Source organism: Salvia hispanica, chromosome 6, assembly GCF_029641045.1.
Source record: "Salvia hispanica isolate PSC_SH4W2 chromosome 6, Shi_PSC_v1, whole genome shotgun sequence".
In the NCBI taxonomy this organism is placed as follows: Eukaryota; Viridiplantae; Streptophyta; class Magnoliopsida; order Lamiales; family Lamiaceae; genus Salvia; species Salvia hispanica.
This window is the reverse complement of record NC_142697.1, coordinates 32,231,019-32,301,037: the sequence shown is the minus strand read 5'-3', so window position 1 is coordinate 32,301,037 and position 70,019 is coordinate 32,231,019. Positions and strand designations below refer to the sequence as shown.

Sequence of the window (70,019 nt, the reverse complement as noted above, 5' to 3'; positions counted from 1 at the left end):
TTATGCCACCCTTACCAAGTGAACTCGAGTTTTAAGCAGTTATAAGAGAATATAATAAACAAGTTTGACTTTTCAAACTTCCAACGCAAACCCTAGACTCGACTCGGTCATAGCATCTCATGCAATAAATGCATTCATAAATTAATTCACGTCTCCACGTCATCAAAATAAATTCTAGGGATCTAAAATTAGGGTTCGGGAAATCGAGATGTTACATTTTTGGTCGTCCTATAAAGATGAAATAATTTCTAAAATGGAACATTTTCATGTCCCTTTACTTTATTCTTTTCTTATTAATTAATAGATAATACTATATAAAATTTCGTATCAAAAAATAAATGTTTCATTTCTAATAGAACGAACGGAGAATATTTCTAAAAGAACGAACGGAGAATATTACGGCAAATTGAATAGTTATTTAGAGGGAAAGAACTACATTACGGCGTGTACAAATTTTATGAGATTGGAGAAAATTTCTAGTTAAAGAGAATAAGAGATTGCAGCCCATAGGACAATCGCGTGTGCCCCACTGGCAAGGGTGCGAGCCTAGTTATTGACCGAATTTTAATTTTATTAACATAATACAAATATTTTGAATTGAATTTTAAATTTATTATTACCTAGATACTTCAATAATCTTTTACTCAACGCATTTTTATCCATTTTTTTAAAAAAAATCATTTTTTTAATTGCCAATACCCTCTACTCTCACTTATAAATATCCTTACCCCAAGTTCACTGATCGTGAATGAGCATTCGGAGTTCTGCAATCATGGTTTTCCATGATCAAAGGTCTGAGGCGTTTATGTCACCAAGAAGTGCTTGCAGACATAATATAATTATTGAAGACGAAAGGACCAAACACCGTTAATTGGGTCGAGAAGGATATTGCCAGTTCGTTGATGCACTTTTTATTAGCACTAAATAAACCTGCAAGTATATAGAGTATATATAGTATAGCTAAAGGTTAGTACCGGATATCGAACACGGGAAAGACGAACACAAAGTGTCTATCTTCTACTAAGACACAAATACTATCTGGAAAAACAATTGGGTTTTAAAAACTTTTGAAAAACTAAAAACAATAAGAGCATAGATCAACTAAAAGCAGATAAATCAAGAGGAAGACAATAGAGATAAGGGAATCCCAGGGATGTGTGTTCACAGTTATGGTTATACAAAATTCCAACTACAATACCCTAGCACAGTTTATACTTTGAAAGGACGAGTCACCTAGCTTATGCTCATGCGATACAAATGTTGATTACAAAATTAGGGTTGTCAATCCTAACACGTAACTCCAAAAAGCTTCTAAGACCCTTGAAAAGTCCTCACTCTCAATTAACAGTGCCGTTTTAAGGGAAGCTAACTGTATTGTCTACTAAGTGAATCTAACTCACTAGAACTCTGTCACAGTTATGAAGCAAGTTATATCAAATCATACACGATTGTCTCACTCAATCATGCAACATCAAAACTACTTAGGGAAGAAACAAAGTAAAAACAAAATGGATATTAGATAGAAAAAGGAATTTGTATAACCAAAGTCGTTACTAACACATCCCTAGAATCCTATGAGTTTAGTTACACATAATTGAATAAGCTAAAAACATAGATTGAAGGGAAGACAATTTGAACATAAAACTAAAGCAAATAAAACCCGTGGGTTGAATTCTTGTCGTTCTTGATATTCTTGAAATCCTTCTCCAACTCCTTGCACTAATGAAGTACTCTAGGTCTTGATCTCTATGAAGTATTTTGCAAGTAGAAGTTCTCTCTTTTTGATGAAGCTTGAGGTCTTATTTATAGGGGAAAGCCATGCCTTGTTGTAGAAGAAAAAAAATCTCCAAGAAATGGTAAAACTGGGTGCAAATCTAGGGCTTCTCGGATTCTCCGCCTTTCTCCGGCGGGCCGCCGCACCTTGGCCGGCGGTCACCGTGTTGGAGTCCAGAGAGTCTGTTCCCTCGGCGGCGGACCGCCGCACATCTTCCGGCGGTCACCGGACGAGACTTCTCTTCCAAGCACATTTTTCCGAGGCGGACCGCTGCATTGATCTGCCCGCCGGGCGCCAGCGGTCGCCGCACACATCCGCGGCGGTCGCCGGTTGCCGTCTGACTCCAGATTCCGAAACTTGGCGTTTTGGCTCCCTTTTTTGGCTCAATTATGCACATTTCTCACAAAACACGTCAAAATACCAAAATAGACAAAATATGCAAATAATGGACGTGTAGAGTGACTTTGACATCAAAAACGGACCAAATAATGGCCTAAAAACAGTGCAAAATCCGAGCATATCAACTCCCCCAAACTTACATTTTTGTTTGTCCTCGAACAAAACAATAAAGACACAAGAATAGACGCACGGAATGCACAAGGACTAGATGTCATAATTGCTTCAAAAGATGGAAGAACAATTTAAACATGTATTAACGCAATCAAATCAAGCAAGGCTTACTAGTGCACTTTCATTACTAACTCGTGGAACACCTTGAATTCAAGCCCTCGCACGTGGCAAACTTCCAAAGATGGGAAGTGTTCTCTCACTCTCAAAGTGTATAAGGATAATGTGTACATAAGCACTCAAATCATACATCATGCAAAGTTTACCATAGGCTTGCTCAAAGTCTACTCCTTCCTCTACTAAATGTGATTAAGCTTCAAAAGTCCGAAAGGTCTTTATCTTTGGTTATAATGTAGGCTCTTTGGTAGGTGAGGAACATTTGGCTAAAAAGTGACTAAAAATAAAAATATCCCAAGTAGAGTAAAGATAACTCCACATTTCTAAACCCAAGGCACTTTTAACACTTTATTTATTTCTCCTTCAACTCACTTTCCAATCCTTTGATTTTCTTCTTCTTTTCACAACCTTTCACACTTTTCTTTTTCTTTTTTTTCTTTTTCTTTCTTACACATCCTTTGTTTTCTTTTCTAAGATCAAGCACATACTTGGAATTTTTCTCAACTTCACAACTTGTACTTTCTTTACATTAAGCACACTACTTTTATATTTCCCCCTTGTCTCTCCAATTCCTTTACAAAATAAGATAGTAATGACTAACTAACCCAAGGAATTGTCCCCATAATTTTGGCTTCCAAAGAAAAGGCTTAAAGGCTCAAACTTGGCTCCAAAGGAAAAATTTTGAAATTTTAAGAAGGTCAATATTTTGGACAAAAGTAGGCTAAGAAAAGATGGTCAATCATCCTCCTAAATCAACTTAAACACTATGTAAACTTAGGCAAGACTAGGAGCAAGTTCTAGAAACAAATACATGATTGCAGATAAATCACACAAGAATGAAATAATAGGCTCAAATCCTCATAAGGTATAAGCATGATTCAAGGCGAACAAGCAATTCACTAATTATGCACCTTTTCACCAAACCATCAAATCAAAACGTTAAGCCATACCTAAACATAGATGGAATGTAATATCATTGGCAACTCAATCTAAAGTGTGTCCCTAAGCATGCGTGTTTCTAAGTTCTTCATGTTAAGTTCACGACATGGATTCAAGAAAACATTTTTTTAGAACACAAAATTCACCTACGGGGTTATTGAAACAAAAACAAAAACTTTAAAACAAAAAAATCCTAAACTCACGGTCCACCACTTCATCCCCCCAAACTTATTTACAACAAATTGTAAAGTAAGTTTGCAGAGTCGGTAGGGACGTGAGTGAACTACTGAAAAAAATGTACCTTGAAAATTCTTGTGTCGAGGCTTGACCGGGCGAAAGTTGAGAAACTTTGGAAAAATCGCGCTGGAAAAATACGCCCAGGCGGCGGCCCGCCGCAACATATCCGGCGGTCGTCGCGCGACAACAGAATGTTCCAGCGAGCAGGTGGCGGACCGCCGCAGCACATGCGACGGTCACCGCGTAGAGGTCAGAGCCTGCGAAAAAAAATTCAAAGCACAAAATTAAACTAAAACCAAAAATACTTAACTTAAAGCAAAAATTTTCAAAAACAAGGTTGTGTTGCCTCCCAACAAGCGCTCTTTTATAGTCATTAGCTTGACGTTACCCCCTTCTTTACTCCTTGGGTGGTTCCTCTAGATCAACCTCCTCCTCCACTATCTTGTCCGAACTGTAATACTTTTTCACACGGTGGCCATTGGCTTGAAACAATTGTCCATCCGGAGCTAGCAATTCCACTGTTCCACTATCATATATCTTCTTGATCATGTATGGGCCGGTCCATTTAGACCTCAACTTTCCGGGGAATAGAGAAAGTCTCGAATTGTGCAACAGAACTACATCCCCCAGCATGAGCTCTCGCGGGCTGATCATACGGTCGTGGTAAGCCTTCATTCGCTCCTTATAAATTGATGAACTATCGTAAGCCTCCATCCTAAATTCGTCCATCTCATTTAGAAAAAAGACGTCTTTCTTCACCGGCTTTGCGAAAGTCATGGTTCAACTTTTTGATCGCCCAATATGACATGTATTCCATCTCAAGAGGCAAATGACAAGACTTACCAAACACAAGTTGATAAGGAGATATAACTATAGGGCCTTTGTAGGCGGTACGATATGCCCACAATGCGTCATCTAACCGGAGTGCCCAATCTTTACGATTCACACTCACCGTCTTTTGAAGGACTGACTTGATTTCCCTGTTTGCTAACTCAATTTGCCCATTTGCTTGAGGATGATAGGGCGAAGTTACTCTATGCTTGACTCCATATTTGTCCAACACACTGTCCAGCCATCTATTGTTGAAGTGAGATCCTCCATCACTAATAAGGGCGCGGGGCGTACCAAACCTGCAAAATACAATATGTTTTTTCTAACAAAAGCAATGACAACTTTAGAATCATTAGTTTTGGTTGGAATTGCTTCCACCCATCTAGAAACATATTCTACTGCAAGTAAGATATATTGGTACTCTCCTGATTTCGGGAACGGTCCCATAAAATCTATCCCCCATACATCAAACAATTCTACCTCAATGATGGTATTTATCGGCATCTCCTTCTTCTTAGAAATTCCACCCGTCCGTTGACATTCATTGCATTGGAGAATAAAACTAGCGGAGTCGCGAAAAATGGTAGGCCAATAGAATCCACTTTGCAAGACTTTTATCGCGGTTCTTTGCACACCAAAGTGGCCTCCAGTGGGGGACGAATGGCACCTTTCGACTATAGCCACCCAATCTTCTTGAGGGACACATCTCCTTCTTTTGAACAAGTAGGGCTCATCCCAAAAGTAAGATCGTACATCTCTATAAAATTTCTTTTTCTGATAAGGAGTAAGATCGGGAGGATGCACCTTTGCCGCCAAATAATTGACAATATCAGCGTACCAAGGAAAAGTGGCTTGAGTGAAAAACAGGTGCTCATCTGGGAAGTCCTCGTTGATTTCTTGAGACAAGTCTTCTCCCTCCACCGGGTGTTCCAACCTTGACAAGTGGTCTGTTACCACATTCTCGCACCATTTTTTGTCCTTGATTTCCACGTCAAACTCCTGGAGTAGCAAGATCCATCAGATAAGTCTTGGTTTTGCATCCTTCTTTGCAAACAAATGCCTAATAGCTACATGGTAAGTGTAAACAATAGTCTTAGTTCCAACATGATAGGCCCTAAATTTATCAAAGGAATAGACAATAGCAAGCATCTCCCTTTCAGTAGTCGTGTAATTAGCTTGGGCAGAATCTAAAGTTCTACTAGCGTAATATATGACTCTAAAAATCTTTCCCCTCTTCTGCCCTAAAGCTGAGCCGACTGCAATATCACTTGCATCGCACATGATCTCAAATGGTTGACTCCAATCTGGCGTGATGAGGATAGGAGCGCTGACTAGAGCTCTCTTCAAAGTCTCAAAAGCCTGCAAACAATCGGAAGTAAAATTAAATTTCACATCCTTCTCAAGCAATTTACAAAGAGGTTTAGAGATCTTAGAAAAATCCTTGATGAATCTTCGGTAGAAGCCTGCATGTCCTAGAAAACTTCTTACTCCCTTTCCATTGGATGGCGGTGGGAGTTTCTCGATGGCTGCAATCTTTGCCCTATCTACCTCTATCCCCGCAGAAGACACTTTATGCCCTAGAAATATACCTTCTTTCACCATAAAATGGCATTTCTCCCAATTAAGAACAAGGTTAGTTTCTACACATCTCTGCAAAACCTTAGCTAGATTGTCAAGACAATGATCATACGATTTACCGAACACGGAAAAATCATCCATAAAAACTTTCATCACCTTTTCAATCAAATCATGAAATATGGCCATCATACATCTCTGGAAAGTGGCAGGGGCATTACACAAACCAAAAGACATTTTTCTATAAGCATAAATACCATAAGGACATGTAAAAGCAGACTAATGTTGGTCTTCGGGGGCAATTGCAATTTTATTATACCCAGAATAGCCATCAAGAAAACAGTAATAATCGTATCCCCCTAGTCTATCAAGCATTTGATCAATAAAAGGTAGAGGGAAATGATCTTTCCTAGTGGCTGCATTTAACATACTATAATCAATGCATACTCTCCATCCTGTGGCTACCCTAGTGGCTATCATTTCTCCATCCTGGCCGGGTACTACTGTCATCCCCCCTTTTTTAGCTACGACTTGCGTAGGACTTACCCACTCACTATCAGATATTACATAAATAATTCCTGCGTCTAGTAACTTTATCACCTCTTTTCTTACTACATCTTGCATGATAGGGTTAAGTCTACGTTGGTTTTGCACACGAGGTTTATGCCCTTCCTCAAGTAAAATTCTATGCATGCATGTGGTAGGGCTAATTCCTTTTAGATCACTAATAGACCATCCTATGGCAGACCTATACTTGTTCAAAATGCATAAAAGCTTCTCACACTCTTGCTCACTTAATGCAGCGGATACAACAACAGGGTAAGTGTTTTTCGGCCCTAGGAAAGCGTATCAGAGATGGTCGGGAAGAGGTTTAAGCTCTACTTTGGGCGGTCCTGTGGCTTTCCCACTGTTCTTCTCATTTCTGCCTCTTCTTCGGGAGTGCGTAATGGCAAGAATGCATTCCCCATTTGGGGGATTCTTTCTGGTAGCACTTCCAATTCTGCAATGATGGCACATACGTTAGCATCACAAGAAGATAAATCAGTGTTAGGAGTAAAAGAATTTTTTAGACAAGTTTCAAGAGGGTCCTGGTTTTGGTGATAAGTGACTTCCACTTCTCCAACACAATCGGTGACGACTTGGATGACACTGCATTCTTGGTAGCCTTCTGCCCCTTCTTTTCCATGAAATTTCAGGGCGTCGTAGATGTTGAATGTAATGCTCTCATCATGTAGCTTTAATGTAAGCTCTCCCTTCTGTATATCTATCATGGCTCCCCCAGTAGCTAAAAACGGTCTTCCAAGTATCAAGGGAACCTTCTTGTCCTCCTGCATGTCAAGAACAACAAAATCAGCTGGAAAAATAAATTGTCCAACTCTTACCAAGACATCTTCTACTATCCCCATTGGTGATGTTGTGCTCCGATCTGCCATTTGCAGCGTGATTGAGGTGGGACGGATGCTGTCAACATCAAGTTTCCTGTAAAAAGACAAAGGCATCAAGTTAATGCTAGAGCCTAGATTACATAACGCCCTACCCTTTACATCATTCCCCAAAACACAAGATAAAGTAAAACTCCCTGGATCTTTGTGCTTAGTGGGTAATCCCTTTTGGATGATGGCACTGCAATTCTCTGTTAGGCCTACTGTCTCGTATTTCCCCCATTTCTTTTTTCTTGCCACCACATCTTTCAGAAATTTAGCGTAATTGGGCATTTATTGCAGGGCTTCTACTAGTGGAATGTTGATGTGGACTTTACTCATTGCTTCCAAGAATTTGGCAAACTGAGCATCAAGCTTCTTGCTCTGCAGCCGTTGAGGATACGGGACAGCGATACTGTTCTGTGCGGGGCTGTTTGGTTGCTGCTGTCCAGCCGGCGGGCCACCGCGATGAGGTGTGACGGTCGCCGGGCTTCCGCCAGTGGCCAAGCCTAAGTTCTCCTCGACCTGCTGAGGTATAGGCGGCGGACCGCCGCACCGCTTCGTCAGATGCATCCCCAGGCGGCTTCTCTGCCTCCCTTCTTCTCATTCCTAGATCTTCTGCCTCTGACGGTTGATATGTAGTTCCGCTGCGCAGTTGTACGGCGTGGCATCTTCCTCTCGGATTAACCTCTGGCAGGCTAGGAAAGGTACCTGGGGTGTGCCTGTTTCCTATGGTCGTGGCTATGATCCCAAGATTAATTTCCAGCATCTCAACTTGAGCGACTAGGGTTGCCAACCCTCTTTCCAAGGTGCTTGTGTTTCTTTCTAGATTTTCCAACCGCTGGTTCGTCACATTTCTATGTTCGAAAACTTCTGCGATGCAGATTTCCAGCTGATTCTCCCAAGTAGAGCGGGGTTGATCTTCCATACCTGCACATAATTCAAACGAGTTATCAGAGCAGTAATCTTGTGCATCATAGGAAAATTCAGAGCAGTTTGGGTCGTAGTATGATCCCCCATGGTCGGAGTTACAGTATTCATTGCTTAACCCCCACTGCTGTTCGTAGCCATATGAATCCTCCATCCCTACAGGAAAATCCATCGTAAAATAAAAATAAAAATAAAAGAAAATGAACTAAAACAAAAGCGATTAAAATACAAAGTAGCAAAATTATCCGTTTGAAGATATCACTCCAAAGTGTATTGTCTTCCCCGGCAACGGAGCCAAAAACTTGATGCACTTTTTATTAGCACTAAATAAACCTGCAAGTATACAGAGTATATATAGTATAGCTAAAGGTTAGTACCGGATATCGAACACGGGGAAGACGAATACAAAGTGTTTATCTTCTACTAAGACTCAAATACTATCTGGAAAAAACAATTGGGTTTTAAAAACTTTTGAAAAACTAAAAACAATAAGAGCATAGATCAACTAAAAGCAGATAAATCAAGAGGAAGACAATAGAGATAAGGGAATCCCAGGGATGTGTGTTCACAGTTATGGTTATACAAAATTCCAACTACAATACCCTAGCACAGTTTATACTTTGAAAGGACGAGTCACCTAGCTTATGCTCATGCGATACAAATGTTGATTACAAAATTAGGGTTGTCAATCCTAACACGTAACTCCAAAAAGCTTCTAAGACCCTTGAAAAGTCCTCACTCTCAATTAACAGTGCCGTTTTAAGGGAAGCTAACTGTATTGTCTACTAAGTGAATCTAACTCGCTAGAACTCTGTCACAGTTATGAAGCAAGTTATATCAAATCATACACGATTGTCTCACTCAATCATGCAACATCAAAACTACTTAAGGAAGAAACAAAGTAAAAACAAAACGGATATTAGATAGAAAAAGGAATTTGTATAACCAAAGTCGTTACTAACACATTCCTAGAATCCTATGAGTTTAGTTACACATAATTGAATAAGCTAAAAACATAGATTGAAGGGAAGACAATTTGAACATAAAACTAAAGCAAATAAAACCCGTGGGTTGAATCCTTGTCGTTCTTGATGTTCTTGAAATCCTTCTCCAACTCCTTGCACTAATGAAGTACTCTAGGTCTTGATCTCTATGAAGTATTTTGCAAGTAGAAGTTCTCTCTTTTTGATGAAGCTTGAGGTTTTATTTATAGGGGAAAGCCATGCCTTGTTGTAGAAGAAAAAAAATCTCCAAAATATGGTAAAACTGGGTGCAAATCTAGGGCTTCTCGGATTCTCCGCCTTTCTCCGGCGGGCCGTCGCACCTTGGCCGGCGGTCACCGCGTTGGAGTCCAGAGAGTCTGTTCCCTCGGCGGCGGACCGCCGCACATCTTCCGGTGGTCGCCGGACGAGACTTCTCTTCCAAGCACATTTTTCCGAGGCGGACCGCTGCATTGATCTGCCCGCCGGGCGCCAGCGGTCGCCGCACACATCCGCGGCGGTCGCCGGTCATCGGTCGCCGTCTGACTCCAGATTCCGAAACTTGGCGTTTTGGCTCCCTTTTTCGGCTCAATTATGCACATTTCTCACAAAACACGTCAAAATACCAAAATAGTCAAAATATGCAAATAATGAACGTGTAGAGTGGCTTTGACATCAAAAACGGACCAAATAATGACCTAAAAACAGTGCAAAATTCGAGCGTATCATTCGTCCACCTCCTCTAGACCAACCCCCAAACCAAGGTGTGTTGCAAACATATGGACAAGGGCAGAGGGAGGGTGGGGCCAAGGGGGCCCATGGTCCCCCACTAATTCTTAAAAAACTTAGGAGTATTTTAATAATTTCACAATAATTATAATTTGTATATTATATATAGTATTAGATATAGGTTTCAGAATCGTTCCTCTTAATTTATATATATAAATATTAGTGATAGGTTTACCATTCCTCTTAATTTATATATATAATATTAGTGATAAGTTTCAGCAAATTTATACGAATCGTTCCTCTTAATTTCTCCTTGAGCCGTTCCAATTCTGAAATTGGTTATCTAGAATTAGGTATATTTCAAAACTCAAATATAATTTAATTGATTTTTCTACATAGTTGTATTTTTGTTTGGTTGCAATAATAATTTAAAGAGGGAGAAAGAAGATAGGTATGTAATTCAATGGCTATGGTGGTTCTGTTGTTGGAATTTTTTAACCCCAATTCTTTATTTGACGTGTATGTGTTAATAGTTTTATACTATTTGATTTGTGAGTGAGAGTCCAAATGTTATTTCTGAATTATTGTTTGTAATGGCAACTTTTTAGATGTGAGCAGATAGTATATTTTGGTTACTCTTTATTCTTTTAGTTGTAAAATATAAGATGAACTTTATTATGTTTTGTGTAATGATTTATATTTTGTGTAAATGTTTATATTTTTGTGTAATGATTTATATTCTTTTACTAATTATTGTTGACTATTTTTTGTAGATATATAGATCGTTATTTCAAGAAACTTTCTTCCGTTGATTCTTCATCAGCTGAACCTTCACTTTTTTACCTTAAGAATCATCAAATGAAAATAAAAATAAGGTTGATTTAGAGAATCTCCCAAGTGATCCAGGAGAACGACCTGATATAATGAGTTATCCACCAAATTTAATAGAACAAGTTCGCAGAGCTTACTTACTTAAAGGTCCGTGTCAACCACGTAATCATGATTTTCGTCCTAGAGTAGATGGAAATCGAAAACGTAAATTTGTCTCACATTGGTTTGATGAATTTAAGGATTGGTTGGAATATAGTGTTACGAAGGAAGCAGCTTTTTGTTTATATTGCTATCTTTTTTCAAAACTCCACGGAAATGGACAGACGCTTTTGTATCAGGGGGATTTACGGTCTAGCGCAAGTGTCACGCCCGCATTTTCAAAGGATAGAAAACACGGTTGAATCGCGATTAGGGGAGGGTTAAAGAAGCGGGAAAGAAAGGGGAAAACAACAAAACTCGACCAAAGCTCAAAATAATAGAAATAGCTGGATTAGCTCGAATAAAATTAGAGTATCATCTCAACAATTGACATCTCAAAGGGATACAATATCTCATCAATAAATGAACTCAAAAGACACAACATTCAGCGGAAGCATTCGAGAGTAGAATAATGTCATGTATGAAGACACAACATATTCCAAACATTTGATAGACATCTTTTTCACTTTTATGCTCAACACTCACTGCGCTCGTCACCGCTCAACCTGCACATTTTTTAAAACAAATGCAGGGCTGAGTACTTGATGCACTCAGTGGACTCATGCCGAAAACATTTTTATAAAAATTGTTTATCATGCCATTAACGAGTGACCTTGGGGTTTTAACTTTGAAAGGGCCCGAGTCACTAAAACATTTCACCAACATCATCACCGCCATCAACCTCAACATCATCAACATTACCATACCATATCTGAACTACATGACAAAGAATGTGGCCACATTCCAAGTCACTAGACCGGCCAACTCAAAGAGATAGCGCACGATCTACTGGGTGTACACCAGCCTGAGTAGGGACTCACTCCCTAGTCAGACACGAATTCGATTAACCATACATGGCAAAAGCCACTTCAGATAGGTCCCACAACATCACAAAAAATATGGCATGACAAACATATCTCCCATCATTTCAAAAATAACATGCTTAGGATATAGTCCTTATTTAAAAAGAAAGCCCATCTCGTTCGCTTATCTCCTCAATTCAACATTTAGTTCCGCCCTCAAAAGACGTGCACAAAATTCACCCTTTTTCAAAAAAAGAAGACATTACTAAAATTAGACTTTGTAAAAATAAAGCTTATTTAAAACAATGCATGCATCCTATATGGTGTTCATTTTATCCTCATTCTTCCTTAGAATAATTTATGAAGTTCTAGTATCTTGACAAAAACGGGGATTTAAAGATTTATGTTAACCAGCCCAACGATCAACCAATCCGTCAAACTCACTTCATGAACTAAACTCGCTGATCGAAAAATTTACTAAGTCATCAGAATACATATTAAATCCTTAGCCCAACAAAAACTACACAAGCCCAACACTTTAATTAAAAATTAGGCCTAAAACTAATTCCCTTTTCTCATTTCAAATCCATACGGCTCGAACTATGAATGTGGTCCAACAAAAGATATTTTCATCAAATGAGCTCAAATTCTAGAAAGAGAACTCACCCACTCTATTTCCTCTAACTCAGAACAGCAACTTCTCACCTTTTACTTCTCACGCCATTCGCCTCACGCCTGTTCTGCATCACTGTCGTGAGGCGTGAGCGGTGGATCGCTCCATCATCGCCTCGTTGTGATTCTCTCTCTGTCTCCCGTTCGGTCAGCACCATTCAGAACCTCCATCCACACCTCGATTTGGTCTCACTCTTAATTTCTCAAAATCAACAAGGAAAACCCCCCAATATCCTCTGTTCTCTTCTCTTTTCTGTCACGGCACCTCCGTCTCTCCGTCGGAATGATCGCCGCCGCCATAGACTCAGTTGTCGCTGTTCACCGTTTGCCGTCAGGCAGCGCTTAGCGCCGCTGCTGTCACTGCCCTATCTTTCTCTCTTCTCTGTCAGAGCACTGCTGCTGCCTCGCCCTTTCTCCTCACCGTCTCCATCACAGCGCCGTCGCTGCTCGTCTTAGCTGCTGATCCAGAATGTCGCGTCTAGCCGTTTCCGTCCTCCCTCTCTCTCTCTTCCTTCCCCAAGAGAAAATTTCCAAATCAGCAAGCAATAATCTTCTTCTCTCCTTCTTTCATTTTGACTATTCCCAAAACAAATAGGAATCGAGCTTCCCAATTCTCCCAATTTCAGTGAGGTTCGAAATATTCAAGAGAACATCCAAATTGAAATCTCTAAACTCCTTCTTCTCTCAATTCAAATTCAGCACGACGCCTCTGCCTCTCCGTCGCTGCTCTATTGCCATCTTTTCTCCACAACGCCGCCACAGTTTCCGGCCTGCTGTCACTGCCGTTCAGCCGAGCAGCCGCTTCCTGTTCGTCATGAGAGGCCGTGCCTGCTGCTGCTGAGTTCAGCCCGGTGTTGTACGCCGCCGCCTCTGTCTGCTCGAGGTTACGCCACCACCGCTGCCTTACTCAGCTCGAAAATACAAAAATACGCTGCCGCAAGACTCCATCTCTGATCGGATCGTTGCCGCCCCGCTGCAGCCGCTGAGATCGCCGCTGTTGAACGGACGTTGCTGCTCCGCCAGGACAGCCTGCCACTGCGTCTCCGATTTCTCTCCTCTCCGTCTCCTATTTGATTCCATTTAAACGGCAGGATATGGATCCAATTTCAGCATTCTCTTATCTCTCTTTGCTTTCAGTTAATATGATCGCGAAAAAGATACAAGACTCCAAAGTGAACGTGGATAGTGGCATGTATAAACTGAACGTCAAGTTTTAGGTTGAGATTTAGCAGGGATTTGCTCTTAGCGTTAGCATCAATTGTGGTAACCGAAAAGGAAGTGGCGAAGAGCTCTAACTTCAAGAAATAAAAGCTGACTTAGTCTTCTCAAAAATTGGGCTTCGAAAAATTGGGCTTAGACAAATAAATAAATTGGGGTGGAAAAAAAATAATTGCTGTAGACCAAAAACGTAAAATTCTTCTCTCGATAAAATAAACAAAGGTGAACAAATTTTCAAATGCACATACAAAGTCTTTCGATGACAAATAAAAAGCCATAAAAGCATGCTATATCAACATAAACTTCTCACACTTAGACCGAGCATCGGGCTAAGTGGGAGAAGAAAGCTAACACATATATACATACTCAACAGGTGAACATAGATATTTAAGACACATATATACGAGCATGCTTTGTAAAAAAATAAAACATAAAAAGACATAAAAAAAACAGAAACTTAAAATTACTTGGTTTATGGGGGGGTTTAATTCTGGCTCTGGTCCCCGTCAGCGGCGCCATTTGAAGAGCTTAGAAATGTGCAGTGCAGTGTTTGGTAAATCACTCAATCTAACAAGTCCAGAGGAATCAACTAGTATTCAGAAAGGTTAGAAGATCATGAAACTGTCAGACAGGGGTTGTTGGATGCACTATATTTCTTCAAAACCTCAACCCACTACACTACAACTAGCACATGGAAGTAAAGGATCGATCCCACGAGGACGAAGGTGTTACGAAACTGCATTTGAGGATGTTTTGGGAAAGGGTGGTTGGCTGCTGCCACGCAATTTTTTGGTTGAGAACTTAAAACTGGGTCTGAGAGATTTAAACTAATTTACTCTACCTACTGGGTCTAAGAAATGAGAACGTACAGAACATGCATGACTTAGAGAAATAAAATATTTTAAAGTTATAAGACAACTGGAGTTAACTTAACTAGACGGACTTTCCTAATTTGGACAAACAGAGACAAAACAAACAGTGGGGACAAGTTTCCTTAAACTACCAGGGTTTGGAAAAGCATGCAGAAAAGTAAAAAGATATGCAGAAAGTACTGACAGGGTCTGGAGAACATGCAGAAAAGCAAGGTTCATGCAGAAAGTACTGACAAAAGGAGATCTGGTTCTAATTGACCAACAAACTGTTAGAGTTTGTATACTAGAAATCACGTTTCGAGTGATTGAATACTGTAAAACTCTTATTTTATTTTCCAATGAATAAAACAGATTATTTTTGTCATAATGTTGTTATGTTTTACATTTAATGGATGTTAATGCATGTTTAAATGTATAAGTTAACTTAACAAAGTCTAAGTCTTTGTTTTAGTAGACCGGTTGTGGGCGTCGTCCACTTTAAGGTAATACGGTCAGTTCTAAACAAAGAAAAATATGAATTTCACAACCTAGATGGAATTAGACTACCCATCGAGAAAGGTTGCAATGTCAGTCCGTATATTTCTAAGCCTTACTGAAATAAGATGACATTGGTGTGGTATAGCACTGAACGGATCTAACAGCAAGACTTGCCTTGGGCTATCTACTGAAAGGCGAGGTCTTGATAAATATTTATTTCTTAATCAATGTAGGTTAGCATTGAGCATACGGTATTGATTATGCATTGCTTTGACTTATCAAATGGTGCGGGTTTTTCGTAGCCCAATTATCCTGATATATTGGGCAGTGGTGATCGATATCTAGCGGTGCTAGGATTGCTATTATATTGAATCGTGCACGAGGTGAGTCTCGTTTGATAATGTCCTCAAGAGGAGCGCGAAACTAAGTTTTATTATTCGGAACCTAGCTAGTTGGAGTATGATTACTCTATGAATAATAAATGAGTGTTTCATGCTAAGTCCACTCTTGGAATTAATAAGAAGTTAATTAATTAAGTCAATAGCAGACATTAATTAATTAATGGACATATTAATCTTAAGCACGGGAAATGAAAGATAAACGGAAACCCGGATTACTTATAATTTCGGATTTGGATGGGGAGAGTTCAATATTACTTCTGTAGTGGCTGCTCGTAATATTCCAATTATAACTTATATTAAATTGTGGGTTCAATTTAATTAGTAAAAAGTAAATTGGATGAGCCCATATCCAAAGCCTTCCATAGATCCCTGTCTGGGCCCAAAAGGAACTTAATATAAATAGGAGAATAAAGGAGACAGAAAATACACAATATCTCATATTGCAATTTTCGAAAATTTCGATCTCTCCCAGCTGTAGGAGATTTCGAATTTGAGTCCTATTCCAAAAAGGATTTCTTCTGTCTTCTTTATTTAAGTCCTAGTATTCTAGTAAGATCAGCCCACACTGATATTAGAGTACAGTTCGGGAACCAGAGAGAAGATTTGTGGTCTAGTACTTAAAGCTACACGTGGAGAAGTCGCTAGCCATCTTCAATTCTTTGGAGAATTAATTAGGTATTATTCTACTCCGTAGAAAAGCATGTTTTAGGTTTTCAATATTCTTAAAGCATGATTAATTCAAGTTATGAGCATGATACATGTGATAATTACGCGAATAGATTTTGTCTAAATAATCTGCTAAATAGATCTGATTATTATGTGATTTATTTACATGCTCTTCCGCTGCGTGCACCAACAATTGGTATCAGAGCCAGTCTTTGGCTCTGATTATTTGGATTTAAATTTCGCGAAATTCATGTATGCATGTCTTGATTGATTACGAAGCATGTTCTTGTGTTTTTATTTTTTATGTTTATGCATGTTGAACTCAAGAACATTCGAATCATAGAACTTGAATTATTCGAACGAACTAGATGTGCGATTCGTCGGCGCTTGCGCCGGGACGAATTGCGCTATGATCGATCGAAGAGGGTTGCCAATCGAGTGGGAGCCGAGGGCGACGGGCATGGGGCGACGCGCCGGCGAGCAAGGGCTCGCGCGCGCCACCGGCCAAGCCCGCCAAACCCTAGCCGGCCCCGATCAAACGCGATGCAACGCGACAGGAGCCGAGGACGTGCGATCACGCGGCGACGCGCATGCGAGCAGGGGCTCGCGCGCGCCGCCGATCGAGACCGCGAGCCCAGGCGGCACCAGACGCGTCGGACGGAGGAAGCCTGGCACGGTGGCTCGTCCGAGAACCACCGAGGCGCCGGTCTTCTTCGCAAAACCCTAACCCTAACCCTAATACCGAAACCCTAGCCGACCCAGCCCTAGCGAGGCGCAACCGAGAGCAGCCGCCGGCTGCTGGTGCGCGCGAGCTCGTCGGGCAGTGGGAGATCGCCGGGAGGTCGTGGCTCTGGCTGCGCCTTCTGGCTCGACGACGACGGAGGGTGAAATCTCGGCGGTTGTCCGCCGGGAGGAAGAAGGGAGAAGGAAGAGCGCGCCGTAAGGCGCGGGTTTTCCGGCGGTCGTCGGGGGGCGAACACGCCGTCCCGGCGAGAATCTCCGGGGATATCTTCGTATCTTCGTTGTGTAGATTCGTGCCAACCTCGAATCTCTAGAAATTGACGAAAGATTATTTTAATGATTATTTAATTGTTTAATTAATAGATATCATTAAAAATAATATTATTTAATGAAATAAAACATTTTGGGAAGATTTCCCTAGATTTTAGGAATATTTGGATTATTTTCTATATCTATGAATATTTTATATCCTAGATGATATAGATAAGAATAATTTAATAGTTTCCTAATTATAATATATATCTAGAATCTATTATAAGATATGATATATATAAGAATACATTAAATAATATAATTGATATTCTTCCTAATCTTGAACTTGGAAATTATATGAATTTGATTTTTCATGTCTAATTAAGATTATAAATAATGTATTTTATTTTAGATATATCTTATAGTAAGACATGAATGAGAATTAAATTCTAGATTAATAGTTTCTATATTAAGATATTAAAGATTATAAAAGATTTAATTATCCAGTAAATTAAATACCAACAGAATTTAATTAGTCTTAATCTGCCTTAAGGCTAAAGGATAATTAATTAAAACCATAACCCAAATATCTAAGCGATAATTATGAACTAATGGTTTATATATGGTCTCCATCGGTTGGACTGCCAAATTTTGTGAAGCTGATTTTCTAATATTATCGCCACCTACAGAGTAGGGACAATAATCCTACGAAAACAGTAAGTTCATAAGGGCGGACTTCTCAAATAATGAATAGAGTGAACTAGAAAGTGATTCCTAATATTATCGCCACCTACAGAGTAGGGACAATAATCCTAAGGAATTGCGAGTTTCAGGGTTCAATCGGAATTTATGAGATAGCTTGATTTTGTTATCAACACATGAACATTGTTATGGGAGTGTGTTGTAGAAATAAAATACTGTAATGCTAAACCAGGTGGTCGTGCTTAGGAAGCATTTGACATGTCAACCTCCAGAGGAGGAAGCTATTGATATGTCGGTGTTGTGACCAGTAAATTGTCGAAATTTTAATGCGTATTAACCTCCTGAGGAGGATACAATTTATTAATTTTGCTGTTGTAAGATTTTGAAAAGTTTTATGGTTAATCTACTCAATTTCCTTACATAAGTTTATGACAAATAGTAAAATCTTCTGTTTGCAGTGCAATAAAATTCGTCAAGATGTCTTTTAATCCTCTTTCTGCCATTCTCAAAGAAAACAAACTCGAAGGCCAAAATTACATCGAATGGAAACAAAACTTGGATATCGTTCTCACAGCAGAAGAGTACAAGTTCGTACTCACTACTCCACGCCCAGCTGTCCCGGCTGCTAGTGCCAGCCAAGCATTGCGAGATGCGCATAGACGGTGGCATAAGGCGAATGAGATGGCTAAGTGCTACATGTTGGCTTCTATGTCATCAGTACTCAAGCATCAGCATTCTGCCATGGAAACTGCCGCCGAGATCATGACAAATCTCGCAAATCTTTTTGGTACTCAGAATCGAACGGCTAAGTCTCAAGCCTTTCGGAGTATCATGACGAAGTCTATGAAGGAAGGCTCGTCTGTGAGGCAACACGTCCTCGAGATGATGAGTCACCTCAACCAGATTGAGGTATTGGGAGGGACGATCGATCCCGAGTCCCAGGTTACTATAATCCTTCAGAGTCTTCCCCCTAGCTTCCAGCAGTTCAAGCTCAACTTTGAGATGAACAAACGGAATTATACTTTAGCAGAGTTGCTGACTGAACTTCAGTCGGCGGAGGACCTTATGGTTCAAGCTAAAGTAGCTATGATGAGTATCGCGCCTAATTCCTCTGGCTCTAAGGCTAGAAGAGGAAAGAAAAAGGCACCGAACCAAGTAGCAGTCAACAATGCTAAGGGAAAGAAGAAACAGCGGGGTGACAAGAAGCAAACTGGAAAATGCTTCAAGTGTGGAGAGAAAGGTCATTGGAAGCCAGATTGTCCTAAAAAGGGCAAGGCTACAGGTATGCACCATGCTCTAGTAGTCGAGTCATGTTTGGCTTTGACATCTACTCATACTTGGGTTATTGATACTGGAGCAACTGATCATATATGTTTTGATCCTGACTTGATGCAGGTGACAAGACGGCTACATGATCGTGAGATAGAGGTCCAGCTGGGCGACGCTACGAAAGTGGCGGCCGTTGCAGTGGGAGACGTTTATTTACGTTTTTCTAGTGATAGATTTTTGATTTTGAAGAATGTTTTGTTGATACCCTCTTTTAGAAGAAATTTAATTTCAGTTTCTAAATTGTCTTATGATGGATATTCGATTTCTTTTAATGACAATTGCGTTATTAAGAAAGATGGTTCTTATATCTGTCGCGGTATCATGGAAAACAATCTGTACACGATCACTTCTACACAATTTAATCAACGTAAATCAGAACTCAATGCTACATCGAAAATTTCTAAGAAAAGAAAAGAACCTTCAACTTCAATGAATGAAACGTACTTATGGCACCTTAGACTTGGTCATGCCAACGAAAGAAGGATTCATGCGATGGTTGATCAAGATCTTATTAAAGGTCTTGAGAAGGAACCGTTTTCGAAGTGTGAGTCCTGTCTCGAAGGCAAGATGACTAAGAGATCTTTTAGATCAAAGGGGAATAGGGCCAAAGAAGTACTTGAGCTCATTCATACTGATGTGTGTGGACCAATGTCAACCGAGGCAAGGGGCGGTTTTCGATATTTCGTCACCTTTACAGATGACTACTCGAAAATCGGATACATCTATTTGATGCGCTACAAGTCTGAAACTTTTGACAAGTTCAAGGAGTTTAAGGCTAAAGTAGAGACGCAACATGGTAAGAGTATCAAATGCCTGCGATCTGATCGCGGAGGCGAATACCTAAGTGCCGAGTTTTTGGACTATTTATCGGTAGCTGGGATTGAATCCCAAACGACTGCGCCGGGCACACCCCAGCAGAATGGCGTGGCTGAAAGAAGGAATAGGACCTTATTAAATATGGTCAGATCGATGATGAGTTATGCACGGTTACCTGTTTCGTTTTGGGGTCATGCTTTGCTTTCTGCAAACTATCTCTTAGACGTCTTACCTTCTAAATCTGTTCCTACTACCCCATATGAGTTGTGGAATGGGCGTAAGCCCAATCTAGAACATCTCAGAGTATGGGGGTGTCCGGCTCATGTATTGGAAAAGGATCCAACTAAGCTGGAATCTAGGACTGAGGTTTGCGTGTTTATAGGATACCCTAGAGGAACGAAAGCTTATGAATTCTATAGTCTCAGAGATCAGAAAGTGATTGTGAGCACTCATGCCACATTCTTAGAGGAAGACTATGTAATGAATCATAAGTCCAGCAGTGAGATTGCTCTAGAAGAGCTAACTCAAGTTTCAACTTCCATTAACCAAGAACAATTACCAAGTGTAACAACAATTCCAGAAACTTCAACTAATACTCCAGATATTGTAGTGCCGCGCCGCAGTGGGAGGGTCTCTCATGAGCCCGATAGATACATTGGTTTGGGTGAGTGTATGGATCACTCCTCGGACAGCAATGTACTGGATCCCTGGAATTTTGCAGAGGCGCAGGCTGATGTCGATCATTGCGAATGGGTGAAAGCAATGGATTCGGAACTACAATCTATGTTAGACAAAGACGTCTACAATTTGTCTGTCCTACCCGAAGGCTGTACTGCCATTGGGAGCAAGTGGATATACAAACGTAAACGTGGACCCGATGGACGAGTTAAAGTCTTCAAGGCAAGACTAGTGGCTAAGGGGTATACCCAAAAGGAAGGTATCGATTACGATGAGACCTTCTCCCCAGTGGCCATGCTCAAATCGATCCGTATACTTTTGTCTATAGCAGCTTACATGGATTGGGAAGTATGGCAGATGGACGTTAAGACTGCGTTTCTAAACGGGAGTCTTGAGGAGACCATCTACATGGAACAACCCGAAGGCTATGTAGTGAAGGGCAAGGAACACATGGTTTGGAAGCTTAAGAAGGCCATTTATGGTCTCAAGCAAGCATCTAGATCATGGAACCAGTGTTTCGATCAAACTGTTCAAAAGTTTGGATTCGAAAAATGCCCTAATGAAAGCTGCGTGTATAAGAAGGTTGAAAAAGGAAATGTTGTGTTCTTAGTTTTGTATGTAGATGACATTCTTCTAATTGGAAACAATAAAAAGATGTTGTCATCAGTGCGAACTTGGTTGTCCAGCCAGTTCGAGATGAAAGATATGGGTGATGCGGGACACATTCTCGGTATCAAGGTTCTTAGGAACCGAGGTAAGAAAATGTTGTGCTTATCCCAAGAATCTTACATCGAAACGGTACTTAGACGCTTTAGCATGCAAGATGCCAAGAAAGGTTTCCTACCTTTTAGACATGGCATCCAGTTGTCTCAAGAGATGTGTCCTAAGACAGCATCTGAGATAGCAGAGATGAGAAGAATACCATATGCCTCGGCAGTTGGTAGTCTCATGTATGCTATGCTTTGTACTAGACCCGATATCTGCTTTGCTGTTGGCATGGTAGCAAGATATCAATCAAATCCCGGCCAAGGACATTGGACTGCCGTAAAGAACATACTCAAGTACCTTAATCGGACTAAGGACTATGTTCTAGTTTACAATGCAGCCGAGCTCTGTCCTTTAGGATATACAGATTCAGACTTTCAGGCTGATCTGGATTCGAGAAAATCAACTTCCGGATATGTGTTTACCTTAGGAGGTGGAGCTATAGTTTGGAAGAGTGTAAAGCAGAAATGCATTGCAGACTCTACCATGGAAGCCGAGTATGTAGCCGCTTCGGAGGCTGCAAAGGAGGCTGTATGGCTTAAGAACTTCCTTCTGGACTTAGGTGTGGTTACGAATATGCCCAAGCGCATCACCGTTTATTGTGATAACTCTGGTGCTGTGGCAAATTCGAGGGAACCACGGGCTCATAAGGCGAGCAAGCACATAGAGAGGAAGTATCATATCATTCGAGATATAGTGCAGAGAGGAGACATACAAGTGGTCAAGATTGAGTCAGAAAACAACCTGGCAGATCCTTTCACGAAGGCGTTAGCGGTAAAGCCGTATGAAAGCCATGTTGAAGGAATGGGAGTTCGACTAATTCAAGACCTCAATCCGCTTTCAGTATAAGTGGGAGATTTAGACGTTAGCACATTTTGTATACTCGAAAGTGTTTTGAGTATAAGTGGGAGATTGTTAGAGTTTGTATACTAGAAATCACGTTTCGAGTGATTGAATACTGTAAAACTCTTATTTTATTTTCCAATGAATAAAACAGATTATTTTTGTCATAATGTTGTTATGTTTTACATTTAATGGATGTTAATGCATGTTTAAATGTATAAGTTAACTTAACAAAGTCTAAGTCTTTGTTTTAGTAGACCGGTTGTGGGCGTCGTCCACTTTAAGGTAATACGGTCAGTTCTAAACAAAGAAAAATATGAATTTCACAACCTAGATGGAATTAGACTACCCATCGAGAAAGGTTGCAATGTCAGTCCGTATATTTCTAAGCCTTACTGAAATAAGATGACATTGGTGTGGTATAGCACTGAACGGATCTAACAGCAAGACTTGCCTTGGGCTATCTACTGAAAGGCGAGGTCTTGATAAATATTTATTTCTTAATCAATGTAGGTTAGCATTGAGCATACGGTATTGATTATGCATTGCTTTGACTTATCAAATGGTGCGGGTTTTTCGTAGCCCAATTATCCTGATATATTGGGCAGTGGTGATCGATATCTAGCGGTGCTAGGATTGCTATTATATTGAATCGTGCACGAGGTGAGTCTCGTTTGATAATGTCCTCAAGAGGAGCGCGAAACTAAGTTTTATTATTCGGAACCTAGCTAGTTGGAGTATGATTACTCTATGAATAATAAATGAGTGTTTCATGCTAAGTCCACTCTTGGAATTAATAAGAAGTTAATTAATTAAGTCAATAGCAGACATTAATTAATTAATGGACATATTAATCTTAAGCACGGGAAATGAAAGATAAACGGAAACCCGGATTACTTATAATTTCGGATTTGGATGGGGAGAGTTCAATATTACTTCTGTAGTGGCTGCTCGTAATATTCCAATTATAACTTATATTAAATTGTGGGTTCAATTTAATTAGTAAAAAGTAAATTGGATGAGCCCATATCCAAAGCCTTCCATAGATCCCTGTCTGGGCCCAAAAGGAACTTAATATAAATAGGAGAATAAAGGAGACAGAAAATACACAATATCTCATATTGCAATTTTCGAAAATTTCGATCTCTCCCAGCTGTAGGAGATTTCGAATTTGAGTCCTATTCCAAAAAGGATTTCTTTTGTCTTCTTTATTTAAGTCCTAGTATTCTAGTAAGATCAGCCCACACTGATATTAGAGTACAGTTCGGGAACCAGAGAGAAGATTTGTGGTCTAGTACTTAAAGCTACACGTGGAGAAGTCGCTAGCCATCTTCAATTCTTTGGAGAATTAATTAGGTATTATTCTACTCCGTAGAAAAGCATGTTTTAGGTTTTCAATATTCTTAAAGCATGATTAATTCAAGTTATGAGCATGATACATGTGATAATTACGCGAATAGATTTTGTCTAAATAATCTGCTAAATAGATCTGATTATTATGTGATTTATTTACATGCTCTTCCGCTGCGTGCACCAACACAAACTTCATCTTCTTCGAGAATCAAACGCGAATAGCAGATAAAACAAGGCATTAAACGCCATGAAAACAGAGCAAACTTCAGATCTAAAATTAAAACGAGAAATTAAAGCCTAAACTAGCAGATCTACGCTACTGGACCTAGAGGATGCAGAAACACAAAGTAAATAGCCATAATCATGTAAAACATAAACAACAAACACCAGATCTCCGGAACTCCAACTCAAATCCACCACGATTCAACAAATCCAAGCATCTCCATACGTAAATCCACAACCTCCAACAACAAACCAACAGATCTTAGCTCCAAACATCCAACAATAAACAATAACGAAAGCTAAAAGCAAGAAATAAACATCAACTCAGCGAGATCCAACAAAAACCAACATAGACTTCCATGATAACGAGAAATAGGTTCGAATCCAGCAGATCAAAACAAGAACTAGAGTTATGAAACTTAAAAAAACAACAAGTACTTGAAACCGAAAGTAAACTAAACAAAGCAAGTAAACATTGTTTCTTCGTATGAATATAACAGTGCTACACAGCAGCAAAACAACGATAAACCACCACGGTAGCCAGAATCACTCCATCTTCAAGTGCGCAGCAAGTGAAATGAGGGTTTTGAAGCGCGGAACTAAGGAATGGAACAAGAGCTTGAGCTAAGAGTGTGTGTAGAAGTGTTATCTTGTTCTTCAAGGTTAAGCTCTTTATATACGTGAGGCTCTGATCCCTAGGGTATCCTTCTGGTAATTAGACGCTTTTGCCCTTGAATAAGACTCTTTAAAATAATCTGCTCATGCTCCATTCTGCTCCTGTCGCCAACTTTTAATTCTCTCAGGTCCGGGCGACGACTTCTGATGTTTACTTCAATTTCACCTTTTTTGCATCTGCCTGGTCAGGTAACAACAACTCCTAGGTCCAGCAGATTTATTACGCACCTGAACTCAGAAACACAGATTAGCGCTCCAAATGCACAGAATTTTAACCCAAAACCAATGCATGAAACGAGTCTTATCAAACTGTTCACACTTAAACCATACTTGTCCTCAAGTATAAAGACAAGAAAAAGGAATAAGACAAGTTTCAATGCATGGTTTCCCCTTAACCGACTCTACGAAAAGGAAAAAGACTCAAACTACTAGACCTAGACTCTAAAGGACTTAGACAAAGGAAACAGACACAGATACTAAAACACATTAACGCATAAATGCATAAACTGGATTCACTCGATACTAAAACACATTTTCTAGCAGCCATCCCCACAAGATTAAGGTCAATCCAAGAACCTACAGTCTCCGAATCCTCCCCTTCCCTTCTTCTATCTAATCGGCTTGTCAGTTTGTCAAGATAGCCTCCATCTTTACTAATTGTTGGATTCACTCGATCACTCATTCCTCACCAGGGATGTTAGGATCGTTCACTCTTATATTGTCATACCACTGATGCCTCGGGTCAGAGAGTTCCCCTGTCTATACTCTTATTATAATTTTTCTCCTTCCCTCCTGGACTTCGTCCAGCTTATACCTCCAGTTTTTTTTTTTTTTCCAGAATCTCTAGACTTTGTCCAGCTTATTCCTCCTTTTTCTCTCTGGACTTCGTCCAGCTTATACCTCCAGTACCCTTTCCCTAGGTCCGAGAGGTTATTTCTATCACCAAAATTTTCCTCCTTCTAAGTTCTCTCCCTAAGCATCAAGTGGCAGCCCTCTCATTTTGTGTTAGTATAAAGTGTTTAAGGCTTATAACTCACTTTTATGGAGGGCTTCACAACTAGATCAGTCGAGGCATATTCTATCGTCCTTACTTCATCCGAACCGATTTTAATTTATTAAGGAAAAGGGCATCAAAGTTGACATGCATTCTCTCTTCAATTACTTTCACTAAGTATTACAATTTAAATATTTATAAAATAACTAATTCCTTCCAATCCAAAACAAATGCACTAAACAATGATGTAAACACCTATTAGGTGTGGGAAAATCATTAAATTACCTTAATCTTGCATCTCATGCCATAATTTTACATCATTTTTATATTCATGACCAAAAAATATTACAAATAGAGAATTAATAGATACTATAGCTATAAATATATGACATTTGCTAGTTTTCAAACTCATTTCTCTGCATCACTGAATTTTTTTGCAAAATGAAAATTTTGTTTTCAGTGTGGACGTTCTTGATCTTTACCAATATCATCTTTTTATATGCATCTAAGTACTTTATGAACTAGGAGTACTATTTTTGTGTGATTATTACAATATTAATGCTAATATTTATTGTTTGCGTGCTTACCAGAGAAAGGAAGTTGAAACAATGGAATTCTCCTTCCTAATCCTCAATAAACTACAAATCAAACGTCGTCAGCTTGAAATATGTTTTTAATAACCGTATTGTATGTGTTTTATTGTTTCTTATCTTGTATGATTTTTAGTTACTTATCTAAAATATTAATTATTAATATGCTTTTTATTACTATTTCATTTATTAGTTAACATTTCTTTATTTATGTGAAAAAAATTCAATAGATCATGCAACGCATGGGGTTTGATATTAATTTTATTATAGAAAGTTTAAATTGGAAGAACTCCAAATTAATTATATATATGAAAATGATAAGAGATGCTATAATAAAGTACTTTTAGTTACCACTCGTGAGTTACCAGTGAAGCTATGGTCGGCTTCTCACAAGTCACAACGTGCCACTTTCGCTCCTCCTTTCGCATATAATAATGTTTTATATATTTCAAAATTTCATTTATTTCATTGAATATCCCTATCTCTCAATGTTTTTAAAAGTTAAATATAAGAATATCATTAATGTAAGTTATTTAACCATATTTGTTCTAGACATTTTATAAAAATTATTGGAAATTATGGCCATTTGAGGAAAAAAAATGGAAATTTGGTATTTCGTCTATTCTACCTTAGGGTATTTTTCAATTTGAAGATAAAAAATGTAGAGGTTAATGACATAGAATAGAGTACTAATAGAGATAAATACTAAAGTAGGAGACAATAAATTTTTGCCAAAAAAGGAAACGAATCAAACTAACACTGTTTGTCATTTCGGATTGTCCGTCATTTAAAGACACGTTTACCTTATTTAATTTTTAGTAAGTGAATATCATATTCCGCTCACTCATTATACTCACATTATACTATAAAATAAAATTAATATTAAAAAATGAGACTCACATTCCGCTAGTTTTTCACCCAATTCTTTTTTAAAGTCAAATACTACCTCCGTCCCTGAAAATTTGATACAGTTTAATATTTTGGTCCGTCCTTGAAAATTTGATACACTTCACTTTTACTATTTTTTATAGTAGACCCCATATTCCACTAACTCATTCCTACTCACATTTTATTATAAAACTAATACTTTAAAAATAGGACCCACATCCCACCAACTTTTTCAACTCACTTTCCATTACATTTCTTAAAACTCGTGTCGGGTCAAAGTGTAGCAAATTTTGGGGGACGGAGGTAGTAATATCGTAAAACAAAATCCAGATCAAAACTTGTACTCCCTTTCGTCCCATTATAAGTGATTATTCTTTCATTTTGGGTTATCCCACTATTGGAAAAAAGCAACAAATTTATCTCTTGTATTTTATTTTTTCTTTTTTTCTCTCTCTTTATCTCTAGTACTTTTTCCTCTCTCATATTTAATTTTGTCATCTCTATCTCTCTCATACTTATTCCTCTATTAACCAGCAATGGAGGAAGTACATTTTTGGGACATAAAATACCATTAATGATTAATTAATTCATCTGGTCAACTCTCTCTTTCACAATTAATGGAGACTAAAATCTTAAACGTCCAAATCTCTCGATGTAGGCCTAGAAATGGCTACCACTCTATCTACGTCACTAACGAACATATTCTAATAAAATTTCGTTGGAATCACATTTCAACGCTATTCCATCACACAATCTTGATTCCCAAATCGAAGGTGAATACCTCATCCTCTGCCGCCCCTATGCTCTTCTCTCTCCACACTTTTTGTTGTTTCTCATTTGAACCACACCTTTACAACTCTGTTTTATCTAATTAGCGTTAGATTTTGTGCCCGTGTAAATCCACCACAGAGTCTTAGAAGGTAATTTCTACTTATTAATGGATTTTTAACGCAGTGGGGCTGAAAAAGTTCATGAATTTTAATATTTGAAAAGTGGGCCTGTGGAAAGGTTTTACCTTTTGACACCATTCTGTGCAATTGGAGCTCTTTATGCCTTTTCTATGTATTGTTTCTTTGTCAGCTAAGTGAATTTGTTGGTTCTGTGTTGTTTCATTAGTGGAGTACAAAGTCTATTGTGAAAAGCTTCATCTCAACAATATAATGTGAATTGCAGAATATCCAATTGTAATCATTGCTTTGTATTTAATTCTTGTTTCCAATTTTGAGTCATCTTCCTCAATTTTCATTCGGTAAAAGTTGCTGTTTTTACCAAGAAAAGGTCCATTTTCCTTCCATAGGAATATATATCTGTGTGTGTAAGTGTGTTTTTATTCTTCTCTGGCTTGGGGATTTCACATTTGTTTGTAGATTGGGTCAAAGGGCTAATGATTCTTGAAATTGTAACTTAATTAACATAGGCCAACATAATTTATGTGTTTTTTCTCCACACTTTCTCTAGTTGCTGTTCATCATATATTGGATTTCTTATGTAGTTTCATATGCCTTGTTTCCTTATGCGTCACTGTGTTTTATTATGTGCTAAGACAGTTTACATTTGTATTATATTGTGTGGCATCCGTCCATAGAATAAACAACAAAGCTTTGCTGTGAGATCATGTTCTCTCAATATTGTATCATCATGGGGTAGTTGGATTTGGCTTATTTTGTATTGCAGAAAAATTTCAAGTTTCTTACTGAAGTTTCCTCTAGTTCGAGTAGAACGAGGAAAGGATTATGGATCATCATAATCCAGAACTAGAATCCAGACGGAGTGGCTCCTTTGGTCGACTGAGTGCAGCGAGCTCTTCAAGAAGGCGCTCATTGAGCACATCTTTTTCTCTGCCACGACACGCTGATGATGGGATTGAGAGTGAATCTGTCTCGGAGGCAGGGGATATTGGTGACAGGGCCCTTCACAGCACTAGAGTCAGTGCAAGTGGCAGGAGTCACTTCTCCTTGGAGAATTTCGCAGAGAGTGGCGCTGTCGTTCCAGTTCAAGACGACACGGGTGCTTCTTTTCCGGTAGCACCAGATTTGGAGAACATTTCCCCCCTCTCTGTTGATGCTATGGTTCAAAATGGAGAAAAGAAGATTGTAAGCAGTTTCTTTCTTCCTAGAAAGTTGTTTTTTTCTCGATTAATGGTAACTCGTGGTGACTGTCAAGTAGCATTCGATGTTTGTATGCAGGACGAGAAAGAAGTTCCGTGGTTGTTAGGGTACATTACCTGTCTCCTTTCTCTTGCTGTCTTTGGAATTCTTGGGGTAATCTGTTAATCCCTTTTTATGTGGGTGATTGCATTTTTTCATCTCTGTTGTGCCATAGTTATACATAGATAAACACAAGAAACTTTACCATTTCTTTCATTTTTTTATCGTGGACAGATTCTAGTTCGATACGGTCTTCAAAATCTCTTCGGACCAGATGTAATTGGTGCAACGAGTGACCGGAGTTACATGTACCCCGATCTCCCTTCCAATATGGTTGCTCTCTCTGTCTCTCTATGTGCATTTGACATCTGCTTGATGGAAACTTACCTTGCTTTCTCGGGTTCATACGTTCCTCAGGTAGGTTCGTTTCTGATGGGGTGGTTCGGTGTGGTCTTCAAAGCCGACATCATGAAAGTATCGGATCAATTAGCTATTGGTTTATCAACAGGTTTCTTAGGAAGCCTCACAACCTTCAGTGGCTGGAATCAGAAGATGCTTGACCTCAGCGTTAACGGCGAATGGATATTCGCAGTTCTTGGCGTCGTTATAGGTCAGTACTGAACTTAGTTAAACATCAATGGATGATACATTCAAGCAATGGCGTTAACATGTTTGTTCGTTGCATCTCGACAGGCTTGTTTCTAGTCGCCTACTCGATCATTTTCGGGATTGAGACCGCCAAGGGCTTGAAATGGCTATTCCACAGACGACCAAACGCACGACCTATCTGTTCTTGCTTCGGTGATTCCATCTCCCACAAGTACTACTGCCTAACGACATTCATGGTGATGCTTCTGCTGACGCTAGCCCTGCTGTGGAGCGTGTTTGGAGCCTTAGAAAAACGAGAGTTTGATTCTGGAAGCAGCGAGGCGCAGCTGTTCCTAGCCTGCATGGTGGGGCCGTTGGGCGTCTGGATTAGGTGGTACTTGGCTCGTCTCAACGGGCGTGGCCTAGGCAGAGACGCCGCGCTGAAATGGATGCCCTTCGGCACGCTTGCTGCCAATGTTTCTGCTGCTTGTGTCATGGCTGCACTCGCGACGCTGAAAAAGGCGGTAAATATCGACCTTTTTCCGGATATTTTGATATCGTTGCTAGGTACGGTTTCATTCATCGAAAGTGGTGTATGTGTGCAGGTGAGAAGTAAGGAGTGCAATACTGTGGCAAGTGGGGTCCAGTTGGGTCTGCTTGGCTGCCTGAGCACGGTGTCGACGTTCGTCGCGGAGTTTCATGCGATGAGGGAGAGCAAGCATCCGTGGAGGGCTTATGCTTATGCAGCCATCACTATTGTTGTTTCATTCACTTTGGGAACTCTTATCTACTCTGTTCCAGTCTGGGTGAGGGGTTATGACTAAAACAAGGCCGATTTGATCTCGTCCGCACGGGGGCTAGGTACGATCTCATTCATTGAAATTCTCGAGTCGGAAAAGAGCTGGTAAGAAATATTGCTAGAATTCTCATGATCAGTCTCAAGATGATAAGTTCAAATATGATTTATACTTTGTATTACATTAGTAATAGATTTATAATTGTAAAGTAATGAGGGGTTTTAGGTTAAAAAATGAGCTTCTCCTCCCTATCTGAAAATGATGATCATCTTGGTTGAGGGGTTATGACTAGATTATTACAAGAAGCAGCATTGATCATTGAGGGAGCTTGTTAAGTTTACAATAAGCATAATTTTCGAATTTCAGCTTGTATTATGGTCGATTCTGCTCGTGACGCATGGTTAAATCGGAATTGCATGTTTAACTATTACAAAATTAGAAAGTTCATACGTTTCTGGGTCAGACTAATAAGGAAATATTTCATACTTTTGGAGTACAATTATGGATTAATATCCATTTCGAAAATGTATAGAGTAATTATGAAAAACGCTGAAAGTTGAGAATAGATTGAAGAACGGAGTTTTCGCTAGACAATCGCAGACACATGAATCAAGATTATTCCCCACTATATATATTTGGGTGTAGCAAAAGGTCGTAGAGTGAAGAAATCACTGAGGAATCTTGTTAAGCTTGCAATAAACATAATCTTTATACTTCTTAGTCTTGTATTTTGCTTGATTTTGTTGATTCACAAGCTTTGAAATTGGGCCTAATTCAAACTCAGGAGGAGGCTCCACAAACACAGGCCAAGACATCCTTGTCCTCTCCTTGTTCACTGTGGTCCTATGATACACAGCCTTATATTTCCCATTGCTAAGTATCTGTCAATTAATAAAATATGTGTGAAGAAAATTGGAAGGTAAAATTGACAAAAAGAAGTGGAACAACTGTTAAGACCATTTAATTTTTAAAAAAAGGCTGTGACTTTTTTATAATCAATTTGAGTTACCTCAATTTGGTCTCCAATGTGGATGATGAGGGCATTAGGTATGTACTTGACATCATACCAATGGTCATCCCTGAACACTTGGAGGCCTTGAACTTCATTAGGTACGAGGATGGTGATTGTGGACATGTCGGTGTGGGCCACCACCCCGAGGGCGAGGTCGGGGCGGGGACATGGTGGATAGTAGTTTATCTTCATCAGATAAATGGTGTCTTCGCCGCCCATAGCCGCCTTCAGTTCCCCCTCCTCCAGCCCTAACCCTAGCGACAACCATCTCGTCAGTTTGTTCGAAACCTCTAGAAGCTTCTCCGCGTACTCCTCATTTGCTTCTCTGAAATTGTAAATATCAATGCATTAGAAAGAAGTGCTCAACACTCCGTTGAGCACTCTGTGTAGTGCGCATCAATAAAGCATGTTGCAGAGTGTACAAGTAAAAGCACTATGCAGAGTGTGCCCAATAGGAGCTTGCCACACGGCATAACTTTTTCAATAATTTGAATCCGTGTTTTAAAAATAAGAATGGAATTAACTTTAGTTATTTTGTGTAATATCATACCATAAACATGCATGTGTAAAATATGCTTTTTTTTAATTTTAAATAGTAGTATCTTTTATTTTATATAAGTACTTTTTTTCCTTTCAATCACGTAATTTTTGGTAAAAATAATTGTGAAATCCATAAATAAGATAAATAAAGTGTAAATGCAGTACTTACATCTATTCTTAGCATTTAAGAGCTACAACTGTGAAATTATAGTACTACTTAAAAAAGTAGTTGTGAAATTCATAAATAAGATAAATAATCAAGTCTAGTTAAAAGAAACTAAAATATCAAATTCTTGAAATATTTATATAGGAAGTTCCCCTAGTAATGTGATATATCCATTCTCTCTTTAGCGTATAACTAAAAGCCAAATCTCTGCCACTACATCAGAAAATAGAAGGTTGACGAGTTTTAAAAATTTTGAATTTCAAAACACAGAGTTCATTATAATGGCTTTTTAGTTCATAACACTTACAATTTTTTAAATATAAACTAAAACACTCTTCGAATGAATCGAAACGTTTTCAAAATTCATCCAATCTCATCCTCCTATTTCTTTTTATATAATGGTTGAAATTTAGTCTCTAGTTATGCATTAAGATGTGATTTTCTCATATCGAAAAATGTAAAATATAAAAAAATAAATTAATGATGAAAATCACCTATAAGAAGGGGTTTTAGGCCAGAATTTGTAGTTGACAGCTGAAGGTGGCCATATTTTGTGGAACAAATGATCAACCCAACCTTTCTTCCCTTCAATCTCCTTCTGCAAGCTTGTTCCATACCCTTCGATTCCAGATTCTGCGGTTTTCGCAACCAATTCTTTCTCCTCCCTCGGAAGCTCGAAAAACTCCCTCCCAACTCGTTGCAGTTTCGCGATGATTTCGTCAGATATTCCGTGGTTCACCACTTGGAAAATCCCCCACTGGCTGCTTGCTTCGCTTATCAGCCTCGTCGTCTTCTCGTCGTCCGAGGCACCCCCGAGGTCGATCACCGGGACCTCCAGGACCGCCCCGTGGAGGGTGGAGGCCGCCGGCTGCTCGCTTTCGGACCGGATGAATTGGGAAGGGATGGTGTTTGATAGCTTGGATAGTGAAGCAATGGCTTGCACTCTCTCCACTTCCATTCTTCTCTTTTCTTGAAATTTCTAGTGTGTGTTGTTGTGTTTTGTGTCACTTTTGTGTCCATTCCTTTATTTATAAGTGAGTGGAGGGTATAATTGTAAATAGTGTACTTTGCATTTATTTATTATTGCATACAATGGCGGATATAATTAAGGATAACAAGGTATTTAAGTCGTTGCTTAGTTGGTTTTTTCTTTTATTTTTAAATGTAAAAGTTGTTGTAACTGATTACGAATTAATAGCTTGCCGGATGTAATACAATTTATAATTAATTTCTGTTCAGGTTTGATCGTGAGAGGAATTTAATTAGATTAACTAATTGCACGTAAATTAAAAGGCTGGATCAAGGTAAACTTGAATTAACCTGAGACTTTTGGCTAACATACATATTTTTCAGACTAGAATCAAATGCTCATCAAAGCAGGCGGAAGTGTACAAAAAGAGCTTAGTAGCAGTCGGGAAGATTTTCGACCTCTTGTTTCCCATCTCTGGACTTTAAGCAAATTTTCACAAACTTGACCAGATACCATCCTTAATCTTTTAATCTACTATTCAAGTCTACAAAATGAGTCTTTTTCGACTTCTAAATTTGGCTCCATTTTCTGAAAAGTGACACTATTTCTTATCCACCAAACAGACTACGAAAATTAACAACATCCAACTCCGCAAGACAAAAAAAAAACCTTGTTTAGTTTCTATTGTGTTTTAAGTTAACAATACAAATCAATACCATTGTAAGTCATACTACAAAGTTCATAACGTTACAACAATGAGTCTAATCTCCAATTAGTCCAATATCTATATCTAGTAGAGTGGTTGTTGGATATATATCTTCATAAAAAAGGAAATGTAAAAGAAGGTCATAACATTCACTGTGGAATATTGTTGAGCTTGCGATAGGCATAATCACTAAACTTCTTGGTCTTATATTTGGGCTGATTTTCTTGATTAAGAAGTGAAGGAAGAGGGCCAATTTCAAGATGTGGAGGTGGCTCCATGAAAACTGGCCATGACATTCTTGTTATGTCCTTATTCACTACTGATCTGTGAAGCACTGCTTTGTACCTCCCATTGCTCAATATCTGTAAAGAAATGTAAATAGATCATTATTTATCAATATGTAATCTATAGGAGAAAACCATTTTTCCTTTCGCGTTCATTCACATTAGGATGCAACCATTTTCACATAATGAATTCGCCTCTAAAAATATATTCTGGGCCTACTTGTGGGCCTACTTTTATGTACTATAAAGTACTCTCTCCGTCCCAAGGAAGATGACCCCTTCCTTGGACGGCACGAAATTTTATGCAGTTATATTTTGTGTGGTAAGAGGAGAGAGTAAAGTAGGAGAGATGGAATAAAGTAGAGATAAAGGTGTTTCCATTTTAAGTAATGAGTCATCTTGATTGGGACAAACCAAAAAGGAAAGTGGGTCATCATCTTAATAGAGGCGTTTCATTTTCTGCATTTGTTTTATAAATATAATACTCTCTCCGTCCCTGAAAATTTGTCACATATTTCCTTTTTCGTCCGTCCCTAAAAATTTATCACCTTTTACTTTTACCATTTTCGGTAGTGGACCCCATATTCCACTAAGTCATTCTCACTCACATTTTATTATAAAATTAATATATAAAAGTAGAACCCACGTGGCACCAACTTTTTCAACCCATTTTCTATTACATTTTTTAAAACCTGTGCCGGATCAAATGGTGACAAATTATGAGAGATAAAGGGAATACTAAATAGTTAAAGTGGAGAAAAGGTAAAGTAAGATAGAGACTAATGTAGAGATGACTTATTATTATTTTTTCAAAATGAGTACGGAAAAGGAAATGTGTCTAACTAACTAAAGGAGTATAGTTTTGTAGTACTTCATTAATGCTCTTGATTTATTGTGCATTGAAATATTGGTAGGTGCAATGTTATTTCAATTTTCAATTTAATTGTACCCTGACATATCTAGGGATGTGATGTAAAGTTGATTCCTTGGATGTATAAGGATAAGTAGGTGGATTTTGTGGTGTGAATCTTTTTGCATCATCACAGATATAGCCATACATAGTACTAGTGCGTTGTAAATTATTTATTGTACTTATTGAGAAAAAAAAATCATTTCAAAATACTATAGTACTAAATTATTTTCAATTCTTAGATCATGCAAAATAATTACAGATTGCTCAATAAATTCTTGGTAGGTTCGAATTTTATTGGAGTAAAAATTATACAGTACTACTCCTATTTTCTTTGAATTCATCATATTCACGGTAAATTAGTCATGTTTTGCAAAAAAATTATGTATTCACAATTCCTAGATTATATTTTAAAACGGATTTGTAGCACAACCAAGCTTAAATATTTTACATATACTACATGCAATTTGATAACTTAAATGATTCTGCTAATATATCAAGGTTAGAGTTAAATAAGGTTTGTACAGCGTACAATATTAGGAATAAGAAGTCAATGGTCTGTACCTATTGTCGCGTGGTGTGTCTAACTAATCATATCTCCGAACCACTTAATTTTTACTTAAAAATTTCAGGAAGGTGATAAGCAGCATTAATATTGTTTTTCTTTGGATTTGATCTATTTTATAAAATGATTCGTTTCTTAATATGGTTTAGGATAAATAATTGGTTATGGAATCCACGCGTATTTTATACATTAAAATGTTTAATTACGTAAATGTGTAAGATAACATTATTTTTCTGTATACATATGTCCATATTAGTTGTGTAGGATTATTTTATTTAATAGTTATATTTCTAAACGTATCAATGATTCATTTAATTTATGCAATCCTCGACAATTTCAAATCTATATGAGGTCATTTAATTTATATGTATGGGCCCAACTACTCACGAATTAAGTCAATAGTAATACTATTACTCTGCATCATAAGTATTCATTACCTACTACTCTTCAAAAAAGACTATTTCAAAGTTCACATAGATCTTGGTTTAAGTTTTATATGGTTTTTCTTATAAGTTTGTATTCACTAATAAATAGTTTCGACCATATGGTGTAGATTTCTATAAATTTTGGAGAAAGTGGTAAATTGTGTGATAAAAAAGGGTAATATATAAGGTAGTTAGTAGTATAATGGAAAGGCTTATTATTATGAACGAAATAACTAAAATGATAGTAACCGAAAAAGAAAGTGAGAACAAACCTCGACCACTCAAGTTACTTTTTGTACTCCCCCGTTGTTAGAAATAAGATTGATTTTCATTATGCATAAAATATTATTGGTTAATTCTTAAAAAATAAAGCAATTTAATTAGTGAAGAATAATAAAGTTAAGTAGGTACCTCAATTTGGTCTCCAATGTGGATGATCAAGGAATTAGGGATGTAGGAAACATCGTACCAATGTTGATCTCTAAAAACTTGGGAGTCCTTGAATTTGATTTGGCACTAAAACCGTTAGGGTGGAGAGATCGGTGTGTGCCGGCACCCACCCCAAGAACCAAATCCTGCCGAGGGCACGGCGGGTAGTAGTTGATCTTCAAGTTGTAGATGAGCTCCTCGCCTCCCACCGCCTTCTTCAACTCCTCCGCCTTTAGCCCCAACCCTAACGACAAGCATCGAAATAGCTTCTCTACCACTTCATTCAGATTTCTATCGTACTCTTCAGTAACCTGCCTACCATTTCAATAATAATCATTTAAAATGCATATCATAAAGAAATATAGATATGTCAATGCAACCCAACCAAAATTATACCCCTAATTATAGGTTTTGTGCAAATCTTTAATTTCATTAATACTTGGTTAAATATAATTTTTTTCTTTTCCATGCCTATGCATCTATATCTCTTGTAGTGAAATAATACCAACGCCGAACAATTATTTAATTTGTTAAAATATGGGTTATAGGTTAATTAATTGCCTCCATGTGTGGACCAATCTATGCGTTCCTTTTTCAACCAAATTATTTTCACATGCAACTAGTGATTACAATATCCAACCAATAAAGCCATACAAAAATATTTTAGTAAATAAAAAAGAAATAATAAAATTAATATTTCCATTGCGGCTCAAATACTTCCACGTAATTATCCTTCTCCATAGATGCTATGACTTAATTTTCCAACTAACCTCTTCTAGTACTATATACTCCCTCCGTCTCATTTTAACAGTCCCATTGACTTTTCTGCACTCATTTTATAAAAATGATAATAAATAATTAAAGTGGAGAAATAATAAAATAAAAAAGGGAATAATATAGAGAAGAGTCTTATCTACATTGTTCTCTTTTTTACTTTATTATTTCTCCGCTTTAACTATTTATTATCATTTTTACAAAACGAGTGCAGAAAAGTCAATGGGACTGCTAAAGCGGGACGGGGGAGTATCATACTACTACATAGTCGAATTTGTTGAATATATTGTTTCACGTCAAAATTTTAAAGTAAGAGGTCAATTTAAATACCTAATTCATTTATTAATTAATTTTAGAATGTAACCTTACTACTACGATTTCGCTAGTCTCGCCATCACATATTATACGTGCTTCAGTGAATAAAATTGTACATCTAGCCCCATAAAATCTACAATCTCCCGCACTTAATTATAATATCTATAGCCTCTAGCACCCGTAATATCTAAGAATATCGAAAATGACACCGTACTTATCTCCTGTACGAGACCCCCTCTAAAGTCTACCGAACCTAGAACTCGTAAAATCCAACGTTAACCACATAAAACTAAAACCAAGCCACACCTAACGCTCGTAAAATTCACCACACCTAGCCCCCGTAAAATCTAACCCTATCGATCCCCAATTCCAAGAACCAACCAACACACATACTCAATATTCAAAAACACACAAATTCATAATTCCATGCAAAATCAAAACTAAAATCAAACAAAAATACCTATAATCAGAAGGGTTCTTGGGCCAAAATCGATAATCAACGACGTTAGGAGGCCTTACTTTGTTGAACAAATGATCAACCCAACCATTTCTAAGCCTACTTCCATACCCATCGATGTTCTTGCTCTCCAGATCCTTCGCATATGCCATTTTCTCCTCATTCGGTAGCTCGAAAAACTGCCTCCCAACCCTCTGCAGATTCTCAATCACTTCCTTAGAAATGCTGTGATTCACAATCTGCAAAAGCCCCCATTTGCTGCTTGCCTCAGACACGCCTCTAATTACTAGGCTTTCCGGGCCGCTGAAGTCCACCACGGGGACCTCTGCCTCTGCCCCCTCGAACGTCATTAGGCCGGGCTGCTCTTTTTTTTTTTTTTTTGGTGTTTCAATAGGTAAAATTAAAAGTGCAAGGAAATGGGGGTACAAGAAGTCACACGAGGGCAGTGGCCTCGTGGTTGGATCCGCACACACCTAACCCTATACAAGGAATCTAGGTGCGGGAAAGCCATGGACAAGCCCATGGTCGACTAGCCTAACATCTAGTCTAACTATTACAAAAAACTCCATACCGGAGTTGGATCATGCCCTAATATCAACCTTGAGCAGGACCAAGCAAGGTTGGCTGCGGTCGGAACTCTTGACGGGGAATCCCACGAGTGGGCCTTGACATCGCCACGGTGTGTGTAGGGAAGTACTTGGTTGACCTCGGGCAGGGGTGTCGTCTAGCACATGGCCCCGTCCATATGACGTGTATACACCGAGGGGGTAGGTGGTGAACTCAAGGTGTCGAAAGACCCTTGGTTTGTTACGGCCTTGACCAAGCCATCTCCGCATCATGGTCGGGCGAAGCAGGCCAGTACGGGATGGAAAAGCCACGCGGTCTGCCACGCGCGTGACTAGGACTAAGCGCGTGCGCACACTGCCCCAAGTTTGTTGGCGCGTGGACTAGGGCACGTGTGGTCCACGCCGATCCTGCACTCTCGTGCCTTCCGAGGCACGTGCTGGCATTGACCGGCAAGTCGAGACAAAGCATGTCGAGACAAGGCGGATCAGGCGCAGGCTGGTGCCAGGCTGCCGACCTTGTCGTGTAGCGGCAGCTTTGGCTGACGAGCCTGCCGAAGGCTGCCGCGCCCGAGGACGGTGGTTGGCTCGGTCTTCCTCACATTTGGTGGCCAGCGACTAGGAGCCGCCGGCCAAATCCGACCAAGTCACGGCTACGGCGCACGATGGGGAGCCAACAGCCCGGGACAAGGCCGGTGAAACCTAACCATCTCCCAAAAATGGCGTTCATCACGGTTGGAGTTCAAAGGTGGCTTGGGCGGCTTAGGGCCATCGTTGGAGGACCGGAACGCGTGTTAGTGTAAGGACTCTCGCCTAGCGTTGGCCTCCGGTCACGGCTATCCTTCGCCGGTAGGCTTTGAACCTCGAAAGACCAACCGGTAGAGCGTCTTTGGGAGGGATTTGACTCTCCCTTTCTTGGTGATGGCTCAAAAGAGCCGGCCATGTCCCAGGGAAGCTAGGGCGGCGTCGGGACCGTTGGAAGAAGCGGGGGATGCAAAAGCTTTCGGGCCGAGAGCTCCGGCCGCAAGCTCAAGGACCGTTGGCTTCGCACATGGCGCTCGTTCGACGGGGGGCCTTCGCCTTGTCGCCTCCTCCGGGGATGGGGCGGACTCCGTCCGTTTGAGTGAGTAGTGGGGTCGGTTTCGGGTCCGGTTGGAGAAGCAGGGGTGTGGTCGCCGGGGAGTTCAAGTAAAGCCGGCGCCGAGTTCAAGACCCGCCCCTCTCGGCGCATGACCCTCGCGCAGCCGGCGTCGCGTTCAAGACCCGCCCCTCTGGCGCAAGAACCTACGACTGTCCATTCTCGAACTGGCCGGTTATACACGTGCCACTCCAAGGTCGGGGGGCCTCCGCCTGGCCACCACCACAGAAACGCGACGGTCTTAAGAGTGGGCGTTTACGATCCGGGAGAGGAAAGAGCTCCTCCTCCAAAAGATAGCGGTATACTCTTCTTCAAGTCTCGGCAAGGACGTCGGAGGAGACACCTCCTTGGGCAGAGATCTGACAACGCTTGGTTGAGTGGAGCCGCCGAGCAGTCCCAGGGACGAAGAAAGAAGGGGACGGAGATGCTTCTCCAACTCGACGGCCAAAGATTGACCTTTGCGAAGTAGATCTACTTGGCCGGTGGAAGTCCTCGGTCGGCCTTGCGTCGCGGGAGGAGTAAGCCGTCGGTTTGAGAGCTGGGAGGGAGTAGTGTACACTCTCTTTAGCTTTCCTGCCTCAGGTGACCGGCTGGCTGGGGGCGGCTCGGTGATTTCTTGCCACCGCCGCCCCCTCCAAGGTTTTTGGTGTATCCGGTTTTTAGAGAGAAGGAGGAGAGAATTTAGAGAGAGAGACTACTACTACACTACTTAGGCCGGGCTGCTCTGCCTCTGGCCGGATGAACTCTGGCGGCAGTTCTTGATTTTTACTCAATTTTTCCATTTTGTATTTTTTTTTTTATAATTGTTGTATGTGTAAATCTTTTGGATTGAGATATAGGGTCTTGTTAGGATGAGATTTTTGGGCATAATTGAGAAATGAGATGCAATCTCAGCCACTAATTCACAAGATTAACTTAATGTCAACAACTATCACATTATGTCAACAAGGGGGTATAATTGTCTTTTTATTAAATTGTATTTGAAATCATTTTATAAAATCCTTTCTAAAACTCTAGCTTCAAATCTTCAAATCTTCAACATTCAAAAATCTTCAAATCTCTTCAACATTCAAATCTTCAAAGCTTCAACATTCAAATCTTCAAATCTCTTCAACATTCAAATCTTCAAATCTTCAACATTCAATAAAATAACACTTGTAAAATGTCAACAACTAAAAAATAACACTTACAATTCACGTATCAATACTGAGAATATCGAATGTCAACAACTCGTATTAAAATGTCAACAACTAACAAATAACACTTACAATTCACATATCAATACCGAGAATATCGAATGTCAACAACTCGTATTAAAATGTCAACAACTAACAAATAACACTTACTATTCACATATTAATACCGAGAATATCGAATGTCAACAACTCGTATTAAAATGTCAACAACTAACAAATAACACTTACTATTCACATATTAATACCGAGAATATCGAATGTCAACAACTCGTATTAAAATGTTAACAACTAACAAATAACACTTACTATTCACATATCAATACCGAGAATATCGAATGTCAACAACTCGTATTAAAATGTCAACAACTCGCGCGATGTCAACTACGGAGACATTATGTCAACTACGATGTCAACAGCAAACGTTATTTATGTCAACTACGATGTGAACAACAAACGTTATTTATGTCAACTACGATGACAACAACAAACTTTATTTATGTCAACTATTATGTAAACAACAACATTTTACAAATAATCAATGTCAACAACAAATATTTTCATGTCAACGACATATTATTTGTGTCAACAACAACGATTTACATATAATTTATGTCAACAACAAACGTTATTATGTCAACGAAATATATAATTCATGTCAACGACCTATATAACTAATGTCAACGAACTTGTAAAAATTGGAATTTCCCCCAATTTTCTCTCTCTCTCTCTCTCTCTCTCTCTAGACAACCTAACCATGACTAGTTAATAAAGACAGAGAGTGATGAAAATTGAAAATAGATATCCAAAAATTGCAAAACCAAATTCAGCTCAAAGAATCAAAAGAAGCTCAACTCCTGTTGCAGATTAAGAATTGCAGCTCTAAGTATTAGTGATTCAACTAAATTTGGGGATGTCTCAAATAGATGAATTCGGATTAAAACATGGTAGATGAAATGCAATTAAGCAATTGTAAAATCAACTGAAATAGGGGTAATCAAGGTGAGATGAAACGCAATTGTGCAATTGAGCTATTGCGAAAGCAATTAATCGAATTAGGGCTAACCACTGTAGGTTTGAACTCCTTGATCTTCTGTAATTTCCTGAGCTCAATTTTGAGCTTCTCTTTCTCCGATCTAGAGTCTCGAGCTATTCTCTTTGGCCTTCAACATCTCATCGGTCTGCTCCTTCTCGATCTTCAATTTCTCGAGCTGTTTTTGCATTTCCTGCAGCTGCTTCTCGAAAGAAGACACATTGGAAGGCTGTTGTTTCTCCTTCGTGGCAACAGGAGAGGGTTGCTTCGACACCGCAATGTCGTTCTCGGAGCCGTCGGAGGGGGTCAGCGGAGAGGGCTTGGCGAAGGCCATCTCGACAGAGAAGGCGTCGCCGTCGGACGAGGTCGTGGAGATCGATTTCTGCAGAGCCTTTGTTAGGGTATCGGTTTCCTTGGCGAAGATGTCGGCGATCCAAGCGTCGCCGAATTGGGGGCGGAACATCCATGGCTGCTCCATCGCCATCAAATTATCAAATGCCATTGAAGAGAAACAACTGGATTTGAATTTGCTGCAAACAGGTTCAATTATGGCATGAAACAACAGGATTTGAAAATTGAAAAGCGAGATGAGAAAGATTGGGTTACTTTGAGGAGAAAAATTGGGTGAATCTAGAGTGAATAGAGGCGGCAAAAGGAATTACAGAGGAGACGAGAGGCGGATGGGGATAGTAATATGAAATTACCAATCTGCCCTTCCATAATTAATTAATCTAAAAATATTTATTGTGTGGCAAAATCTGAACCACTCATTTAATAAAAATGAGTGGCTAATATTGCATCTCATTTCTCAATTAGCCTAAATAATCTCAATTGATCACAATCCTTGAGATATATATATATATATATATATATATATATATATATATATATATATATATTTTATGTTTGAGGATGGAAGAATTGCCTAAAGTGATCTTACATTGTCATGGTAGTAAAACAGAAATAACAACTTTGCGTCATCTCCATCGCATATTACTTATAGAATTGGTGGAAGGAATTATATACTACTTTGGGATATATATACACCCTCTATAATTTCTGTATGTATGTCTTTTACATATTTTATTTATCATGTCTCGTGAAATTGTGCTTAGAAAAGTATGAATTTACAAGCTTTCAAAGTTTCAATCTATGGTAATTTACAAGGTTAGTTTTCAAAAAAAAATAAAAAATTTACAAGTTTAATTTAAGGAATTTTCATCTAAGTTACTACTCCATTCTTCTTAATAGCTCTTCTTAAATTGAATTCCAATAGCTACTTCTGAATATATAATATCTGTTTTAAAGCTTTCAAATGATATTCGTCTGATTACAAATGTATCTTAAGGTGTTAGTCATATCACATATGCATAAACATATCACATACTGTACTATTTAAAGATTGTGTTAATTTGTTAATTTTGGTGTTAAATAAAAGAGTAAATTTAGTTATTAATTGCATTCCACATTTTAGCCAAGAGTTTTGACTATTGGAAATGTATTTCTTTCAGCTTATTTTGTTGTTGATTTTTCCGGAAAAGCTATTGATGAATGTTTTAAGCACTACAGAGATGAATAAGTATTCTCAAATCACACCAACTGTCAATGTAAAAGTAACAGTTGATTGAAAGCAAACAACACACTGAGAAGAAAGTTTCAATACACAAAACAGATAAATAACAAGTACATGTCAATTGAGTAACTATTAGCTATATACTGGAAACTGAAACTCCCAAATTTTTTTGATAACTGAAACTGTCACACAGCAATTTTTCTGATCATGGAACTGCACCCGGTTCATTGTTATGGTTCATAAGCGGCTTCGATTAACCTCCACAGCAAGAGCCACAGGCAGGAGCTGCACCTGAAGCAGGATTTGTATATTTCAAGTCAATAACGAAAGGAACAATAAAAACGTCGCAGGAAGATTAGTACAAGATGGGGGGGGAGGGGGGCTTACTGTGATCTATTCCTCTAACGTTATCTAATCCACGAGGTGGCCCACGTGGACCACCACCGTATGGGCCACTTCCCGGACCTCCTGGACCACCACCGTCCCATTTCTTGCTGGCACCGGACCCTTTCCGGTAGGCTTCAGACTTCTCCATCTGCACGAGGTAGGGGAGAATGAGGGCATGATTTGCAGTGGAAATGCTAAAGTTTAGCCAGAAGAATAGGATTACCGAAAACATCGTGGCAAAAAAGACCCCAATCATGTTGATAATGGCCCAGAAGAAGTCTGTGATTGTTTTCAGTCGCCATATTGATCTCTTATCTTTGATAACACCTGAAGGGCAGGAAAATTACTAATAAGTGCAGATAGATACAACTATCTAACAATGCATCTACCTAGATGTTACTTTATCTACAAAAAATACTATGGTTTTAACCCATGTTTATTCTCAAACCAAGGGTTCAGCTTCAACCAAATCAGCAACCAGTTTAAACTAAGCAACATTTGTTGGACCTCTCAACTCATTCAACAACTATAGGATTCGCATGTCTCGGTAGATAACAAACAGACCAAATAAAGATCACATCAATGAAGCAGCAAGTCTCTGATAAGGGCAAAAGACTTTTATCAAGCAAACAGGTGAAGATACACAGCATAATGCAAGAAATCAAGGCTCTTCTTGGTATGATGGAATGGAATGAAGATAAGAATAATATTATACTCCCTCCGTCCCGCTTTAGGAGTCCCGGTTGATCAATTTTGGACGTCCCGCTTTAGGAGTCCCGGTTGAGATAAATTAATAAAAAATACCTACAAAGTGTTAAAAGTGGGTCCCAACATCCACTACAACTAATAAAAAAGTGTTAAAAGTGGGTCTCATCATCCACTACAACACTTATTTATTGGACAATCAATTAAAAGTGGGTCCCAACATCTACTACAATATTTATTTATTACACACTCAAACACCTTTTTCTTAAAACATGTGTCCGACTCAACCGAGACTCCTAAAGCGGGACGGAGGGAGTAATTTCTTTGCATTTTCATTCCATTCCCTCCTTCATTCCATCGTACCTAGCAAATTAATAGAACGGAAGTAGGAATCTCATTCCATTTCATTCTACCAAGAAGGGCCTAAGGGTTTTCTGGAAAGTGGAAAATACATGTATGAACTCACAAATAATAGCTGCATTTGTTTGAGGATTTCAATTTTACATCTTCTTGTCCAAAATGGATTAACATCCAAAAAAAGTATGTGTCATATATCTAATTAAGTATTCTTACATAATATTTGCTTCCTACAGTTATAAATGATGTGATTTTAATTTAACATATGAAGTCAAAGTTCTCTCCCACAATTATAAAATAAGAGCTACTTCCCAATACAGAATCGTTAACAATACACTCTTACAAAAATATCTAAGGGGCTCAGTGAGTGATAAGTGCCCTGATATATATCAATAACAAATAAATAACAGTAAAAGTTCTGTTCTTCGATGTGCTAACCCATCTCAAAAACACAGAGGCCAAAAATTCAGTATTTCCACTTAGAATTCTAACTTATTTTAATATCATACAAAAGGCCATGGATCTTGCAAAGTTAGACCCAACAACATATTCTAAGGCGGCTCAGGGAGGAATGACTTACTCAAGAGCTTTCAAATGTGTAAATAACGGTTGAAGGTATGTTCTTCTATGTGGTTATCCCCCACCTAAGACAACACAGGGGGCAAATTTTGGTTTTCCACTCAGATATCCTACGTGTGTATTATTCTTCTAATTTTTTAAGCAAAAAATATACCCTTGACTCAAATTGTAAATCCATGACAATTTGACTGTCGGTTAGCTGGCTCTTTGATGAGAGTCACACACAACCAGAAACTTCAAAATATGAAACAAAACTTGCTATTCAAATCCAAAATTTTGCAATACAAAATTATCCACGAATGAATAAAAAAAAGGCATTTCGTCATCTCTGAAGCGCAATAATCAGACTTTCAATGTCGAATAGATTAGCGGATAAATTAAAGTCCTCGACCGACACCGAAATAAAATTGCCGTAATGATAAAGCTTATCCCAAATTTCAACCAATGAAGCAGCAATTACAGGGATGTTCCGAATTATCGAGCGATCGATCATTTAAGACGATAACAAATCATCACAAAAGAGATTTCTCATCACAAATTATATAAGATGGACATAAACTATCACTCTGATTAACAACAAATAATCAATCATTCTGCACCAAATTCGTGAAAAAAAGGATCGCGAAATACGAAAATTGTAAATAAACATCAAATTAGCTGAAGGATCAGAAGGAAAAACAACGATTTATCAAAAAAAGAGGGAGAAATGCACCTCTCTCGACGTATGCCATGGTGGGAGCTTCAACTATTCTCCGGAGTCTTCCTTGGTTTATTCGCACGCGTGAAACAAATTCATAACTTTATATAGAGGTCGGGGTAGTAATCAAGTGTGACCGACATCACCGCAACACCGCCACGAGATATTTGCAGTTTCGACACGTAAGCAACGTTAGTTGGATCCAATCAGAGCACGCCAAATCAGCAGACTTTTGCCTAGTGGATTTAGTGGATTTTATCAAATTAAACGTCTTTTCATCATTTTCATTACTAATCTAAATCATCAGTGTTCGCATTAACTCAATAAATGAATTAAAAAAAATTAATTAAACAGGGGTCAAGATTCCGTTGTGCAATTCTCTATTGGTAGGGGTGTAAATTCCGGTTATAATTATATCTCAGTTGAAATTTTCAAATTATATTCTGATTGACAGCTTAATTAGTATATGGTGATCTGGGTTGAATTTGAAAATAAAATCAATTTATTAAGTGAAAATAAAGATAAAATTCGAAAAAGAGGGAATCAACATAAGATAGAGAGAAACAGTATAACAAATGGTTATCTTAGATTTCTAGCCAAAAATACAGAGTATGATAAGATAGAGAGAGTATCATAAACATAAGATAGAGGGAAACAATATAACAAATGGTTATCTTAGATTTCTAGCCAAAAATACAGAGTATCATCATCAGTTTGCAACAGTGTAAGAACCCCAAAACTTACCCAAGTTGAGAGAAATCATCATTCATATCTTTCTACACACAATGCACGCAGCAGTCGCTCGTGCGGCCAATGGAAACCACGAATGAATATCAATATCTCGAGAAGCAAAGCTTCAGCAGCAATACAGGATGATGTAAAACCGAGAGAAGAAGCCGTGAGCCATCTTTCTTGGAAGGAATTTGCTTCGTCGTTGGGTCTGAAGTTCTCTCAAATTCTTTAGCTGTGAAACTCATTGCCCATTTCTCCATCTCTTCCCTCACTTCCCATACAGAGCTCTCTGTTTCCCACTCCCATGAGTCCTTCAAACCCAACTTTATCAGAGTTTCGGGTGCCTATATTGAACTTACAAACACTAGTCAGAAGAGCTAAAGTGTTCAGGTTTTATTACTTTCTTTTTTTGTCAAAAACACATGTATAGGTTTATAAGAGACCACTAAATTATGAAACCTCCATTTATATAAGTGATTGATGATTGAATCCTTCGATTAAATTTACCTTCTTATATCACATGAAAAAGTTATGAAGATTTGCAGCATTAGACTTTCCCTACTGAGGTTTCTATCTAATCTGTAACTAAGCTTATGAAGGATCAAACAAGCAATTCGGTTACCTTCACAACTTTCAAGGAATCTGATATTCTCATGGCAGAAAGTGCAGCCTCAAGATTGAGGAAGCGGCCGTCAACCATCCTCTTCAAGACTCTAGTTTGGAAGGTCTTTCCTCTACAAATAGGATTATTTTTCAGATGGGATACATGTAGGACAATAAACCCGCATGAAGAAATACCGACCTGCTGTAATCCCGGAATGGTGATCGGACCTCTGGTGCAGGGATCATCCCCACGAGCAGGGCGCATTCACCCAAAGTAAGAAGAGACGGATGTTTTCCAAAATAAAACTTCGATGCAGAATTTATTCCATAAATGCCATGTCCCCAGTATATCTGAGTATTCCTTATAAGTATTAGTTATATCTAATGAAAGACAAGCAAATATCAACACTCAAAGACTTGAAGTGAGGAACAAGTGGTTATCATAGCTTCATGAATGTGAATATCACAAAGTGAAAACGAGAAAAAATCTACAATGACAATACAAAACAAGAAAAGAGTTGAGCTTTACCTTACACAAGTAAGCACTCAAGATTCTCAATTTCGAAATTCTCCTCTCGAGTGCTACCGCCAGCACCATTTCCACAAATTTCCTCAAAAATGTGCGCTCGTTCTTCAAAAGAGTGTTTTTGACAAGCTGCAAACACAATTAGGAAAAACTGAAAAATCCCAGCACTAGATACTTTTCTTAAACTAATTAGTAGCTATTAACAAACAGCAAAGATTTTTTTTTTTTTTTTAAAGGAGAAAACCACGAATTGATTCACTCAGGAAAAAACACAAACACTTGGTATGCAACTGCAAGCAGAAAATGTAATCCCCAATCACTTTCAAAACTATACCTGCTGCGTAATCGTGCTGCCGCCGCCACGCGCAGACAGCGAGAGGACGGCGCGAGCCACGCCGATCGCGTCGACGCCGAAGTGGCTAAAGAAGCGGCGGTCTTCATAGGCGACGGCGGCATCGAAGAGGTAATCGGGGGCGTCGATGAGCTCGGCCTCGGCCAGGGAAGAAAAGGCAATCAGCTGGCGCCAACGGTGAGAGAAATCTGGAAGGATTACGGAGGAAGTAAGGCGGAGAATCAAGAGAGCGACGGAAAATGCGGAGAGGAACAAATACTGGGAAATGGTTGAGCTGCGATTGAGGGAATAATGGCGTTGTAAGGAGGAGCTCAATTGGTATTTGGTGTTTAGGGGTAATTTATGGTTTGTTGTTGATGTGAATGATATCGATTGAGTGCCTTTGCCGGAGATTGTTGGAAATGGCGGAGCTGCGGCGGCGGAGAAGAATGTAGGATCGGAAAAGTGGTTTGGTCGGACATGGATCATGGATGCTGATGCGAGTAGAAAATATCACCATACTAATAATATTGATGATAATCAATAAATATATTAGAATAAAAAATGGAGTACTTTTTAGGCCATCCGCAACGATATCTCTTATCCGTCTTTTACCGTCTCATCTCTTCACTATTCATGGGCCCCACTATACTTTTCAGCTCGTCTCTTAACTGAGAGACAGCACCTGCAACCCTCCATCTCTTAACCATCTCTTAACTATTCATTCAATTTCATTTTTTTTTAATTCCAACAAATTCAATTAATAAAAACACACTTCATTAAAATAAAATAAATATTACAACTTAAAAGCCTAAAAAATAGAAAAAAATACATAATTTAAAATTCTAAAAAATAAGAAAAGTACATAATTTAAAATCCTAAAAAATAAAAAAAAATACATAATTAAAATACTCTAAATGAAACTATAAAAACTACTCCGCCGGCGAATCATCATCCCCCGAAGTCGGCGGTGCAGCTATACCAAGTTGAGCTCTCATATACTCAATTCCGGCCATATGGGCTGCAACTTGGCCAGGATTCATTTTTGAGAGGTCCGCCATCGTGGCGACTAGGTACATGGACATTAGGGTGTGTGAGCACGTGCCCGTGCCGGAGCCCGAGCCCTCGCCCGCCTGGCTTGGTCCGCCGCGGCCCATCCCTCTCGCTCTCGCTCTCCCCCTGGCTCTAGCCGCCTTCGCCGCCTTGGTCCCTTGCGGCCGACGTCGTGCACCGGAAGAAGACCCCCCTACATCATCGGTTGGTGTGCCCTTACGTGAGGTGTTGCCTTCGCCGCCATCACTAGACGAGTAATGGCCACGCGTCGTGCGCTTCGTGCGTTTCGAGCCCGACTCGACACCGCCAGCCCACCTTTCAAGGTGGTGGACTTGCGACCAAACATCGACAAGCTTGAAATCTTTGCCGAAGTCGTCTTTGAAGACCCGCAACGCCGCTCTCAGAATGTCGGCTCCACTGGCTCCGCTTTGATAATTCACCTCTTCTCCCCTGTATATTGCGCAAAAAATTTTGACATATCTGTCGCTTCGCTCCCAATGACTGCGGAGCATCTTCACGTTGCGGGGAACGGTATTCGTCCGCCTACGTGCATTGTAAACTTCGGTGACTTTTAGCCAAAAACACTTGTGGGTTTGTTGATTCCCGACGACAGGATCGTACGAGACGCTGATCCAAGCGTCGTACAGAGCCAACGTCTCGGCTTGGCTGTATGCATGACGACTGCCGTCTCCCACAGCCTCTGCATCCGCTGCCTCCTCTTCCTCCTCGGCATTGACGCTGAGACTGAGGCTGATCCTGCCAGAGCCGGAGCCGGAGCCGGAGCCTCCACCAATTGGCCAGTCGGGCAAACTGCGTTCGGGCGCCAAAAAATTCTCCGGAATTTGGGATAATCCCGGCGATTGCCCGTACCTCTGGGGGGGAGGGACGATAGTATGCATCCACATAAAAATGTGGTGTTTGGTACGTCGGCGGGGTGGTCGAGCCTTGGGTGCCCGGCGACGAACCGGGAGTACCCAAACAGTGTACATGCTCACCCAATCGTCGAACGAGTTCAAGTCGAACTCGACGGAGCGCCGCCTACCGGAGCCGCCGCCGCTGGAGTTTCCATCGCCGGACATTTTTTCAACAATTTGAGAGTAGTGTTTGTGTGTAAAATGGAAGAGGAATGAGGAATGAGAGTAGTGTTTGTGTGTAAAATGGTGAATGGAGTATGGAGTATATTTATAGAAGAATAAAAAAAAAATTGAAAATTCGACCGTTTTGTTCCCAATTTTTTTTATTAAATTCGAATTTTTCGAATTTATAAAAAAAAAAAAAATTTATTACGTCATAATTACGACGCCCACTTGCGGGCTGGCGAGTGGGCGTCACGCAATGCTCCAGCGCGCGCCACGTGGGCGCGCGCGTCGTCTCGCCAGCTCGAGGCCGGTCTCGCCGGGTCGCGTCGCGCGACGAGATGTCTCGTCTCGTCGAGACGAGACGAGCCTCGCAACGCTGACTCGATGCTGGCTCGTCTCGTCGAGACGAGACCGAGCCCGCGTTGCGGATGCTCTTAGAAGAAATGATAAATAACTTAATACTCCGTATTCAGAAAAATAGACACATTGTTTATCGATGAATAGAAAAAAGGTAGTGAAAATAATGCAGTGGATTGTGGAATTCATGCCCTAAAATAATTTTTTTTCAAAATGTCTATTTTTGGAGAACGGCACAAAATGAAAATAGTTGTTATTTTAAAAAAACGGAGGAAGTACTAATTTACTCTTATTCTTATCATGTATTTATGCTCCAATTTTGATTTATCTTTCAACACATTCTGTAGTTATGATATCTGAATATAGATGGCCAAGATCTAATGCCACATTCATTATCAAATAAATTCTACAATATCATCATAACCGATGTACTCTAAAATGTATCAACTCATATTCAACAATAAGTTACATGTTTGATAAAAGAAATTTCAAGTTTTTTCTGCCAAAATACAAGCAAAACTCTTTGAAGTGCAAAAATCTCATCCCACTCAGTTAGAATAGGAATACAACTAGTTCACAAAAATAAGTTTAATGGCTTCTAATCTACAGTCTCTCTGCATTTCAGTTTACAAAATCATCATCCATGTTCTCTTGGAAAGATGAATCTGAAAGCGTCTACTTTGTACCTTAACTTTCAACAAAATCCCCATAGGGTAACGGTGGCAATGGCGGTCTTTAAAATACACGGGAGCATCTGTGGCTGAAACTACAGAATCGAGCATCGTTGATGAGCGATGGCGATCTTTTCATTCCAATGCTGGGAGGGCTGAGAATAGGGTATGTATGCTATCTCATCTCAACTAAATTTTGTATCTGAAATACAAAAAACCAAAGACATCAAACTAGATTAACGGCTGTTTTACAACGATTGAAACGCTATAAGCAAATAGAGAAAAGCATAATGAAATTAAGGATACAGCGGCATTCATATGCAACAATAAAACTTCTGGCACGTAGATGTTCAAGTGCACTACTATACATCATATACCTCGGGTGTAGTCATAGGCAGTATATGAAACTTCTCCATTTGATTAACTAAGCAAGATTTTATGAAGAAAAAGTATAACAGGAAGAAAAGGAACAAAGACTTGAAAAAGGGTAAATGTAATGTTCAAGCCTAAAATGATCTGAAGAAGGCCTAAAGACAGAGAAAACATGAGACAAACTGACAATAGAAATAATAAACATCAAGATTTAGAAATCAAACTACACGATCGCAGACCAAAATCCTTAATTCGAAGAGTTTGAGAAACGCTATAAAGACGTGGATTCCTTGAAAAGACTCTAAATTGAGTACAAGAACCATATTCCATTAAAAAGGAATTTCAAATTTTGGATTACACTTCAGGCATAATAGTTCTTTCAATAAAAAGGCAGTCTTCACAAAGTAATCTAATAATGTTATACCCAGTTACTAAGTTTTTGCTATGTTAAAACAACTAGACTAGTCATAAATGGCCAAACAACGAGCAGCAACAGCAAAACAAAAAAAAAACATTAATTGTGCACATCAACAAAAGGACTATATATGTGTGTGCTTGCAGAAATACATTACCTGCTACAGAAATAAACTTCAATTCTTGCTCTTAGATTTGGAGGGAATTTTCCCATATGCCATAAGCCTGGACTGAGAAATTTTGAGTTCAGCCTGTTGCTGTTTTCTCTTCCTCTTTCTGGAAATAGTTGCCTCGTCCCCATTCGACTCCACAGGTTGTGATTTTTCACTTCCCACCGCCTTATCCTCCACCTCTTTTCCCTTACCCTCGTGGTGCCTCCCCTTCCTATCCTCATCAACAACCCGAGAACTACTTCCCTTTCGATATTTACTTTCCTTTAGCTGGATAGTCTTGATTCTAGGCACCTTCCATTCCTTCTCCCTATACGGAGCTATCTTCTTCAAAGAGACATACTGATTCAGTTCCTTGTCGTCCAGCGCCAGAATCTCTTCTGAGGTCAATCCAAATCTCTTAGCCTTTACTGGTCTGTATTTGAATCTTGTTTTCAAATCTCCTATGGTGTCCTCATAATCCAACTTATAGTACTCATCCAAGAGCTCCTCTATAACTGCCTTCTCTACTTCACTCGGTTTGTGCTTTCTTTTCCTCTTACTCCCCCTCTCCTTTCGCTCATCGCCTCCATCTTCATCCACCACATCTTCCTCCCCTTTGGCCAACCTATCTTTCATTATCCGTTCTCTTACTGACTTGAACCCTGCACCGGCCTCATCCACCTCGTCCCAACCCTTATCAAGTCCAAGCAACTCATCTTCCTTGTCAAAATCCGGCTTCTCAAGACCCTCCTCGTCTTCATCGCCATCACTCCCAAACTGCGGATCCACATCCTCAGCACCATAATACTCCTCACCGAACGCTTCCTTCATCTTCCTATCATGAGCCACGGGGTCAAATTCATCCTCCAAATCATCCTTATCTAAAAATACCCCTTCCGCCTTCCCAATCCCAGCTACCTCCCTAATCTTCTCCAACTTCTCATTTATCTCTTTCTTCTTCAAGTTCTTCAACCTCTTCAACTCCTCCTTCCTCTCAAACTCTGCCTGCGCCATCCTCTCCTCCTTCCTCTCCCTCTGCGACTTCCTTGCATTGTCCTTCTTCCTCACAGACCCTTCCACTCTCCTCGAATGCCCCATCACCCTGTCGCCAGCATTCTCCTCAAACCTAAAGTTAAACTCCCTCTCGTAATCCTCTTGCTTTTCCACCTCATCCTCGTCCTCCGAAATGTCCACCTCCACATCGCCCCGGGCATTACTTTCCTCATCATACAACCTTTTCCAAAAATATTCCTTCAAAAACATCATTTCTTCATCCAACTTCGTATCCTCCCCAAAATACTTATCCATCTTCTCCCCAAGCACATCATCCTCCTCCTCATCCTCCTCGTCCTTCCCGCTACTCTTCACTCTCAAAAAATCCCCATCATCATCATCACCATCAGTTTCCCCCTCATCCAGAGATTGCACTATCTGCTTCCTCCTCTCCTCCTGCTCTTGCGAATAACTCTTCACCTTATCATCATCATCCCCATTTTCCTCCTCTTCATCACTCAGCTCTGGACCAGCCTCAATCAATTGCTTCGAAACAACATCTTTCAAATACATCGGCTTCCCCTTCTTCTCCTTCTTCTTATTAGAAGAATCCTCGTCTTGATCGCTGTCGTCGGAGTCAGAATCGAACAATTTCGCATCAGGCTCCCTCAAAATCGGGTCTTGATTCTTCACCTTAATCAACGCATCGAAAAATTTGGCGTCGGTCTTCTTACTCGGTTTCGTGAACTCCTCCTCCGACGAGGATTCCTCGGAATCCGACGATTCAACTTTGCCCTGCTTCTTGAGGGCTTCGTACCTGTGAAGTTCCTCTCGCTTCTTGTTGTGCTCGTATCGTTTGGCGAATTCCTGGTCGATTTCGATTTTGGAAATGTCTTCGTCTGAAGAATCTCCGTCGCCGGCGAAGAGCTGTAAACGATCCATTGCCGGAGGATTGAGACTGTCAGCAAAGTCCAGGTTTTTGAATTCAAATTAGGGGTTTTTCTAGGTTTAGGGTTTTAGTGTACAAATTCTGGAGCATGATTTTGAAATCTTGGGTTGTAGGAGAGTAGCATAAAGCCCAAATATAAAGTGGGCTTTTCATCATATGAAAAGCCCATGTCACTCTACTTGCCTAAGATTTTGCAAGTTGGTAGCACTGTAGTATTTAAATTGATGTATATATACTTCGTATTTTCGACGGGAAAGAACTCACATGTGAATATCGCAGTATGCACCCACTGACCCACATGTCATCTTCATATGTTGTTATTATTTCATGTCCCATCTCTGACGGCATATTCACCATGAATATAGGCTTGCTTTAATACTATGTTAAAGTTAAAGAATTGTGATTCTATTCGTTGAAGCATACTTGATATGTAAAGGAGAGATCAACAAAATCTTAATGAGACTCTCTAAAAATCAATATAGTCATTTTATGAGTGACTAACTGGATATGTCAATTAATCTCTTCTTACTACGTATTTTTGATTTGAGACAACTCCCATGAGAATATATCAACACATTGTACACAAACAATTGATTAGCGTATCATGTAATGTTTCCGTTGAAGCCAAGCAACTGGTTTTATATATCAGATGCACAAAATATTGCTGGTTTTGTACAATCAACACTTTGGATCCTATTTGAAAAGTACAAGAATAAATAAAGATTGTACACCAAAACTGGACAGAACTTGAACTGATTGATCACTTGTTATAATATGAAACATTTGATCTAAATAATGGTAAAAGAAAAGAGAAAAGTATAATGACAGGCTAATCTAAGTAGTCTCCTTCTGCTGTTGATGATCATTTTACTCAAAACATCCTTCAAAGTTCAAATCTTAGTCGAATACCTTCCTGCAAACAAACTTGCTCACTCTGGTGGATACTATCAACCATGGTATGATTCCAATCTGTAGATGCATAAAACGGAACGTCAGAAGCCTCGTTCTTATAAAAAAGATCACCGCTTCCACGAAGCAGTGAAAATATATTCTGGCTGGCTTCTCCTATTGGCGTAGTCTTAAACGATCGCAAGAGAGAACCAACTACTAACACTTTTTTTTGGAAAGCAAGTTACTATTCTTTAAATTCAATGGAGTAAGATTTTCCATGCACTTTGAAAAGTAGTTATAGCATCAAAATCAGTGCAGGGCGTAAAGAGGGTGGAAGGGGTTTCAGTACCACAACACTGTCCTTCAAAGAACTTCCTGCTCTCCAAGAAAGCAACCTTCCTGTAAACTCAAGCTCCAATAAGTCAAGAATCAAGGAATTGAAACTCAGACAACAAAGGAAAGACAAGATGGGAGAGAAGCACTACCAAAAGGGTGCACGAGTTGATCGGATATTGTGGCCACGGGTATCTTCCAGAACCATAAAATCAGCACAAAATACGTAAATACCTGCACAGTAAACTCCAACAGTCTAAGTATTTTGAAAGGTTGATCCTGTGAGCAGCATTTAAGAGTTAAGTAATGACCTTTGATATCATCAAGTGTTTTCCATATGCACTAACTGACAACTTCATATCCTTCTCTTTCATCTCTAGATCTGGATAGGATGGTACAACAAAAACTTATGAACTTGAATTTTCTGACATGCAATACATCAATGCAATTAATGAAGCATTAAAGGAGTCAAAAGATTTTTAAGAAAAAAATGAAAACAGAGAAGCTGAGAATGACATGTAAATATGGCCAGCAATAAATATATAAATAAGAATGAAACAAATAAAAGAAGAATGTGCCTTAAACATATGTGCAATGGAGGGTCAAGAGAGCTGCATCTAGGCCAGAGACGGCGCTTGACATATCAGGATTATCCATTTAAAGTTTAAACATAAGAATTGGATAGACTTGACATAAGGCAAACAGCAGAATGACGAAATGGTGCTCAGACTTTCTTGCAAAACAGTCTATAAGGTACACATAGTGAAAAGATGTCGAGAGATGATAATTTGATTCAGATCGCCTACCACCAACCAACAACAGATTACAGGTGGAACCATGTCAATGAAGGCCGTGAAGATGATGAATTTGTTTATTTTTATCCAATAAGAACTAGCATGGATCAAATGAACTAGTTCACATTCCTTAAGTTCAGTGAAATTTCAAATCATTATAGTGCTTGAATTAAGACAAAAAGTAACAACTGCTGAAGTCAAAATTATGGAAATATTAGAAGCAAGCAAATAAATCAGTGATTGAGTAATTTTGAGAATGCAAAGGATCCCGATAAACAAGCTTCTTATGGATGCATGTTATTAACTTATTACATGCATTTCTCAGTCTGAAACATGTAAGATATTATGATTCACATGGCATTTAATTATACAAAAACTGCAAATGAGATAACCAATGCTGAACTTTAAGGAAAATCATTTTCTAAAAAAGAGAACTGGGAAATAAATTATATCCTACATCTTGCAAGTTCCTTCTCCTTTGCAGCTGCTGTTCTTCTTAGTTTTGCAGCTTGCGCGAACGTTGAAGGCCTGAAAAAAATGACTGGCAAAATGAGTATCCATACCCAATAACAAGATTACAAGAGAACTTCAAATGAAAGCAGCACTAATTTTCAATGTAATCTATAAATTTCTGGAGGCTCAACTGATTGATTAACCAGTTCCACAAATGGATATCGTAATCATACGATGCTTTCCAAAATGAATAAGCACTATGATGGTCTGAATCCAATTATATTCCTATCTTCATTTCATATAATTCAAAGTATTGTGAGTACATGAAGAGAATGTGTACTTTACTAAGTAATAGTACTAATCTAATGATCATATATATCATCAATCCAAATAATATATGGCTTCTCTGGAAAATAAGTGAATTTCAATAACTTAAGAGAATTGATCCCCCAGCCAATTATAATAAACTTGCATTAATAAAAGAAGATGAAATCATGCATGAAATCGGGCATTATTTATCAAAATCACAACCAACGCAAGCTCATAATTTTACCATAGAAATACATATATATGCAGAATCGTACTTACTGCGACAATGTACTGGCCTCTTTCAAAAGCTGCTTGATTTCGCGTCGCAATTTACCGTCCAAATTTTCGCCGGATCCTTTCTGTGTGACCCAAAAATATATGTTAACATATCAAAATCATATGTATTTTCTCGAAATGCCATGAATTAATTAGATAAGCTCCCAAAATCGGAAAAGCGAAATCAATTAACTCCGCCGAAATAGGAAAAGAAGAAGAAAACCTTGTTTTTTTGGGAATCGATATACTTAGATACGAAGTGGAAAGCAAATACAAGGATGAAAATCACTGGAGCTGCAAACGATTTCCTCTGCTCCGTTTGAATGTTTTCCATTTCTTCGATTTATCTGGCTTTGTGTTGCCTCTTTTTTTCCTTCAAATTTGTGCGAAACAGTTATACTGTTCATTGGCTTAAACGACGTCGTGGGCAGGTCAAGTTGATCCAACATTACTTTATTTCATAAAATAAAAAAAAGGATGTTCAAATTTCATGTATGCTAAAATTTTCCGGGTAACTTTTAAAAGTTATGAGACCCCCAAAAAAATACTTATTCCGCCTCACTTAAATACATTTTCCTTTTTGAAATATCTCATTCTAAATAAAACAATTCTAAATATATAAATATCATTTTCTCTATTATTCTCCGTCTCTTACTTTATTTTCTCCACTTTACTCATAAACAATAATACATAAAATCTCGTGCCGAATTATTCATGGGCGGACCCAAATGGAGGTAACTAGGGGCAAGCCCTTAATGAATTTATTTTGTAAACACTTTTCTATTAATTTTTTTTGAAATTTATTAATGTTTAATGTAAATTATTGTGTAACGGACTTTACAAATGACGAAAATTGTCTAAAAATATATATAGAAATAAAAATTAGAAATCTCAAACCCTATCCCTAAAATTACTAATGTCCCACTTAGAATGGGATAGTGGAAGTATTTCAAGATAGGAATGGTATTGTTATTTTTGACAAATCCATATGGTTTATTCAAAACACATTATAAGAGAATCTCCAATGGTAGGCTAGCCGAATTTCGGCGAAAAAATCGGCGTGGGCTAGCCGATCGCGTGTGGCTGGCCGATGCGCTGGCCGCCATTGTGGCGGCCCGATCGGCCAGCGATCGGCCAGCGCTATTTTTTAATTCTTTTTAATTCTTTTTTTTAAAAATTTTTTTAATTCTTTTTTTTTTAATTTTTGAAAAACAATATAAACGCGATTTTCTCTATCTCTAAATTTCTGTACAAGGAGACCCTCGTTCGGCTAGCGGCAAACTATAACGGATTCAAGGCATACTAACAATTTTTAATGTATTTTTTTAATAAATTAGTGAGGAGTAGAGTGGGGCGGTGGCTCGTGTGTGGAAGCCTGGATTTTTTTTATTATGTAATTTTTTGGATTTTTAGTTAATGTACTTTTTTTAAAAAATAAAATTAATGAATTTTCCCGTATATGTCTCGTAAATTTAATTCGGTAATTTAATCGTGATTTTAATTCCGTAAATGTAGTATATTTTGAATTATTTTTATTGCGGCTAGCCTATGGCTGGCCTAAATCTGATGTGGCAGGTAGATTTTTTAGTGCTGCTGACGTGGCAGGGGAAAGAATGGCTAGCCTATTGCTGGCCTATTGCTTGCCTATGTACCATTGGAGATGCTCTAAGAGCATCCACAATAGAAATCGGCCAGCCACTCTCTCTCCCTGCCACGTCACCAGCACTAAAAATCCACCTGCCACATCAGATTTAGGCCAGCCATAGGCCAGCAGCAATAAAAATAATTCAAAAACAACTACATTTACGGAATTAAATTTACGATTAAATTGCGGAATTAAATGTACGAGACATATACGGGAAAATTCATTAATTGCATTAAAAAAAATTACATTCATTTAAAAAAATAGATTACATAATAAAGGAAAAAAACTATCGTCTCTGCAATGTCTTCCGTGCCCACAACTCTTCAATTATATCCTTTTGGAGTTGAATATGAGCATCCACTTGGCGCATGTCGGCAAATTCCTTGAGGCGGCCGACTTCATCGAGAGGTACCCCACGCCGTACGCTAGGGGTGGCCGTTCCGTGGCTTGGGCCGGCTTCATCGTCATTGGCCCAACTAGTCAGTTATACGCCTTCGTCTTCGACGATCATGTTGTGCATGATAATGCAGGCGTACATTATTTGGGAAACGCATTTGACATCCCACAAACGCGTTGGACCCTTAATTGCCGCCCATCGAGACTGGAGCACACCAAATGCGCGCTCCACATCCTTGTGCGCCGACTCCTGTCGTTCCGCAAAGTAGGCCTTCCTTTCATCACTTGTGTGCCTGATCGTCTTCACAAAGACAGGCCACCTAGGGTATATCCCATCCGCCAAGTAGTAGCCCATATCATGCCGGTTGTCGTTGGCCACAAATGAGACGGCTGGACCGATGCCCTGACACTTCTCGTTGAAGAGGGACGACGACTTGAGGACGTTAAGGTCGGTGTTCGACCCGGCTACCCCAAAATACGCATGCCAGATCTACAGCCGGTAATCAGCTACGGCCTCGAGGATCATCGTGGGATTCTTTCCCTTGTAGCCGGTCGTGTAGGCCCCCTTCCAGGCAGTCGGACAGTTCTTCCACTCCCAATGCATGCAATCTATGCTTCCTAACATCCCGGGGAACCCATGTTGCTCCCCGTGCATCTGCATCAAATTCTGACAATCTTGGGGAGTAGGGCTTCGAAGGTACTGCTCACCGAAAATGTTCATCACGCCCTAACAGAAATACTTCAGACATTGCAGAGAAGTCGTCTCACCGATGTGGAGGTACTCATCCCACATGTCTTCCGCGCCTCCGTAGGCCAACTGTCTGATTTCCGCCGTGCACTTTTGGATAGGGGTGTGGCCGAGTCTGCCAGCCGCATCGTGCCTGAAGCGGAAATAAAGATATCGACGCTCCAAAGCGTCAACGATACGCATAAGCAACTCCCTGCGCATTCTAAAACGCCGCCTGAACATGGTTGCTGGAAACCGCGGGTCCGGAGCGAAGTAGTCGTCATATAGTCGCTGATGTGCAGCTACGTGATCCCGATACTGCTCGGCGGTGGACAACCGGTGGAGGGCGAGGGACCGCCTGCTGTTCCACCCTTCGCATGTACCACTCCATCTCGCGGTTCATGTTGGCCTCCATAGCCTCGTTCATCTGTCGTTCGTACTCCTCAGCATCTCCACCACTACCACCACTACCACCCGCGTGACTCATCCCTCGATGATGCTCTTGTGCAGAAAGTTAGAGAGAGAGAAAACTCGTTAAAACAAGTGGTGCAAATGAAAATGAAACTAAAATCGCGTATATATAGGTTTTCAAAAAAACAAAAAAAAGAAAATAGGCGATGGCCGATCGGCACGCCACAATGGCGGCCAGCGCATCGGCCAGCGCCCCTGAATCGGCTAGCCCACGCCGATTTTCTAGCCGATTCGCCGCTGGCCGATTGCAATGGTTCGACTAGCCGGCACTGTGGATGCTCTAATGATAGCGTTTTTATGTATAGTACTAACTCACGATTCGACGACCCACATGGCACACATAAGTAAAAATATTCAAATTCTAAATACTAATTTTTGAGGAGGAATTTGGCAGCTCGGCATATCAGGCGGCAGCGGCAGCGGCATCTTCTCGTTGGGGCGTTCGCCATCTTTAACGATGAACACCATCTTCATGCCCCAAGTCTGATGACTGTCGAAACGGCGGTGCATGTACCACGCTCCTACAATGCAACAATGTGACACTTAAAATCTTATAAGCTGTCATGATAATTATATATATCAAATAATTTATAGATAAAGAAAATATTACTCCCTCCGTCCGCGAATAGGAATCCCGTTTTTCTATTTTAGAGCGCAAATAAGAGTTCCGGTCCACTTATACCATAAATGGAAATAGGATCCACCTTCCACTAACTCTTTCCATTTATATTTTTATTTAAAATTAATATATATAAGTGGGACTCATATTCCACTAATTTTTTTCCACTCATTTTTTTAACATTTCTTAAAACCCGTTCCGCCCATAAATATGACTCCTAATGGTGGACGGAGTGAGTAACTTCTACTATCACAAAAAATTAATTTGAAAAGAGAATTAATCAACCTGGATTGTTGGCTCTAAATCTGACAGTAGTCCATCCTCTTCTTGGAACCGTGTCCATCAACGGCGGGTCAACGAGGTTATAGTTCCCCGGATCCTTAACTGGGTCGAAGTTCCCAAACCCAGCCCCTGACCACGTACAAGCTATACCCATGCAAATGCATAGGATGATCAATCCCCTCCACAGATTGGTCCCTTGAAACACAATTTCCACCACCGAATCATACTCCAACACGTACACCGCGGTCCCGAACTCCGGGGGGCCCCTGGCTCCACGTCAGCTCGCTATCCGCGTAGTTGAACTTCCTCGGCCGCTGGTCGGGGAAGTTCGGCTCAAAAACGCCCTTAATTGGGCTCCACTTGGTTTGAGCATCTCTAATTGGGAAATTAGTTATATTATGTTTTATTGGGCTTGGGCTTGGGCTATGGCCTATGGTTTTGTGATTGGAATGGCAACCCAAGTTTCTAATGATCAAATAATTAATGTTTTCGTCCTAAGTGGAGTATTTTTTTGTTCAGCACATGATTTACAATATTATTTTGTGAGTTATATTGAAAGTGAATAAAGTAGACAAAGTGATTATCTATTTTAAGAATTGTGTTATTTAGAGTAGATATCTCAAAAATAAATGTTTGTGATTTAGATTAAAAGTTATGGACGTCCTCTCCCATGAATATTAGAAGTGTGGGTGTTAAATTTGGTTTAACAAGAGTTACAGGCATATATATATATATATATAGGGACGTGATCAAATGCAAACTCTAAATATTGTACAAACTCCAAACTATGATCTGGACCGTTAGAAAATATCAACAGATCATGAAATAATAGCAACAAAAAATGTCAACACAATGTCAACGGTTGATGTTGTGTTGAAATTGTGTTGACATTGTATTGATATTGTGTTGATATCATAATCTTGAAATTTTATACTGTGTTGACATTATGTTGATATTGTGTTGAAAAAGTTTGGAGTTTGTACAATATATGAGTTTGCATTTTATCACTACCCTATATATGGGTGCATTATAATGATAACCCCAATTTGTGTGATAACCCTATAACTAAATCTCCACCACACATTTTTAAAATATGTGGTCTAGATTTAATCTAACAAAACTATCATTTTATCAAATAAAACTATCATTTTCGGATATATTAAGGGCAAAATTGTCATTTCGTTCTAAAATTTGGTGGGAAAGAAGGAAACTAGACTCAAACGCTCCATTCAATTTCTCTCACACTCAAACCCTGCATTCAATTTCTCTCACAATCAAACCCTCTGAATCGCGTTTCAAAGCCTTCGAATCGAAAGAAAAATCATCCGATTCTGGAATATGTCGAAGGAAAACGCTCAAGCATCATCGAAGAAAGGTTGGATGAAGTTTATTACTTATTTCACTTTTGATTTTGCTCGATTTATCATTTTGCTGGAGATTTTCTCGATTTTTTTTAGATTCTGTAGTTTTTTAGTGTAGATATTTCTTATATTTGGACAATATCGTTCATGCATAACAATATTGAGAACAATCTATATATTTAGATTTACATTTTGCTGTATATGTTGTTGGTGTGTGTTTTTCTGTGTTTGTGTGTGTGTTTTGCTTTGTTTATGTGTGTTTTGCTGTGTGTATGTTGCTATGTGTTTGGATGATCTGTTTAAATGTAGAAATTGTGTTTTTGCTTGATAAAATGATACTTTGGGTGCATAAAATGATAGTTTCTGAAAATAATAAAATGATACTTTGTGAATAGTGTTTTGTTCTACTTAAGTGACAAGTTATGCCCTCTCTGCTTTTTTGAACTCATTGAAATTTAGAAAATGATAGTTTCAGAAGATAAAATGATAATTGCCCTTGATAAAATGATGGTTTCATGGGATAAAATGATAGTTTCAGATTATAAAATGATAGTTGATAAAATGATAATTGCCCTTGATAAAATGATAGTTTCAGAAGATAAAATGATAGTTTCATGGGATAAAATGATAGTTTCAGATTATAAAATGATAGTTGATAAAATGATAATTGCCCTTGATAAAATGATAGTTTCAGAAGATAAAATGATAGTTTCATGGGATAAAATGATAGTTTCAGATTATAAAATGATAGTTTCATGGGATAAAATGATACTTTATGTTTGTGTGTATGTGTGTCCTGAGGCTACTGCTGCTGTGTTTGTGTGTGTTGTTGTGTGTGTCTCTGTGTTTTTGTGTGTGTGTGTGTGTGTTGCTATGTGTTTGGATGATCTGTTTAAATGTAGAAATTGTGCTTTTGCTTGATAAAATGATACTTTGGGTGCATAAAATGAAAGTTTCTGAAAATGATAAAATGATACTTTGTGAATAGTGTTTTGTTCTACTTAAGTGACAAGTTATGCCCTCTCTGCTTTTTTTAACTCATTGAAATTTAGAAAATGATAGTTTCAGAAGATAAAATGATAATTGCCCTTGATAAAATGATAGTTTCAGAAGATAAAATGATAGTTTCATGGGATAAAATGATACTTTGACTTTATATAATTACATAAACTGTTTAACACACTGAAATCTTTTGTTTTTAGGTAAGAACATTCGTGATGTTGAATTCTTCTTTCTAGATTTTTCTGCTTCCTGAATATTTTGGTGCTTATTGCTTCCGCAGCCTTCGAAGAGTCCTGCGGCTCAAACGAGAAAGATGTCCGCCACAAAGCGGAAGAAAACAGAAGCTGTTGTCGCTGACAGTGAACAGCCAGCGCCTCCTGTTAATGGCGCCCAGGAAGATGCCGCCCAACAGGCATGAAGTGCGTAGATGGTGAAGCCAAGCGCGAGCATGATAGGATCTCTAACTGAAACTCAGCGCTTGTTTTAATTACCATACTTCAGCATAGATTCTGTTGGTAGACATTTACTTATGTAGGCTTTAAACATTATTTTGCCATTGTTTGTGGTTCAATTTGAACTAGATTAGACTTTTCATTTGTAGGTCTGTGCAATGTGAAGAGAACTCTTATGTATTGTTCAATTGAAATTATTTTGGAAGCCCTCTTCAAAGATAGTTTGTCATAGAAGTTTCCTTGTAGATGTAAACCGTTGTAGAAACTCTGTTCCAAGGTTGCTCATTTTATCAGCCAAAAAGTATCATGTTATCAGCCAAAAGTATCATTTTATTAGTAAGAAGTATCATTTTTTCAACTACTATGACTATCATTTTATCAGCTATGACTATCATTTTATCAGCCAAAAGTATCATTTTATCACCTATGACTATCATTTTATCAGCTATGACACGCCTGAAAAGTATCATTTTATCAGCTATGACTATCATTTTATCAGCCAAAAGTATCATTTTATCAGCCAAAAGTATCATTTTATCAGATATAACTATCATTTTATCAGCCAAAAGTATTATTTTATCAGCTATGACTATCATTTTATCAGCCAAAAGTATCATTTTATCACCTAGGACTATTATGACACGTCTGAAAAGTATCATTTTATCAGCTATCACTATCATTTTATCAGCCCAAAGTATCATTTTATCATAGTATCATTTTATCCGACAAAACTATCATGTTATGCAGTAAACCTAATATTTATAAGCCAAAAGTATCATTTTAACACATAATCGACAATACATAATATAATCAAATAAGAATTTCAGTACATCAGAAACATAAACCAATCGACAACTAATATTAATCTAAAATCAAATTCAATACATGAATATGAACACAATCAATAATGATTGTTACCTTCGTTATTTGCTACAGATTCCATTGAAGCAAATTTTCACAGCAATTGAAGAGGTAATCAATGAAAATAAGAACGCAAAATTCAAAACATCTTCCCGATCACAATTATGCGAGAAATATGGAAACAAAATCTGGAGACTACGGAATAATGAACAAATCGAAGAAAATCTGGAGATGTTGAAATAAAATAGGCGAGAAATATGGAAGATGAAGATGAGAGAATCGATCTGTTAATTGTGAAGATGAAGATGAAGATGAAGGTGAGAGAATTGAGTTCAAACAGAATGAAAGCGTGGATCGCGCGTTTAGAGTAAAATTCAGAAATTAAATGAGGAAATTACATTTTTACCCCTCTGCGCCTTTTTTATGAAGTAAATCTAAGTTTTAATCTCAACCACAAGATTATCAAATATGTGTGGTCCAGATTTGGTTATAGAGTTATTATGTGATTTGGGGGTTATGATATGATCACATCTCTATATATATATATATATATATATATATGAGCTACCCCAATTCCATTAGAATGAGGTTTTTTGAAAAGTATCTCAAGCGCAAAAAATCGTGAGGGCTTTGTCTAAAACGGGCAATACCATATTAACGTGGAGTTGGATGTATGCCGCCTAACCCTATAAGAAGTGTATATATAAAGTTGCCAACGTCAAGTGCTCCAAATATTAGTGAGACTCAGCATCGACTTCCTCAAAATCTGATTACGTCAATTGTGTGAGTAATATATTGCGTGGCAATGCGTGTATTATATTATGTGGTAGAGGAAGAGGGAGAGTGGTCCAACCCATGAAGAATTGAATCATTAAGGAAGGTAACGTCAATTGCCCTTTAAAACGTTGTACAATTTTTAGTTGGCATTTAGGGAATTGAAACATTAAGAAACGTAATGTCAATTGCCCTTTAAAACGTTGTACAATATTAGTTGGCATTTAGGGCATGAAAGTATGAAAGATTGAGATATGTATACAGGTAGGGTGCATTGTGGTGATACTATAGTTCAAAAAACAATCAAGACAAACAATCTACAATACATAGGTATGCATCTTGTCATACGGTTCCAAGCAATATGAGATACGAAATCAGAACTAGTTAAATAAAAATCTAGACAAACAAATTGTGATACATATGCAACGAATTTGTGATACATAAGCAAGCAACTCGGTATATGGTTCATGGCAATTATATTTGCGATACGAAATCAGAGATAATCACTCAATCTACGATACATATGCAAGCAAGCATGCCACATGGCAGGCTAATGTCGAATCTGCTCCTAAATCTAAAGATCCTCGTTGATGATAGGTTATAATTCAATTTGGATTATCATTTTATTATAACCCTAGATATATCTATACATAGTGCCATTAAAAGGTTGTACTGCCATTTTTAGTTGGCATGTAGGGACTGAAATATGAAACTCAGAGCAAATTATGTTGTGAGATCGTATCTTAGACTCTTAATAGAAATGAACTAGATAACTCAAATAATCGAATTATATTCTTTCAAAAGAATTAGCTTAATAATTTCAAATACCTGTATCAAAATAATTATATAACTAAACATCTAGAATTAATTTCATCACGATCAAATTCAAGCTTCGAATTTTCTTGTCGACACAACTCGGCTTAATCATACAATAGAGTTCATTCAGTTTTCAAGAATAGGATTTTATCAAATTTGATGCTTCCAAATACAAAAATGAATTAGTTAACTACCCTAGCTGCAAATTATATACTATAAGAGTTTACATATTTATCTACCAAAACGTATCCTATTTCTTTCCTATTTTCTTTAACTTTTGAAAAATAGTTTAGCACTCTCATGAATCAGACACAATGAAGATGATCATCGAAAGCGCCTTAGGTATATGTGGGGCGCTAACCATTCCTATCAATGGACGGTGGAAAAACCTAAGAGAACCACAACCTCAAAATCAGAAACTGGGCAAAACAATCGTACCGTGATTCAACTTAGTTGAATCATTTCACTTTTTGATAAAAAAAATAAAATATTTAATTACTTTTACTTTACTCCATCACCTACTTTACTCACTCTCATCTTTTCCATTTTATTTTAGAGTGAACTACAAAAATAGTTCCTGGACTATGCACTTATCTCGCAATTGAACCCTGGACTTTAAAAATATCCTCAGACAACCCTGGACTAAGCGTTTATTTCAAAATTTACCATTTTTCAATGTTTCGTACCAAAACTACCCTTTTAGGGGTTTGGGCAATTTCGGAAGTTCAAAAATTTGACTTTTTCATGTGTCAGCACATTAATTGATTGTGTAGGTTGTCTCCTCTTTTAAATATTCCTCATTCTCTCTCTCACCTTCTCTCCTCCATCTCTCTTCTCTTCCCTTCTTCTTCATCTCATTCCTTCCTTCTGTGAAGCCAACGCAACATCTCGACACAATTCTTTGCCTTCATGTCTTCATTGTATGTTACAAAATCGGGTGATGGAGGAGACGGGGCTGGTTGTAGGTGGCTCCGATTTGAGTACGAAAATTGTTTGTGCCAGCAAAGAGCGATTCTCAAAATCGTTGTCGACCCAAGAAAGGAATCTAATGGAATGTTGTAGTTCGTTTGCGAGCAAAAGGGCAAGATTGGAGGCTGCAAGTATTTTCGGTGGTGTCATCCCAAGTGTGTGGATTTAGAAAGCTGCAATTACTCGGTTGGACATGGTGGGCTTGAAGAAGAAGTTGGAAGAGAAGATGAAGTTGATTCTAAAGTATCTCCAAACCATGTTGAAGGTGGAAGTAAAGTGAAAGATTGTATTTTGGCGTTATTTGTTGGGTTTTCGTTGTTTGTTTCGTTTGTTGCCATTATTAATATGGTGAGTTTGATCAAGTAGGTTTTCACCCGTAGATTGCAGTTTGTGGGAAACAAATTTGGTGAAGTAGTGCGTGAAACTTGCGAAGAATTGTAGTGTTTAAATCAATGTAATTTGATTTTGATCTATGTGTTCTAAGTACTGAGTATTAATTTTTGAAGTTTCAAGTTTGTTTCAGATATTGTGATTGCAGTTTGTGGGAAAAAAAGTGATGACGTACTTTGTGAAAGTTGGGGAAGAATTGTAGTGTTCAACTCAATATAATTTGATTTTGATTTATGTGTTATAAGTACTGAGTCTTAATTTTTGAAGTTTCAAGTTTGTTTCACATATTTCTAAATTTGACAATGAAATTAACCATGGCATGATTTTGGTATGCGTTTATGTAGTATCGCATACATAACTTAGGAGTACTTATGTACTTAAAACTTCTTCTGCTGAAACTGATATCATTTTGTGGCATCCACTATGGTCAGATTACTATTTGTATGCACTATGATATTATTTTCTGTAGTAGTGTTTTTAATTTTCTGATATTAGTACTAAAGATGATATTATTCTTTGAAATGAATGTGACCGAATCTGATATTATGTTTGTACTAAGTTTACTAAGTTTGATATTAGTACTCCCTCCGTCCCATAAAAGTTGAGACAAAACTTTTGGGCACGGAGATTAAGAATTTATATTAAATAAATAGGAGAGATGAAAAAAGTAGGAAAGATAAGAGAGAGTAAAGTAAATAATGGAATAAAATAAGAGTGATTAGATGTTTTGTCTTTAATTAAAAAAGGAAATGACTCAACTTTGTTGGGACGGACTGAAAAGGAATACGACTCAACTTTTATGGGACGGAGGGAGTACAAAAGATGATATTGTTCTTTGAAATGAATGTGACCGAATCTGATATTATGTTTGTACTAGAGATGATATTAGTATCAACCGATATTAGTATTGTATCATATGTCTAATTCGATCAGTACCCAATATGAGCATCCAAATACGCGTTCAAATCATCCAACTTCCAACTTTCAACTTCCAACTAACTCATTTAATGATACATTATCAACCAATATAAACACTGGCACAACCTAATACATACGCCTAAACACAACAAAATGGAGAAAAGCATAAATTCAAACACACACATTGGTGGAAAATTGTCTAAAGAAAAGCTAAGAAGAATATGTGCAAGATTAAAGCGACCCCAAAATGCAAACGAAACAAAGCCGAATGCAAACGAAACGAAGCTGACACCATCCAGGGATCACTGGGTCGAAGATGTCGAACAAGATCCATTCGAATGAAAATGCTCATTTCATACTTCTACTTCCCACAGAGTGATTTTCATATTGTCATTTTTATTCAGTGAAAGAGTCGAAATCTTTTTTTCAATCAAACTACAACAACACAACCTTCAAACTTAATACAATTCCAAACTTACACCTTACAAACACATAATCAAATAAAATTCACGCCAATCAAAAATTTCCCCAAAACTCACTAACTGCAATCTATCTATCAAACTTACTTGGTCAAACCCACTATAATTGGCTACAAATGAAAACAACGGAAACCCACCAAATGAAACAAATCAACTTCGTCCGTCCTCTCCCC

General features: G+C 38.8%; 7 protein-coding genes and 1 pseudogene across 18 annotated transcripts; 1 reads left to right on the top strand and 7 right to left on the bottom strand.

Annotated features, from left to right (window-relative positions):
• Window positions 1-4,030: 4,030 nt before the first annotated feature.
• On the bottom strand, window positions 4,031-4,363 carry LOC148923588 (uncharacterized). Its single transcript, XM_089061550.1, has one exon. The coding sequence runs from the start codon at window positions 4,361-4,363 to the stop codon at window positions 4,031-4,033; it is 333 nt and encodes a 110-aa protein (XP_088917676.1).
• A 23,477-nt stretch (window positions 4,364-27,840) lies between these two features.
• Window positions 27,841-30,978, top strand: LOC125205550 (camphor resistance CrcB family protein). 10 transcript variants are annotated; one of them, XM_048104573.2, is made up of 6 exons: window positions 27,841-27,859; window positions 28,761-29,179; window positions 29,273-29,347; window positions 29,468-29,843; window positions 29,927-30,345; window positions 30,427-30,978. In XM_048104573.2, the coding sequence occupies exons 2-6, from the start codon at window positions 28,820-28,822 to the stop codon at window positions 30,643-30,645; spliced, it is 1,449 nt and encodes a 482-aa protein (XP_047960530.1). In that variant the 5' UTR covers window positions 27,841-27,859; window positions 28,761-28,819; the 3' UTR covers window positions 30,646-30,978. The 10 variants fall into 10 exon arrangements, with proteins under 10 accessions (XP_047960530.1, XP_047960531.1, XP_047960527.1 ...); XM_048104574.2 differs by lacking the exon at window positions 27,841-27,859 and adding an exon at window positions 27,866-28,006 and having other exon boundaries at window positions 28,796-29,179; XM_048104570.1 differs by lacking the exon at window positions 27,841-27,859 and adding an exon at window positions 27,866-28,006.
• A 41-nt stretch (window positions 30,979-31,019) lies between these two features.
• Window positions 31,020-33,335, bottom strand: LOC125205551 (flavonol synthase/flavanone 3-hydroxylase-like). Its single transcript, XM_048104578.2, has 3 exons — window positions 32,831-33,335; window positions 31,628-31,955; window positions 31,020-31,499 (listed from the first exon to the last, which is right to left on the bottom strand). Exons 1-3 carry the CDS (start codon window positions 33,292-33,294, stop codon window positions 31,287-31,289), a joined length of 1,005 nt encoding a protein of 334 aa, XP_047960535.1. The 5' UTR covers window positions 33,295-33,335; the 3' UTR covers window positions 31,020-31,286.
• Window positions 33,336-33,959: 624 nt separating this feature from the next.
• On the bottom strand, window positions 33,960-40,710 carry LOC125208233 (flavonol synthase/flavanone 3-hydroxylase-like; annotated as a pseudogene). The gene is made up of 4 exons (XR_016132959.1): window positions 40,586-40,710; window positions 38,175-38,524; window positions 36,608-36,940; window positions 33,960-34,374 (listed from the first exon to the last, which is right to left on the bottom strand). The product of XR_016132959.1 is annotated as a flavonol synthase/flavanone 3-hydroxylase-like (transcript).
• Window positions 40,711-43,722: 3,012 nt separating this feature from the next.
• LOC125204127 (uncharacterized) lies at window positions 43,723-46,544 on the bottom strand. Its single transcript, XM_048102690.2, has 4 exons — window positions 46,412-46,544; window positions 44,282-44,385; window positions 44,059-44,206; window positions 43,723-43,962 (listed from the first exon to the last, which is right to left on the bottom strand). The coding sequence occupies exons 1-4, from the start codon at window positions 46,428-46,430 to the stop codon at window positions 43,925-43,927; spliced, it is 309 nt and encodes a 102-aa protein (XP_047958647.1). The 5' UTR covers window positions 46,431-46,544; the 3' UTR covers window positions 43,723-43,924.
• Window positions 46,507-49,139, bottom strand: LOC125204126 (uncharacterized). Of its 2 annotated transcripts, XR_007173495.2 has the most exons (6): window positions 48,592-49,139; window positions 48,261-48,386; window positions 47,931-48,082; window positions 47,751-47,862; window positions 47,141-47,472; window positions 46,507-46,632 (listed from the first exon to the last, which is right to left on the bottom strand). XR_007173495.2 is itself a non-coding variant. In XM_048102689.2 (5 exons), exons 1-5 carry the CDS (start codon window positions 49,075-49,077, stop codon window positions 47,230-47,232), a joined length of 1,119 nt encoding a protein of 372 aa, XP_047958646.1. In that variant the 5' UTR covers window positions 49,078-49,139; the 3' UTR covers window positions 46,966-47,229. The 2 variants fall into 2 exon arrangements, 1 of the variants encoding a protein (XP_047958646.1); XM_048102689.2 differs by lacking the exon at window positions 46,507-46,632 and having other exon boundaries at window positions 46,966-47,472.
• Window positions 49,140-51,506: 2,367 nt separating this feature from the next.
• On the bottom strand, window positions 51,507-54,695 carry LOC125204125 (uncharacterized). The gene is made up of 2 exons (XM_048102688.2): window positions 52,693-54,695; window positions 51,507-51,950 (listed from the first exon to the last, which is right to left on the bottom strand). The coding sequence occupies exon 1, from the start codon at window positions 54,619-54,621 to the stop codon at window positions 52,711-52,713; it is 1,911 nt and encodes a 636-aa protein (XP_047958645.1). The 5' UTR covers window positions 54,622-54,695; the 3' UTR covers window positions 51,507-51,950; window positions 52,693-52,710.
• Window positions 54,696-55,365: 670 nt separating this feature from the next.
• Window positions 55,366-58,066, bottom strand: LOC125207718 (protein GET1-like). Its single transcript, XM_048107184.2, has 7 exons — window positions 57,908-58,066; window positions 57,688-57,767; window positions 57,104-57,174; window positions 56,164-56,234; window positions 56,005-56,086; window positions 55,869-55,918; window positions 55,366-55,597 (listed from the first exon to the last, which is right to left on the bottom strand). Exons 1-7 carry the CDS (start codon window positions 58,016-58,018, stop codon window positions 55,526-55,528), a joined length of 537 nt encoding a protein of 178 aa, XP_047963141.1. The 5' UTR covers window positions 58,019-58,066; the 3' UTR covers window positions 55,366-55,525.
• Between the last annotated feature and the right edge of the window lie 11,953 nt (window positions 58,067-70,019).

Bases quoted from the DNA above. Each gene is read 5' to 3' on its own strand.
- LOC148923588 (XM_089061550.1), bottom strand. From the start codon at position 4,363: ATGGACGAATTTAGGATGGAGGCTTACGATAGTTCATCAATTTATAAG.
- LOC125207718 (XM_048107184.2), bottom strand. From the start codon at position 58,018: ATGGAAAACATTCAAACGGAGCAGAGGAAATCGTTTGCAGCTCCAGTG. The intron at 57,175-57,687 runs GTAAGTACGATT...CATTTTTTTCAG, and splicing joins GAGGCCAGTACATTGTCGCA to GCCTTCAACGTTCGCGCAAG. The intron at 55,598-55,868 runs GTACTGAAACCC...ATGCATCTACAG, and splicing joins CTTTGAAGGACAGTGTTGTG to ATTGGAATCATACCATGGTT.
- LOC125205550 (XM_048104573.2), top strand. From the start codon at position 28,820: ATGGATCATCATAATCCAGAACTAGAATCCAGACGGAGTGGCTCCTTT. The intron at 29,180-29,272 runs GTAAGCAGTTTC...GTTTGTATGCAG, and splicing joins AAAATGGAGAAAAGAAGATT to GACGAGAAAGAAGTTCCGTG. The intron at 29,348-29,467 runs GTAATCTGTTAA...TATCGTGGACAG, and splicing joins CTGTCTTTGGAATTCTTGGG to ATTCTAGTTCGATACGGTCT.
- LOC125205551 (XM_048104578.2), bottom strand. From the start codon at position 33,294: ATGGAAGTGGAGAGAGTGCAAGCCATTGCTTCACTATCCAAGCTATCA. The intron at 31,956-32,830 runs GTGATTTTCATC...TTACAATTTCAG, and splicing joins CCTAAAACCCCTTCTTATAG to AGAAGCAAATGAGGAGTACG. The intron at 31,500-31,627 runs GTAACTCAAATT...ATTAATTGACAG, and splicing joins ACATTGGAGACCAAATTGAG to ATACTTAGCAATGGGAAATA.
- LOC125204125 (XM_048102688.2), bottom strand. From the start codon at position 54,621: ATGGATCGTTTACAGCTCTTCGCCGGCGACGGAGATTCTTCAGACGAA.
- LOC125204127 (XM_048102690.2), bottom strand. The intron at 44,207-44,281 runs GTAATCCTATTC...TACCTCGTGCAG, and splicing joins TTTTTGCCACGATGTTTTCG to ATGGAGAAGTCTGAAGCCTA. The intron at 43,963-44,058 runs GTAAGCCCCCCT...ATCCTGCTTCAG, and splicing joins CGTTAGAGGAATAGATCACA to GTGCAGCTCCTGCCTGTGGC.
- LOC125204126 (XM_048102689.2), bottom strand. From the start codon at position 49,077: ATGATCCATGTCCGACCAAACCACTTTTCCGATCCTACATTCTTCTCC. The intron at 48,387-48,591 runs GTATAGTTTTGA...TTGTGTTTGCAG, and splicing joins GCAGCACGATTACGCAGCAG to CTTGTCAAAAACACTCTTTT. The intron at 47,863-47,930 runs GTCGGTATTTCT...TCCTATTTGTAG, and splicing joins CCATTCCGGGATTACAGCAG to AGGAAAGACCTTCCAAACTA.